This window comes from Ostrinia nubilalis, chromosome 30, assembly GCF_963855985.1.
Source record: "Ostrinia nubilalis chromosome 30, ilOstNubi1.1, whole genome shotgun sequence".
NCBI classification, from domain to species: domain Eukaryota; kingdom Metazoa; phylum Arthropoda; class Insecta; order Lepidoptera; family Crambidae; genus Ostrinia; species Ostrinia nubilalis.
Window position 1 is genome coordinate 5,001 of NC_087117.1, and position 62,793 is coordinate 67,793.

A 62,793-nucleotide genomic window follows, 5' to 3' on the forward strand; every position below is an offset into this window, starting at 1 on the left:
TACGGTTAGGTTCCTGAAGACATTCTGAAAACCGGTTAGGTTCGTTTCAGAACCTAACTTTATGAAACCTAACAAAAACCGGTTAGGTTTCATGAAAACCGGTAAATTAAAATTCCTGAAAAATTACGGTTAGGTTCCTGAAGACATTCTGAAAACCGGTTAGGTTCGTTTCAGAACCTAACTTAACCTAACAAAAACCGGTTAGGTTTCATGAAAACCGGTAAATTAAAATTCCTGAAAAATTACGGTTAGGTTCCTGAAGACATTCTGAAAACCGGTTAGGTTCGTTTCAGAACCTAACTTTATGAAACCTAACAAAAACCGGTTAGGTTTCATGAAAACCGGTAAATTAAAATTCCTGAAAAATTACGGTTAGGTTCCTGAAGACATTCTGAAAACCGGTTAGGTTCGTTTCAGAACCTAACTTTATGAAACCTACAAAACCGGTTAGGTTTCATGAAAACCGGTAAATTAAAATTCCTGAAAAATTACGGTTAGGTTCCTGAAGACATTCTGAAAACCGGTTAGGTTCGTTTCAGAACCTAACTTTATGAAACCTAAAACCGGTAGGTTCAGAAAACCGGTAAATTAAAATTCCTGAAAAATTACGGTTAGGTTCCTGAAGACATTCTGAAAACCGGTTAGGTTCGTTTCAGAACCTAACTTTATGAAACCTAACAAAAACCGGTTAGGTTTCATGAAAACCGGTAAATTAAAATTCCTGAAAAATTACGGTTAGGTTCCTGAAGACATTCTGAAAACCGGTTAGGTTCGTTTCAGAACCTTAACAAAAACCGGTTAGGTTTCATGAAAACCGGTAAATTAAAATTCCTGAAAAATTACGGTTAGGTTCCTGAAGACATTCTGAAAACCGGTTAGGTTCGTTTCAGAACCTAACTTTATGAAACCTAACAAAAACCGGTTAGGTTTCATGAAAACCGGTAAATTAAAATTCCTGAAAAATTACGGTTAGGTTCCTGAAGACATTCTGAAAACCGGTTAGGTTCGTTTCAGAACCTAACTTTATGAAACCTAACAAAAACCGGTTAGGTTTCATGAAAACCGGTAAATTAAAATTCCTGAAAAATTACGGTTAGGTTCCTGAAGACATTCTGAAAACCGGTTAGGTTCGTTTCAGAACCTAACTTTATGAAACCTAACAAAAACCGGTTAGGTTTCATGAAAACCGGTAAATTAAAATTCCTGAAAAATTACGGTTAGGTTCCTGAAGACATTCTGAAAACCGGTTAGGTTCGTTTCAGAACCTAACAAAAACCGGTTAGGTTTCATGAAAACCGGTAAATTAAAATTCCTGAAAAATTACGGTTAGGTTCCTGAAGACATTCTGAAAACCGGTTAGGTTCGTTTCAGAACCTAACTTTATGAAACCTAACAAAAACCGGTTAGGTTTCATGAAAACCGGGTAAATTAAAATTCCTGAAAAATTACGGTTAGGTTCCTGAAGACATTCTGAAAACCGGTTAGGTTCGTTTCAGAACCTAACTTTATGAAACCTAACAAAAACCGGTTAGGTTTCATGAAAACCGGTAAATTAAAATTCCTGAAAAATTACGGTTAGGTTCCTGAAGACATTCTGAAAACCGGTTAGGTTCGTTTCAGAACCTAACTTTATGAAACCTAACAAAAACCGGTTAGGTTTCATGAAAACCGGTAAATTAAAATTCCTGAAAAATTACGGTTAGGTTCCTGAAGACATTCTGAAAACCGGTTAGGTTCGTTTCAGAACCTAACAAAAACCGGTTAGGTTTCATGAAAACCGGTAAATTAAAATTCCTGAAAAATTACGGTTAGGTTCCTGAAGACATTCTGAAAACCGGTTAGGTTCGTTTCAGAACCTAACTTTATGAAACCTAACAAAAACCGGTTAGGTTTCATGAAAACCGGTAAATTAAAATTCCTGAAAAATTACGGTTAGGTTCCTGAAGACATTCTGAAAACCGGTTAGGTTCGTTTCAGAACCTAACTTTATGAAACCTAACAAAAACCGGTTAGGTTTCATGAAAACCGGTAAATTAAAATTCCTGAAAAATTACGGTTAGGTTCCTGAAGACATTCTGAAAACCGGTTAGGTTCGTTTCAGAACCTAACTTTATGAAACCTAACAAACGGTAGGTTCATGAAAACCGGTAAATTAAAATTCCTGAAAAATTACGGTTAGGTTCCTGAAGACATTCTGAAAACCGGTTAGGTTCGTTTCAGAACCTAACTTTATGAAACCTAACAAAAACCGGTTAGGTTTCATGAAAACCGGTAAATTAAAATTCCTGAAAAATTACGGTTAGGTTCCTGAAGACATTCTGAAAACCGGTTAGGTTCGTTTCAGAACCTAACAAAAACCGGTTAGGTTTCATGAAAACCGGTAAATTAAAATTCCTGAAAAATTACGGTTAGGTTCCTGAAGACATTCTGAAAACCGGTTAGGTTCGTTTCAGAACCTAACTTTATGAAACCTAACAAAAACCGGTTAGGTTTCATGAAAACCGGTAAATTAAAATTCCTGAAAAAATTACGGTTAGGTTCCTGAAGACATTCTGAAAACCGGTTAGGTTCGTTTCAGAACCTAACTTTATGAAACCTAACAAAAACCGGTTAGGTTTCATGAAAACCGGTAAATTAAAATTCCTGAAAAATTACGGTTAGGTTCCTGAAGACATTCTGAAAACCGGTTAGGTTCGTTTCAGAACCTAACTTTATGAAACCTAACAAAAACCGGTTAGGTTTCATGAAAACCGGTAAATTAAAATTCCTGAAAAATTACGGTTAGGTTCCTGAAGACATTCTGAAAACCGGTTAGGTTCGTTTCAGAACCTTAACTAAAAACCGGTTAGGTTTCATGAAAACCGGTAAATTAAAATTCCTGAAAAATTACGGTTAGGTTCCTGAAGACATTCTGAAAACCGGTTAGGTTCGTTTCAGAACCTAACTTTATGAAACCTAACAAAAACCGGTTAGGTTTCATGAAAACCGGTAAATTAAAATTCCTGAAAAATTACGGTTAGGTTCCTGAAGACATTCTGAAAACCGGTTAGGTTCGTTTCAGAACCTAACTTTATGAAACCTAACAAAAACCGGTTAGGTTTCATGAAAACCGGTAAATTAAAATTCCTGAAAAATTACGGTTAGGTTCCTGAAGACATTCTGAAAACCGGTTAGGTTCGTTTCAGAACCTAACTTATGAAACCTAACAAAAACCGGTTAGGTTTCATGAAAACCGGTAAATTAAAATTCCTGAAAAATTACGGTTAGGTTCCTGAAGACATTCTGAAAACCGGTTAGGTTCGTTTCAGAACCTAACAAAAAACCGGTTAGGTTTCATGAAAACCGGTAAATTAAAATTCCTGAAAAATTACGGTTAGGTTCCTGAAGACATTCTGAAAACCGGTTAGGTTCGTTTCAGAACCTAACTTTATGAAACCTAACAAAAACCGGTTAGGTTTCATGAAAACCGGTAAATTAAAATTCCTGAAAAATTACGGTTAGGTTCCTGAAGACATTCTGAAAACCGGTTAGGTTCGTTTCAGAACCTAACTTTATGAAACCTAACAAAAACCGGTTAGGTTTCATGAAAACCGGTAAATTAAAATTCCTGAAAAATTACGGTTAGGTTCCTGAAGACATTCTGAAAACCGGTTAGGTTCGTTTCAGAACCTAACTTTATGAAACCTAACAAAAACCGGTAAATTAAAATTCCTGAAAAATTACGGTTAGGTTCCTGAAGACATTCTGAAAACCGGTTAGGTTCGTTTCAGAACCTAACTTTATGAAACCTAACAAAAACCGGTTAGGTTTCATGAAAACCGGTAAATTAAAATTCCTGAAAAATTACGGTTAGGTTCCTGAAGACATTCTGAAAACCGGTTAGGTTCGTTTCAGAACCTAACTTTATGAAACCTAACAAAAACCGGTTAGGTTTCATGAAAACCGGTAAATTAAAATTCCTGAAAAATTACGGTTAGGTTCCTGAAGACATTCTGAAAACCGGTTAGGTTCGTTTCAGAACCTTACTTTATGAAACCTAACAAAAACCGGGTAAATTAAAATTCCTGAAAAATTACGGTTAGGTTCCTGAAGACATTCTGAAAACCGGTTAGGTTCGTTTCAGAACCTAACTTTATGAAACCTAACAAAAACCGGTTAGGTTTCATGAAAACCGGTAAATTAAAATTCCTGAAAAATTACGGTTAGGTTCCTGAAGACATTCTGAAAACCGGTTAGGTTCGTTTCAGAACCTAACTTTATGAAACCTAACAAAAACCGGTTAGGTTTCATGAAAACCGGTAAATTAAAATTCCTGAAAAATTACGGTTAGGTTCCTGAAGACATTCTGAAAACCGGTTAGGTTCGTTTCAGAACCTAACAAAAACCGGTTAGGTTTCATGAAAACCGGTAAATTAAAATTCCTGAAAAATTACGGTTAGGTTCCTGAAGACATTCTGAAAACCGGTTAGGTTCGTTTCAGAACCTAACTTTATGAAACCTAACAAAAACCGGTTAGGTTTCATGAAAACCGGTAAATTAAAATTCCTGAAAAATTACGGTTAGGTTCCTGAAGACATTCTGAAAACCGGTTAGGTTCGTTTCAGAACCTAACTTTATGAAACCTAACAAAAACCGGTTAGGTTTCATGAAAACCGGTAAATTAAAATTCCTGAAAAATTACGGTTAGGTTCCTGAAGACATTCTGAAAACCGGTTAGGTTCGTTTCAGAACCTAACTAAAAACCGGTTAGGTTTCATGAAAACCGGTAAATTAAAATTCCTGAAAAATTACGGTTAGGTTCCTGAAGACATTCTGAAAACCGGTTAGGTTCGTTTCAGAACCTAACTTTATGAAACCTAACAAAAACCGGTTAGGTTTCATGAAAACCGGTAAATTAAAATTCCTGAAAAATTACGGTTAGGTTCCTGAAGACATTCTGAAAACCGGTTAGGTTCGTTTCAGAACCTAACTTTATGAAACCTAACAAAAACCGGTTAGGTTTCATGAAAACCGGTAAATTAAAATTCCTGAAAAATTACGGTTAGGTTCCTGAAGACATTCTGAAAACCGGTTAGGTTCGTTTCAGAACCTAACTTTATGAAACCTAACAAAAACCGGTTAGGTTTCATGAAAACCGGTAAATTAAAATTCCTGAAAAATTACGGTTAGGTTCCTGAAGACATTCTGAAAACCGGTTAGGTTCGTTTCAGAACCTAACAAAAAACCGGTTAGGTTTCATGAAAACCGGTAAATTAAAATTCCTGAAAAATTACGGTTAGGTTCCTGAAGACATTCTGAAAACCGGTTAGGTTCGTTTCAGAACCTAACTTTATGAAACCTAACAAAAACCGGTTAGGTTTCATGAAAACCGGTAAATTAAAATTCCTGAAAAATTACGGTTAGGTTCCTGAAGACATTCTGAAAACCGGTTAGGTTCGTTTCAGAACCTAACAAAAACCGGTTAGGTTTCATGAAAACCGGTAAATTAAAATTCCTGAAAAATTACGGTTAGGTTCCTGAAGACATTCTGAAAACCGGTTAGGTTCGTTTCAGAACCTAACTTTATGAAACCTAACAAAAACCGGTTAGGTTTCATGAAAACCGGTAAATTAAAATTCCTGAAAAATTACGGTTAGGTTCCTGAAGACATTCTGAAAACCGGTTAGGTTCGTTTCAGAACCTAACTTTATGAAACCTAACAAAAACCGGTTAGGTTTCATGAAAACCGGTAAATTAAAATTCCTGAAAAATTACGGTTAGGTTCCTGAAGACATTCTGAAAACCGGTTAGGTTCGTTTCAGAACCTAACAAAAACCGGTTAGGTTTCATGAAAACCGGTAAATTAAAATTCCTGAAAAATTACGGTTAGGTTCCTGAAGACATTCTGAAAACCGGTTAGGTTCGTTTCAGAACCTAACTTTATGAAACCTAACAAAAACCGGTTAGGTTTCATGAAAACCGGTAAATTAAAATTCCTGAAAAATTACGGTTAGGTTCCTGAAGACATTCTGAAAACCGGTTAGGTTCGTTTCAGAACCTAACTTTATGAAACCTAACAAAAACCGGTTAGGTTTCATGAAAACCGGTAAATTAAAATTCCTGAAAAATTACGGTTAGGTTCCTGAAGACATTCTGAAAACCGGTTAGGTTCGTTTCAGAACCTAACTTTATGAAACCTAACAAAAACCGGTTAGGTTTCATGAAAACCGGTAAATTAAAATTCCTGAAAAATTACGGTTAGGTTCCTGAAGACATTCTGAAAACCGGTTAGGTTCGTTTCAGAACCTAACAAAAACCGGTTAGGTTTCATGAAAACCGGTAAATTAAAATTCCTGAAAAATTACGGTTAGGTTCCTGAAGACATTCTGAAAACCGGTTAGGTTCGTTTCAGAACCTAACTTTATGAAACCTAACAAAAACCGGTTAGGTTTCATGAAAACCGGTAAATTAAAATTCCTGAAAAATTACGGTTAGGTTCCTGAAGACATTCTGAAAACCGGTTAGGTTCGTTTCAGAACCTAACTTTATGAAACCTAACAAAAACCGGTTAGGTTTCATGAAAACCGGTAAATTAAAATTCCTGAAAAATTACGGTTAGGTTCCTGAAGACATTCTGAAAACCGGTTAGGTTCGTTTCAGAACCTAACTTTATGAAACCTAACAAAAACCGGTTAGGTTTCATGAAAACCGGTAAATTAAAATTCCTGAAAAATTACGGTTAGGTTCCTGAAGACATTCTGAAAACCGGTTAGGTTCGTTTCAGAACCTAACTTTATGAAACCTAACAAAAACCGGTTAGGTTTCATGAAAACCGGTAAATTAAAATTCCTGAAAAATTACGGTTAGGTTCCTGAAGACATTCTGAAAACCGGTTAGGTTCGTTTCAGAACCTAACAAAAACCGGTTAGGTTTCATGAAAACCGGTAAATTAAAATTCCTGAAAAATTACGGTTAGGTTCCTGAAGACATTCTGAAAACCGGTTAGGTTCGTTTCAGAACCTAACTTTATGAAACCTAACAAAAACCGGTTAGGTTTCATGAAAACCGGTAAATTAAAATTCCTGAAAAATTACGGTTAGGTTCCTGAAGACATTCTGAAAACCGGTTAGGTTCGTTTCAGAACCTAACTTTATGAAACCTAACAAAAACCGGTTAGGTTTCATGAAAACCGGTAAATTAAAATTCCTGAAAAATTACGGTTAGGTTCCTGAAGACATTCTGAAAACCGGTTAGGTTCGTTTCAGAACCTAACAAAAACCGGTTAGGTTTCATGAAAACCGGTAAATTAAAATTCCTGAAAAATTACGGTTAGGTTCCTGAAGACATTCTGAAAACCGGTTAGGTTCGTTTCAGAACCTAACTTTATGAAACCTAACAAAAACCGGTTAGGTTTCATGAAAACCGGTAAATTAAAATTCCTGAAAAATTACGGTTAGGTTCCTGAAGACATTCTGAAAACCGGTTAGGTTCGTTTCAGAACCTAACTTTATGAAACCTAACAAAAACCGGTTAGGTTTCATGAAAACCGGTAAATTAAAATTCCTGAAAAATTACGGTTAGGTTCCTGAAGACATTCTGAAAACCGGTTAGGTTCGTTTCAGAACCTAACTTTATGAAACCTAACAAAAACCGGTTAGGTTTCATGAAAACCGGTAAATTAAAATTCCTGAAAAATTACGGTTAGGTTCCTGAAGACATTCTGAAAACCGGTTAGGTTCGTTTCAGAACCTAACTAAAAACCGGTTAGGTTTCATGAAAACCGGTAAATTAAAATTCCTGAAAAATTACGGTTAGGTTCCTGAAGACATTCTGAAAACCGGTTAGGTTCGTTTCAGAACCTAACTTTATGAAACCTAACAAAAACCGGTTAGGTTTCATGAAAACCGGTAAATTAAAATTCCTGAAAAATTACGGTTAGGTTCCTGAAGACATTCTGAAAACCGGTTAGGTTCGTTTCAGAACCTAACTTTATGAAACCTAACAAAAACCGGTTAGGTTTCATGAAAACCGGTAAATTAAAATTCCTGAAAAATTACGGTTAGGTTCCTGAAGACATTCTGAAAACCGGTTAGGTTCGTTTCAGAACCTAACTTTATGAAACCTAACAAAAACCGGTTAGGTTTCATGAAAACCGGTAAATTAAAATTCCTGAAAAATTACGGTTAGGTTCCTGAAGACATTCTGAAAACCGGTTAGGTTCGTTTCAGAACCTAACTTTATGAAACCTAACAAAAACCGGTTAGGTTTCATGAAAACCGGTAAATTAAAATTCCTGAAAAATTACGGTTAGGTTCCTGAAGACATTCTGAAAACCGGTTAGGTTCGTTTCAGAACCTAACAAAAACCGGTTAGGTTTCATGAAAACCGGTAAATTAAAATTCCTGAAAAATTACGGTTAGGTTCCTGAAGACATTCTGAAAACCGGTTAGGTTCGTTTCAGAACCTAACTTTATGAAACCTAACAAAAACCGGTTAGGTTTCATGAAAACCGGTAAATTAAAATTCCTGAAAAATTACGGTTAGGTTCCTGAAGACATTCTGAAAACCGGTTAGGTTCGTTTCAGAACCTAACTTTATGAAACCTAACAAAAACCGGTTAAAATTAAAATTCCTGAAAAATTACGGTTAGGTTCCTGAAGACATTCTGAAAACCGGTTAGGTTCGTTTCAGAACCTAACTTTATGAAACCTAACAAAAACCGGTTAGGTTTCATGAAAACCGGTAAATTAAAATTCCTGAAAAATTACGGTTAGGTTCCTGAAGACATTCTGAAAACCGGTTAGGTTCGTTTCAGAACCTAACTTTATGAAACCTAACAAAAACCGGTTAGGTTTCATGAAAACCGGTAAATTAAAATTCCTGAAAAATTACGGTTAGGTTCCTGAAGACATTCTGAAAACCGGTTAGGTTCGTTTCAGAACCTAACAAAAACCGGTTAGGTTTCATGAAAACCGGTAAATTAAAATTCCTGAAAAATTACGGTTAGGTTCCTGAAGACATTCTGAAAACCGGTTAGGTTCGTTTCAGAACCTAACTTTATGAAACCTAACAAAAACCGGTTAGGTTTCATGAAAACCGGTAAATTAAAATTCCTGAAAAATTACGGTTAGGTTCCTGAAGACATTCTGAAAACCGGTTAGGTTCGTTTCAGAACCTAACTTTATGAAACCTAACAAAAACCGGTTAGGTTTCATGAAAACCGGTAAATTAAAATTCCTGAAAAATTACGGTTAGGTTCCTGAAGACATTCTGAAAACCGGTTAGGTTCGTTTCAGAACCTAACAAAAACCGGTTAGGTTTCATGAAAACCGGTAAATTAAAATTCCTGAAAAATTACGGTTAGGTTCCTGAAGACATTCTGAAAACCGGTTAGGTTCGTTTCAGAACCTAACTTTATGAAACCTAACAAAAACCGGTTAGGTTTCATGAAAACCGGTAAATTAAAATTCCTGAAAAATTACGGTTAGGTTCCTGAAGACATTCTGAAAACCGGTTAGGTTCGTTTCAGAACCTAACTTTATGAAACCTAACAAAAACCGGTTAGGTTTCATGAAAACCGGTAAATTAAAATTCCTGAAAAATTACGGTTAGGTTCCTGAAGACATTCTGAAAACCGGTTAGGTTCGTTTCAGAACCTAACTTTATGAAACCTAACAAAAACCGGTTAGGTTTCATGAAAACCGGTAAATTAAAATTCCTGAAAAATTACGGTTAGGTTCCTGAAGACATTCTGAAAACCGGTTAGGTTCGTTTCAGAACCTAACAAAAACCGGTTAGGTTTCATGAAAACCGGTAAATTAAAATTCCTGAAAAATTACGGTTAGGTTCCTGAAGACATTCTGAAAACCGGTTAGGTTCGTTTCAGAACCTAACTTTATGAAACCTAACAAAAACCGGTTAGGTTTCATGAAAACCGGTAAATTAAAATTCCTGAAAAATTACGGTTAGGTTCCTGAAGACATTCTGAAAACCGGTTAGGTTCGTTTCAGAACCTAACTTTATGAAACCTAACAAAAACCGGTTAGGTTTCATGAAAACCGGTAAATTAAAATTCCTGAAAAATTACGGTTAGGTTCCTGAAGACATTCTGAAAACCGGTTAGGTTCGTTTCAGAACCTAACTTTATGAAACCTAACAAAAACCGGTTAGGTTTCATGAAAACCGGTAAATTAAAATTCCTGAAAAATTACGGTTAGGTTCCTGAAGACATTCTGAAAACCGGTTAGGTTCGTTTCAGAACCTAACTTTATGAAACCTAACAAAAACCGGTTAGGTTTCATGAAAACCGGTAAATTAAAATTCCTGAAAAATTACGGTTAGGTTCCTGAAGACATTCTGAAAACCGGTTAGGTTCGTTTCAGAACCTAACAAAAACCGGTTAGGTTTCATGAAAACCGGTAAATTAAAATTCCTGAAAAATTACGGTTAGGTTCCTGAAGACATTCTGAAAACCGGTTAGGTTCGTTTCAGAACCTAACTTTATGAAACCTAACAAAAACCGGTTAGGTTTCATGAAAACCGGTAAATTAAAATTCCTGAAAAATTACGGTTAGGTTCCTGAAGACATTCTGAAAACCGGTTAGGTTCGTTTCAGAACCTAACTTTATGAAACCTAACAAAAACCGGTTAGGTTTCATGAAAACCGGTAAATTAAAATTCCTGAAAAATTACGGTTAGGTTCCTGAAGACATTCTGAAAACCGGTTAGGTTCGTTTCAGAACCTTACTTTATGAAACCTAACAAAAACCGGTAAATTAAAATTCCTGAAAAATTACGGTTAGGTTCCTGAAGACATTCTGAAAACCGGTTAGGTTCGTTTCAGAACCTAACTTTATGAAACCTAACAAAAACCGGTTAGGTTTCATGAAAACCGGTAAATTAAAATTCCTGAAAAATTACGGTTAGGTTCCTGAAGACATTCTGAAAACCGGTTAGGTTCGTTTCAGAACCTTACTTTATGAAACCTAACAAAAACCGGTAAATTAAAATTCCTGAAAAATTACGGTTAGGTTCCTGAAGACATTCTGAAAACCGGTTAGGTTCGTTTCAGAACCTAACTTTATGAAACCTAACAAAAACCGGTTAGGTTTCATGAAAACCGGTAAATTAAAATTCCTGAAAAATTACGGTTAGGTTCCTGAAGACATTCTGAAAACCGGTTAGGTTCGTTTCAGAACCTAACTTTATGAAACCTAACAAAAACCGGTTAGGTTTCATGAAAACCGGTAAATTAAAATTCCTGAAAAATTACGGTTAGGTTCCTGAAGACATTCTGAAAACCGGTTAGGTTCGTTTCAGAACCTAACAAAAACCGGTTAGGTTTCATGAAAACCGGTAAATTAAAATTCCTGAAAAATTACGGTTAGGTTCCTGAAGACATTCTGAAAACCGGTTAGGTTCGTTTCAGAACCTAACTTTATGAAACCTAACAAAAACCGGTTAGGTTTCATGAAAACCGGTAAATTAAAATTCCTGAAAAATTACGGTTAGGTTCCTGAAGACATTCTGAAAACCGGTTAGGTTCGTTTCAGAACCTAACTTTATGAAACCTAACAAAAACCGGTTAGGTTTCATGAAAACCGGTAAATTAAAATTCCTGAAAAATTACGGTTAGGTTCCTGAAGACATTCTGAAAACCGGTTAGGTTCGTTTCAGAACCTAACTTTATGAAACCTAACAAAAACCGGTTAGGTTTCATGAAAACCGGTAAATTAAAATTCCTGAAAAATTACGGTTAGGTTCCTGAAGACATTCTGAAAACCGGTTAGGTTCGTTTCAGAACCTAACTTTATGAAACCTAACAAAAACCGGTTAGGTTTCATGAAAACCGGTAAATTAAAATTCCTGAAAAATTACGGTTAGGTTCCTGAAGACATTCTGAAAACCGGTTAGGTTCGTTTCAGAACCTAACAAAAACCGGTTAGGTTTCATGAAAACCGGTAAATTAAAATTCCTGAAAAATTACGGTTAGGTTCCTGAAGACATTCTGAAAACCGGTTAGGTTCGTTTCAGAACCTAACTTTATGAAACCTAACAAAAACCGGTTAGGTTTCATGAAAACCGGTAAATTAAAATTCCTGAAAAATTACGGTTAGGTTCCTGAAGACATTCTGAAAACCGGTTAGGTTCGTTTCAGAACCTAACTTTATGAAACCTAACAAAAACCGGTTAGGTTTCATGAAAACCGGTAAATTAAAATTCCTGAAAAATTACGGTTAGGTTCCTGAAGACATTCTGAAAACCGGTTAGGTTCGTTTCAGAACCTAACAAAAACCGGTTAGGTTTCATGAAAACCGGTAAATTAAAATTCCTGAAAAATTACGGTTAGGTTCCTGAAGACATTCTGAAAACCGGTTAGGTTCGTTTCAGAACCTAACTTTATGAAACCTAACAAAAACCGGTTAGGTTTCATGAAAACCGGTAAATTAAAATTCCTGAAAAATTACGGTTAGGTTCCTGAAGACATTCTGAAAACCGGTTAGGTTCGTTTCAGAACCTAACTTTATGAAACCTAACAAAAACCGGTTAGGTTTCATGAAAACCGGTAAATTAAAATTCCTGAAAAATTACGGTTAGGTTCCTGAAGACATTCTGAAAACCGGTTAGGTTCGTTTCAGAACCTAACTTTATGAAACCTAACAAAAACCGGTTAGGTTTCATGAAAACCGGTAAATTAAAATTCCTGAAAAATTACGGTTAGGTTCCTGAAGACATTCTGAAAACCGGTTAGGTTCGTTTCAGAACCTAACAAAAACCGGTTAGGTTTCATGAAAACCGGTAAATTAAAATTCCTGAAAAATTACGGTTAGGTTCCTGAAGACATTCTGAAAACCGGTTAGGTTCGTTTCAGAACCTAACTTTATGAAACCTAACAAAAACCGGTTAGGTTTCATGAAAACCGGTAAATTAAAATTCCTGAAAAATTACGGTTAGGTTCCTGAAGACATTCTGAAAACCGGTTAGGTTCGTTTCAGAACCTAACTTTATGAAACCTAACAAAAACCGGTTAGGTTTCATGAAAACCGGTAAATTAAAATTCCTGAAAAATTACGGTTAGGTTCCTGAAGACATTCTGAAAACCGGTTAGGTTCGTTTCAGAACCTAACTTTATGAAACCTAACAAAAACCGGTTAGGTTTCATGAAAACCGGTAAATTAAAATTCCTGAAAAATTACGGTTAGGTTCCTGAAGACATTCTGAAAACCGGTTAGGTTCGTTTCAGAACCTAACTTTATGAAACCTAACAAAAACCGGTTAGGTTTCATGAAAACCGGTAAATTAAAATTCCTGAAAAATTACGGTTAGGTTCCTGAAGACATTCTGAAAACCGGTTAGGTTCGTTTCAGAACCTAACAAAAACCGGTTAGGTTTCATGAAAACCGGTAAATTAAAATTCCTGAAAAATTACGGTTAGGTTCCTGAAGACATTCTGAAAACCGGTTAGGTTCGTTTCAGAACCTAACTTTATGAAACCTAACAAAAACCGGTTAGGTTTCATGAAAACCGGTAAATTAAAATTCCTGAAAAATTACGGTTAGGTTCCTGAAGACATTCTGAAAACCGGTTAGGTTCGTTTCAGAACCTTACTTTATGAAACCTAACAAAAACCGGTAAATTAAAATTCCTGAAAAATTACGGTTAGGTTCCTGAAGACATTCTGAAAACCGGTTAGGTTCGTTTCAGAACCTAACTTTATGAAACCTAACAAAAACCGGTTAGGTTTCATGAAAACCGGTAAATTAAAATTCCTGAAAAATTACGGTTAGGTTCCTGAAGACATTCTGAAAACCGGTTAGGTTCGTTTCAGAACCTAACTTTATGAAACCTAACAAAAACCGGTTAGGTTTCATGAAAACCGGTAAATTAAAATTCCTGAAAAATTACGGTTAGGTTCCTGAAGACATTCTGAAAACCGGTTAGGTTCGTTTCAGAACCTAACAAAAACCGGTTAGGTTTCATGAAAACCGGTAAATTAAAATTCCTGAAAAATTACGGTTAGGTTCCTGAAGACATTCTGAAAACCGGTTAGGTTCGTTTCAGAACCTAACTTTATGAAACCTAACAAAAACCGGTTAGGTTTCATGAAAACCGGTAAATTAAAATTCCTGAAAAATTACGGTTAGGTTCCTGAAGACATTCTGAAAACCGGTTAGGTTCGTTTCAGAACCTAACTTTATGAAACCTAACAAAAACCGGTTAGGTTTCATGAAAACCGGTAAATTAAAATTCCTGAAAAATTACGGTTAGGTTCCTGAAGACATTCTGAAAACCGGTTAGGTTCGTTTCAGAACCTAACAAAAACCGGTTAGGTTTCATGAAAACCGGTAAATTAAAATTCCTGAAAAATTACGGTTAGGTTCCTGAAGACATTCTGAAAACCGGTTAGGTTCGTTTCAGAACCTAACTTTATGAAACCTAACAAAAACCGGTTAGGTTTCATGAAAACCGGTAAATTAAAATTCCTGAAAAATTACGGTTAGGTTCCTGAAGACATTCTGAAAACCGGTTAGGTTCGTTTCAGAACCTAACTTTATGAAACCTAACAAAAACCGGTTAGGTTTCATGAAAACCGGTAAATTAAAATTCCTGAAAAATTACGGTTAGGTTCCTGAAGACATTCTGAAAACCGGTTAGGTTCGTTTCAGAACCTAACTTTATGAAACCTAACAAAAACCGGTTAGGTTTCATGAAAACCGGTAAATTAAAATTCCTGAAAAATTACGGTTAGGTTCCTGAAGACATTCTGAAAACCGGTTAGGTTCGTTTCAGAACCTAACAAAAACCGGTTAGGTTTCATGAAAACCGGTAAATTAAAATTCCTGAAAAATTACGGTTAGGTTCCTGAAGACATTCTGAAAACCGGTTAGGTTCGTTTCAGAACCTAACTTTATGAAACCTAACAAAAACCGGTTAGGTTTCATGAAAACCGGTAAATTAAAATTCCTGAAAAATTACGGTTAGGTTCCTGAAGACATTCTGAAAACCGGTTAGGTTCGTTTCAGAACCTAACTTTATGAAACCTAACAAAAACCGGTTAGGTTTCATGAAAACCGGTAAATTAAAATTCCTGAAAAATTACGGTTAGGTTCCTGAAGACATTCTGAAAACCGGTTAGGTTCGTTTCAGAACCTAACTTTATGAAACCTAACAAAAACCGGTTAGGTTTCATGAAAACCGGTAAATTAAAATTCCTGAAAAATTACGGTTAGGTTCCTGAAGACATTCTGAAAACCGGTTAGGTTCGTTTCAGAACCTAACTTTATGAAACCTAACAAAAACCGGTTAGGTTTCATGAAAACCGGTAAATTAAAATTCCTGAAAAATTACGGTTAGGTTCCTGAAGACATTCTGAAAACCGGTTAGGTTCGTTTCAGAACCTAACAAAAACCGGTTAGGTTTCATGAAAACCGGTAAATTAAAATTCCTGAAAAATTACGGTTAGGTTCCTGAAGACATTCTGAAAACCGGTTAGGTTCGTTTCAGAACCTAACTTTATGAAACCTAACAAAAACCGGTTAGGTTTCATGAAAACCGGTAAATTAAAATTCCTGAAAAATTACGGTTAGGTTCCTGAAGACATTCTGAAAACCGGTTAGGTTCGTTTCAGAACCTAACTTTATGAAACCTAACAAAAACCGGTTAGGTTTCATGAAAACCGGTAAATTAAAATTCCTGAAAAATTACGGTTAGGTTCCTGAAGACATTCTGAAAACCGGTTAGGTTCGTTTCAGAACCTTACTTTATGAAACCTAACAAAAACCGGTAAATTAAAATTCCTGAAAAATTACGGTTAGGTTCCTGAAGACATTCTGAAAACCGGTTAGGTTCGTTTCAGAACCTAACTTTATGAAACCTAACAAAAACCGGTTAGGTTTCATGAAAACCGGTAAATTAAAATTCCTGAAAAATTACGGTTAGGTTCCTGAAGACATTCTGAAAACCGGTTAGGTTCGTTTCAGAACCTTACTTTATGAAACCTAACAAAAACCGGTAAATTAAAATTCCTGAAAAATTACGGTTAGGTTCCTGAAGACATTCTGAAAACCGGTTAGGTTCGTTTCAGAACCTAACTTTATGAAACCTAACAAAAACCGGTTAGGTTTCATGAAAACCGGTAAATTAAAATTCCTGAAAAATTACGGTTAGGTTCCTGAAGACATTCTGAAAACCGGTTAGGTTCGTTTCAGAACCTAACTTTATGAACCCCTTTTGGAATTTTTGAAATGATTTTTGCACTTTATTTTCAAATTTTTCAATGGACATCACAGGCGTTAACCGTCTTATATTGTCCGTCTCGGCGAGCCCTATCCATAGACACCTCATTTATAGCGATCCGACGTCAAAAAATTAAAAAATTAGCCCGCCCACCCACCCTTTTCTCTTTAGGCAGGTAGACTTTTTCGTTATGGCCAAAAAATAATTTCCCGGTTTTAAGTTTATTCGGGCAAAATAGTGATTGAGGGATTATTTCGAAGTGATCTGAGTTTAGTTTAAAGTACATTTAAGTCTTTTGACAATTTTTAATTCGATTACGTAATTTTTATTTTAATAATTGTGGCCGCTCCTGGTTGGGACGTTGTGGTGTATAAATAATTATAATAGGAAGACAACAACATAGTAACTTACCGGGGACTGCGACAGCTGCATACTGTGCTCGGGAATCTGAAAAGAGAAAAGTTATAATTTTTAAGTAAATATTTATTATTCTAATTTTATACTACTTAAGTTTACGAACCTTTTATTGTTTTAACTTGAGTTTTACTCCACGCGGTCAAAAGACTTAAATTGCTTTATTTTACTTACTGACGTGTACCTCTAGCGATGAATGTTTGGCTTAAGAACACCAGCCATAATGGGTCAGTGACACAAACCAACAAAGGTCTCCTGATTCCCCGCCAATTAAAAGACCGGGAAAAATGAGATGCAGCGTCGGAGAGTGGGAGGCAGGGAAAGCTGGACTTTCGTCTGCATCAGACTCAACCCTACCGCGTGCCGAACCTCCAAAGGCCCCAAAGAAACTCGCGCCAATGCGTCGGGCTTCTGGAGTTTCGGCGAGCTTACCCCAAATTCCCACTGCTACTAAAGATAGGACAGTCGATGCCAGAGACTCTCTTTAGAAGCCCAAGACTATCCTAAGCACCGTTTAATCTGAGGGGCGACATCAAGACCACCGTAATTGAGGCTCTGGGTCGGCTGTACCAACTTGTCAAGGAAGCGGAAATCGATCGGAAGAGAAAGGTTCCCAGCAAGAGCATGGTAGAACCTAAACCTGAAAGAGAGCTGGAAAAGGATAGGGCAGAGGAAAAGAGAGTAGATGAGGATAGGATAGTGGCAAAACTTCGGGAGAACAGGAGACTTCTGTTGGAAAATAGCATGAAAATGGAAGCCATGAAGGAAGAGATCGATAAACAAGGGAGTTCCGTAGAAAAGACGTCATAAATGCTAGCGTAGCGGCTTCCGTACCCAACTAGCAGCGTACGTACAATTTTGCGCACTGACCCGTTCTGCAGTCCAGCAGCACCAGCAGTTTCAGGGGCGTGAACCGTTCCCAATCTCTCGTCTGCCATCGAAGATGGAAGATGATGAAGGACCAGGCTCGACTCAGTCAATCAAGGCATCGGGGTTATAGCTCACTTCACAAAATACATCATCTCAACCATAGGACGTCCACTGCTGAACATAGGCCTCTCCCAATGCTTTCCATGTTGCACAAAATACACTCCACAATATTTCTGTTCTCGGTGTTGGCTGAGCAGTTCAAGCCAATACAGTCAGCGGCGGGGACTTCTACGATAGAAGGTTCCAGAAAGAAGAGGCGGTGACTCCGAAGCGGCGCGACGGCGCGGCGGCGTCTGGAGTAAGCCGCGTCAGCTCGTAGACTAGTGTAGAAAACAGCGAATAATAGCGGGGTAAAAATATAATTATTAGACAGAAGTGGGTACGTAAGACAAAAGAAAAAATACGAATACCCACATTGGCATGAAAAGATCCCTAAATCGAAAAATAGTCGTAGCAACCCCTAAGTTATTTTAAAGTTCCTACTTATTCATCGATACCCCACACTGCCCCATACGATATGCGGTAAAAATAAATTCATCACCACGTTACAAAATAAATGTAAACAAGTTGACTATCTTAAAAAAATATTTTTCAAGATTTTATTTTACCACTTTGTCGGCGTGATTGTTAAAAAAATACAAAAAACAAAATCAAAAATATTTTATTCAGTTTTAACAAAATACATGACAAAATTTTGAGAACCTCCTCTTTTTTAAAGTCGGTTAAAAGACAATTTTGCTAAAGCTCTGGCTGTGAAGGAAACTTCCAAAGCCGTAAGACTTGTATTAAAAAAAATAACTGTCAAACGTCAAATGTCAACTGTCATTACTGTCAAGCTGTGACGCGTAAAATTTGGCGGTGTTTTGTTTTGCGAGTTCGCAAATCAAAGCGTTGTTTTTCTTGTAATTTAGTTGTGATTTTGTGTGTGTGATGCTGTGATAATGACGGCGAAGTTCTTTGTGTACGCGGGCGGGCGCTGGTGCGCGGTGGACACGGCGACGGGGCGCGTGGCGGGCTGGCGGCGGCGCGCGCGCTTCGTGTTTTCTTCGCGGGGCCGGCTGCAGTACGCGCGCTCGGCCGCGGTGCTTCGGGCTCTGCGAGCGTTGGCGGCGGGAAGGCCCTCGGCGGTGCGCGACGGAGCCCCGCTCTCGCAGTTCTGGAAGAAGTCCAGGTCTGATCAATGTTTTCACCTCCGGCTCTGCATTTTGACATGATAAACAGATGATACATTGTTTGTATGCTTAAACGTATATTTATCGTCGATGCAGAAACTTTGCCCTTCATAAACAGGCTGGAATGTCTCCAATTCTTAGAAATATGCTTCATTTGTGCTGATAGAGCAAGTTCTAACAAGTTAAAAGCTAACTAACTACCAAGAGATAACATAAATAAACATGACAAAGTAGTCCTTTTGTTTCATTGATCTTGCTTACTTGATAAGCAGTGGGCTAAGTGAGCTGCTTTGTTAAGACTAATAAATGTAAGTTACACAAAAATGTCTCCAGTACTAGTATCAGTTTCTTATCTGGGTGTATATTAAGTGTTCCTCCGTCTTTCAAATCAGTCTTTGAACATTTTTAACTTCATTAACACGATTATGAGATTCAAAACTAGAACTATATTTTTGTATGAAGTACTATTTTTAACCTCAGAATACAGAACAAACCAGAAGGAGTGTTCGATAACATTTCTACGCGGCAACTTGTGTCCAAAATACTTCCCCTCCCGCGCCCCTCTACCCCCTTTAGTGTTACTAGCGCCGTGTGACACCCCCATTTTTGGGGTAAAATTATGTAATTTTTTAAAGAGATGTTAAACAAGTAAAAAATAAGTAAGTGAAATAAGTACACACGGCCAGTGTTAACTATCCATTTCCGTTTTTGCTCTCGCTCTTATCAAATGGTGATTCTTTGCGATAGAACGAGACGACATGACTGGCCATAGGCATAGATAGTACCTACCTACCTATGAATTTAATTTTTACTCCGAAGTAACTAAGTGTAAGATGATTATTTATTTCTATTAAATAGTGTAATATATGTACTATATTTTATGTAGGTATAATATGTTATTTAAAAGTCAATTACAAAAGTCGAATATAAATTTTAGAATGCCAAGTAAAACAAAAAAGAAACTTAAGGTTCTTTATTATGTAAACATATCGACAACAAAACATTTGTTTACGGCGCAGTAGTGCTTTTAGTTTAACTTTTCTTGGAGTCAAAAACAGAATCCAAATCAAAAACATCACCAATACTTAAATTTGATTGCGAGGCAACTCTGGCTGTGTATCCTGAAAAAAAAATCAGAGTAAGTATGTAAGCAATAATTAATTACTTAAAATTATTATTAAATATACAAATATTGCTGCTGCTGATCTGTTGATACCAATGCCTTACTTTTGAATAAATGGGAAAGTATGAAATTCACGATAGTAATTTATTATCTCCTCATTATTAGGGAGTAATATTATAAATTAATTCAATATATTGAAATCAAATCAAAATCAAAAATATTTATTCAGTTTAGACCACAAGTGGCACTTATAATTTAATTAATCAGGTTGTCATGTCATGGATGAAATTACACTAAAAACTAATTAAAACAAAAAGGATGGGGAAAATATTCCATTATTCTGTGGTAACGCTAACAAAATTAACGCGTGAATTTTTTATAAGTAGACAAATTAATGTAATTCAATATAAAAAAGTAGGGTAAAATATTCCGTTGACCTGTGGCAACACTTACAAAATACAACCGTGATTTTTTTTGAAAATTATTATTTAATTAAAATGAATTGGAAATGTGCTACTTACGGATAAAACATGATCCCATGCACTTTCTTCGTAATTCCAGTAGCATTCTTACATGTTGGAACGGCACAAGACGGCATAATTTAATTATAAAGTGTCAATCTGACGGATATGTAAACAATGCGCGCGCCGGCCATTGACTGATTGCTCTAAAGTCAAAGTAGTGCGATTTGGAGTACTTTATATGAATACACATTTACGCCCGTTGACGGTTTCTGGTTTGTTCCGTATTCTGAGTTTTTAACATCACTATCAGCTCACTCCCACGATCATTTGTAATTTGCAGGTCCAAGCGGCAGTCTGTGTCGAAGAAGGCCGGCTGCCGGTGCCGCCACCACTGCTGCCGGGATGCTCACCGCCATGGGTACTGAGACAGCTCTTGGTTAACTAACTTGCATTGCCGTTGCGGCGTATCATTAGCATCATTACTAACAGCTTGCTAATCACATACTAATAAACCATTTGATGAATTGAAGAAATCTTTCTATCTAACCATAACAAAATCCACACCTTTGGTAGAACAAGAGCACAATTCTGCCGTGCTAACGATATCAGCAGTAACTCCAATATTTTGCTCTTAAAAAACTCCTGTTAGCCCATCTGAAATAGAGCTCATTATGGTTTTGCCAAAAAATGGAGTTACTGCAGATATTGCTAATATGGCAGAATTCTTAAACTATTATTATTTCTATTATATTTTATGCAAATGAGAGCTAATTTTAAGCAAGAGAGATTGTTTGTTCTACCAAAGTTGTGTTGTGTATAGTACATTATTTCTTTAGATTTTCATTAGACATGCTAGCGTATAGATTACACAGTTACACTCGCATTAAACCTATTTTTCAACCAATTTTAATCTTAGTTTACTACAACTAGTACTTTGTTTGGTTCTCTTAAAAATGTTGCATCTGTACATGGGTTAAATTAACAATTACTTTATACCTTGTAATATCTTGGACTTACCATGTGCAATAGTAATTTTCTGGAATAATTCAAAGGAAGGAAGATGCCATTGTGTGTATGTTTCATAAATTAATTGAGTATTCAATTTAAACTAGCTTGGATCCAAATCAATGTATAACCCAAATCATTTATAACTCTTTTTTCTTGCACAAATCATTTAATAGAGGAAAGCTTACATTAATGGAATTTGACCTGAAACATAGTAAATCACTGAATCCTTGTAAAAACATAATTTTATTTTGTTTCACATCATACTGTGAGTGTTTGATGCAACCCCACCTGTATCATGGTAAGTGATGATGAAGTAACTTATATCCAAAGAAATAAAATGATTGAGAACTATCTATGACCCCCTGCCAGCATTGCATAAGCGAATTTCACCCAATTATTCAGCTATTAAGTGTCATAAGCAGACTAACAATTTAAATGTTATATTTTGTTAAGAATCATTGACCAATAGCAAATGCAAACTAATCACATAATAAAAGCTGGCGATTTTACTCCGTTCCAAACATACAGGCTGTCCCCTAAAGTATTAACTAACTGCGTTTTTAGCTATGTGAATCAAAGAGCTACATATTTAGAAGTAGAAGTTTTCAGATTATTAAATCTTATACTTTACTTGAAAAACATAAAAAAAAAATCCAAAACTTTTATCATGTCCTGAATGGACACCTAACTTTATGGGACATTCTGTATTGATAGCCAATAGCCGACTGAAACCCTATGTAATGTGTCAGGTATGCGACTTCGTCCCCGGTGTCAAAGCTAGCCGACGCGGGCGTGCAAGTGACGTCATCGCTCGGCCAGCTGTCCTCGCAGGCCGGGACCACCGCGTCTCAACACCATGACGTCATCCAGAGGACCAGCCATCCCTCTCCTAATAAGCCACTTGCGCAAGAGTCGTCGTCGCCGCGGAAAATTCGCCCCAAACCCCACTCAAAGCCGCGAGCGAAGCGCAAGCGGTCACACTCGGGAAGTCCGTTGAAGGCTGTGCAACAAAATGAAATATGTCTGACACAGGTATACTATCAGAAACCATTTAATTTATTATGCCTACTATGTATGGACTCGCGCGATTGCCAGTGATTCAAAATCGCCAATTTTCCAAAACAGTTTAGAATATTTCAGATCCTAAAAGATCAAGTTAAATCTGCTGAATTAGCCATTGTAAAACACCTTTAGTCCAAAATTGTTATTGTATATTTCTTCGTCACTTAAAACTGAACGCTTTTTCCTATCGATAAAATATTTCTGAGCTCACGCGAACGTTGACCACTTAGGGTTGCACCATCTTGCTTTAACTTTAAGAATCGTCAAAAATTTGTGAAACTACATACAAAGGGCACCGGCTATCGTTAAAGTTAGGTGGTGAAACTCAGCCTTAGTATAGATCGTTTCATCCACGATGAGGGGCCCCACCATTCTTCCACTATTGTTTGAATGTTGTCGGTACACGCTAAATTATCGCTTATACAATAATGACGCTCGGATTGCTCGGATTAAATGCCGCACCCTGCGCTTCCCTCGACCAAAAATTGGTGAGGCGCGTCTTTGTGGATGAAACGATCTATCTACATACTAATTTATAAATGCGAAAGTAACTCTGTCTGTCTGTCTATCTGTCACGCTTTCACGCCTAAACCACTGAAGCGATTTTGATGAAATTTGGCATAGAGATAGTTTGAGTCCCGGGAAAGTACATAGGATAGTTTTTATCCCGGTTTTTGAAACAGGGACGCGCGCGATAAGGTTTTTCTGTGACAGACAAAGTTCCACGCGGGCGAAGCCGCGGGCGGAAAGCTAGTATTATCATAACGTTCCCGTTGCTAAAGCCCGCAGACGCGCAGTGCAAGGAGCTGGTGATCAACGAGGACGACGTGGAGCTGTACCGCGCCTACCTGCTCGCGCACGAGCCGGCCTTCGACCTGTACCGCTTCGACGCCGACGAGGCCTACAAATTACGCGTCTTCTTCCGCATCAACCCGCTCGTGAGCGTCGAGCGGTGCGCGCGTTTAGAACGGATGCTCCGCGGTCGGACCACTAGTCAAGACATGCCGCTCGAAGACTTCGCTTCCACGCTCGGGCTCAAGGCCGTGGCCGAGCGGTCGCAGCCCGAACGTACACAGTACAGAATGAGGCAACTAATCGAAAATGATGTCACAGTCATTGAAGACTCGGACGAAACGGATAGGGAAATGAGAAATAATAAGACAAGACAAAATAAACATGAAAAAGTGAAAAGGAGAGAAGATAGAAACCGAGACCAAATCAAGACGTCAAATGACCACGATTCCAAAGAGACTAATTTGAGTAGGGATAAGAAACTCATCGCATTACAGAAGCTGCTCGAGTCCTCTTCTGATGATGATGAGGATATTAATAAAAAGAATAAAGAAAGGAAACGAAAGGCATCTTTCTCTGATGCTGACGACGCTAAACGAGTAACTAGACCTAAAATGGACACAAACAAGACACAACAGGACACTTCTTCGGACGAAGACGAAAAAAGATCTAGTAGCCCCTCTTCCGACGCATGTGATGAATTAGTTAAGAAGTTAAAGAAAATATTTGAGACCGATAACAGTAAACAAAAACCATCTTCTGAAAAAGATAAAAATAAAAACGACAGATCGAAAGCCAAGAATGAGGCAAAGAAAGCAATTGACATATCGTCAGATGAAGACGATACAAATGACAGAGTACGGACGAAAAGTAAGAAAACGACTATAGACAACACAAATAAGCCAGAAAACAAAAACGATAGGTCGAAAACTAAAAATAATGGAAAGAAAGCAATTAATGACACGTCATCCAACAAAGAGGATAAACTCAATAGAGCAAGGATGAAAAATAAAAACACGCTAGAAATCTCATCGAGTGAGGACGATGATACGAACCGTATAACTAGAAATGGAAATAAAATTAACACAAATAAACCAGAAAACAAAAATGACAAATCGAAAACTAAGACTGATGGAAAGAAAGCAATTAATGGCACGTCATCCAATGAAGAGGATAAACTTAATAGAGCAAAAACAAAAAATGAAAACTCGCGAGAAAGCTCGTCGTCAAGTGAAGACGAAGATACGGAAGAATCCTCATCTGATGAAGATGACGACTCTACTGATGAAAGTAATGGAAACCAAAAGACTCAAAAATCGTCTTCAGATGAAGACTTCGAAGTGAATAAGAGAAAAGTTAAAAAGTTAAAAAAATCTGGCGTCAGAAATAAAAGGTCAAGTTTAAGAAATGATAAAAAGAAGCAATATATCGAAGTGTCCTCGTCTGATGATGATGAGGATAATACAATAAACAGAATGAGGCTCAGAATCAAAAATCCTACTCGAGAAGACTCGAGTTCAGACAGTGAAGATGTAAATAATAAAATAAAGATTAAAAATAATAATCAAAAGACGGTAACAGAGTCTTCTTCCGATGAAGAAGAAACCGAAAATGTTAGAGCGAACACTAACAAAAATTCTAAACAGGCGACATCTTCAGATGAGTTCGACGATACGAACAAGACGTTGTGGAGGAAAAACCAAAAGAAACATACTGCAGATAATGATGAATCCGAAGACGAAAACACGAACAAAATGAGGACTAGAAACCAGAATCAGGTTCAATCTTCTTCCAATACCACGAAAACGAAGAGCAAAAACACGAAAACGAACGCGAAAACATCGGGCGAAGATACAGATAAAGAGAATAAAGCTGAAGATATGAAGAAAAGGTTGAGAAACAAATCGAACGTCACCGTTATCAGCTCCAGCTCGGGCGAAGATAAAAATGATGATGATGAGTTCGCCAGGAAGGCCAAGGTGTCGAAAGTCGTGAAACGCCTGAAGAAACGGATACGAGCTGCTCCTAAGCCCAGCGAAACTTCGTGAGTGTTTTACTATTTTATACTTTTTTATTAGATTTTTTCATGCCTTAATTTTCAAGTAGTGATTGCACCTTAATCCAGTATTAGAAGGACTAAGTGCCATTTATCATTTTGTTATTAGTGGACGAGCTTACGCCTCCATTGGCATAGATTTTAATAAACAGTAACAAATTCTAACAAATCTGTGAACTAGCCTGATGCCAAAGCTATAATAACATTGTACATTTTCTACAAATTATCACTCGTATGATGTTGTTACACGTTACGTGTGGCCTTTGAAACGTTACACGTAGCGTGTGATACTTTACACGTGACGTGTGATACGTTGCACGTGACGTGTGACACGTTGCATGTGATTTGTGGCACGTTACGCGTGACATGACGTGTGATATATTAACACGTGACGATTTTCATGTGGTGTGTGAATGTGTGATATAGATGACCCACGCTGAACTGTCCCACCAAACTCAATGACAGGGGGGCGCTACCATCGTTCAACTATATGGTTTCCAACATGGCAAAAATCGGAACCAGCGATCCGGTATTGACGGTGGCGCCCCGCTGTCAATGTCATGGTTAGGACAGTTCAGTATTTTAGAACTATACCTTACACATGACGTGTGATATGTTACACGTGTTGTGTGACACTTTACACGTGCCGTGTGACGCGTCACGTGTCGTGCGTCGTATATGTCGTAACGTTTGCCGTGTCGTGTGTGGCAGGCGCGTGTATTCCACGCTGGAGGACCAGGCCATCGTGTCGTGGGTGTCGGCGGGTCGCGAGCGGCTCGTCAACGGGAACGCCGTGTGGCAGGAGCTGCAGACCAGGTTCCACTCCATCGCCGGACGCAGTGAGTCACCAGAATAGTGTTACCATCATCATCATCATTATCATTTCAGCCACAGGGGAGCTGCAGACACGGTTCCACTCTATCGCCGGACGCAGTGAGTCATTAGAATATTGTTACCATCATCATCAGCATCATCATTTCAGCCACAGGGAAGCTGTAGACCAGGTTCTACTCCATCGCCGGACGCAGTGAGTCATCAGAATATTGCTATCATCATCATCATCATCATTTCAGCCACAGGGAAGCTGTAGACCAGGTTCCACTCCATCGCCGGACGCAGTGAGTCATCAGAATATTGTTGGGCTACGGTCTCATATCAAACGCTATACGACGACGTAGGTACGACGCGATGTCAACGTCAAACGTTCCTATGGACGCCGTACGCCGACGTCAACGTCTGAAAAAGATCACAATTCACAACAGTACATTTCTAAGTAAGTATTGTCATTTTATAGGAGACCACAGCCGGGCAGCCTTACGAAATGTAAAATCTTACTAGCCATAATACGAGTAAAGACCGTTTCATCCACTCGGACGCGCCCCACCAATTGTTGGTCTCGGTCGCGCGGGGAGTTTGATCGGAGCAATCCGAGCGGCATTATTGTAGTGTGTGTGTAACACTCAAACATTAGCGAAAGAATGGTGGGGCGCGTCGTCGTTGATGAAACGATCTACAGGGTGGAATTTTGTAATGCCACCTGGAGGGAAAGTACTCTTAATACTGTAGATAGAACATTTTACTCAAAGAAAACATTCCTTTATTTTTGAAAAGAAAGAGAACTGCATTCAAAGCTTTTCTAAATTTTTTCGAAAATTCACCACCATACCATGTAATTTTCTGTAAATAATTTAAGATTTCATGGTTTTCCTTTCATTTGATTTATCAAGTTTGTTAGAGAGATTTCATCCTTATACTTAACCCTAACGATCGATGCAATAAAAATAAAGGGTGTAATTTTAGGCAAATTTTACTTGGTTCGATTCCCAGGTGTCATGTGGCAAGCCAATTTTTAGAAATCTTTGAATGCAGTTCTATTTCTTTTCCTAAATTAAGGAATGTTTCCTTTGAGTAAAATTTTCTATCTACAGTATTAAGAGTACTTTCCCTCCAGGTGGCATTACAAAATTCCACCCTGTATAACGGTCGTGGGTCCCGTCTCGGCCTCGTGTCTTTCTCCTGTCTCTGTCGCGGTGCGAACCGCCTCCTAAAAAGTGCTCTTTGGGAGCTTACTTGCATAAATAAATATTTTATTTTGATTTGATTGTATTGTAACGTTCGTTTGCGTGTGTCAGGCCGCACGTGGCACTCGCTGCGCAACCGCTACCTGCGGCACATCCTGCCGGCGCTGGGCCGCCTGGCGCTGCCGCCCGCGCAGATCGCCCGCCTGCGAGCCGCCGCCGCACAGGGTGAGCATACTACGTGTATATTTCAACATTAAAACCATATTAAATATCAGCTGAGCTTTCTTTAACCGACTTAACAAAAGGAGGACGTTCTCAATTCGGTTGGGTTTTTATGTATGTACACCGATTACGCCGATATTTCTGATCCGATTTACGAAATTCTTTTTTGATCGATGCGAAATAGTTGCCATTTATTTGGTCCCATTAAAATTTAATTTAATTTGAAAATGGAAAATGTTTATTTCGTTAACAACAATAATGAATAAAAGGACATTGTCAGAAACCGCCTAAAAACCGCCCAAAAACATTAACCCATCATAATTATTTTCTATTTTTTTTAATACATTAAGCACCCTTTCATTCTAATGGACACTTAAGCATTGAAAAATTAAATAAATAAGTCTTTTAACGTTTATTCTATAATACTATTACAACTTCCGGACGTTTTGGTGCGTGGCATGGTCTAAAACCTATCAAGTTCCATAATTTTTGCCGATAAAATCTGTACGAGGCATTACCGTACTTTATTGCTGGGAGTCCATGTATAGTGATGTTCCTGCGGCCATCATAGACAATAAAATATCGATTTTGAAAATAAAATAAATCGATTAAACTGCTTTGAAGACTAGATTTGCGTTAAAAGCTAAAAAGATATTGACACTATTACAAGAAGCTATCTAAAGTGTCCAACTGGTCGAAGGTCGTAAATAAAATAAAAATAATTCGGACCATAAACTGATATTCATGGTATCATAACTGTAAAAGTGTCAGAATCCGATGTTGAATCCAATGCCAGTTGAAGTGTGAGAAACATATATCAACCTAGTATAGTTGCCAGTCTCTCATAATCTATGCCAATGAGGGTTTTCGCGATTGAAAAATCCGCCAGATGGCAATACGTAGACGTGAGGTCCAAATGCTGCATGATTGGTTATTTTTGACATGACATTGACAGATATCCACCAATCATGCAGCATTTGGACCTCGCGTCTACGTATTGCCATCTCGCGGATTTTTCAATCGCGAAAACCCTCATTCATAGCACATGTATAATAATAGACCAAATGAACTTTTATAGATTGTGAAAGAGAAGATAAAGATTTTATTATTTTATTAAAATCTTGCCACGAGGTAGTTTTTCAGTAGAAACCAGGATTGGATAATCGCTACAGGCAAGTATCAGAACATTTTATAAATATTTTTAATCGATTATATCCTTGTGAATCGTTTAATAAATTGTCATTTTACTTTTTCAATTAAAACTTTTTCAATCCCTAGTCTTGTCAAACTGTCATAATGTCAACAAATTATAAATGTCACGTCAGTTGACTCAATTTCAGTCTTCTGTGCGTTTATTGTATTTTTATTTCAATGAAATAGTGCTAAAGGGTTAGTACTAAAAGTGAAAGCCTTTTTTCAGAAAGAAAACCAATGTGGTGCCCTTATTATTCATACTGTTTGAAAGTTACAAGTCAGTGATACAGAGTTGCCGACATTATAACTCCGTAGTGATACCATACCAAAGAAGAAGTTTTCCTAAACACTTGTGTTATTTTTATATGTGATCAAATAAAAAGGATTAATTCTACTGCTCAAATGGAATAACTTATCCCAAGAGACCGAATATAAAAAAAACCTCTCCATAGAAATTATCACCATCACGAGGATGTGAATTTTTTTGAGAATTTGATATTGGTCCTGTAAGAAAAGTAGTTGTATTTCAGTAGTAGAATCAACCCTTCTTGTTTCATCAGCAAGAGTAACTATAAAAACCCCCTGTAGGTAGGTATTATTAAGCTGAAGAGTTTGTTTAGTGTCAAAGACTCTCACACAGTGTAACTTAAATTGGCATATTATGATAATGAACATAAAAACTTAAATAAATATTTATGTTAATATTTTTTCTATTTATTTATTTTCCCAAAGCTTCACAGTGACAGCTGAAACAGCAATACTGTTGTAAAACTAAACTTGGAACAAACTGTTACAAATATTTTACAAATTAAAATAAAACCGCATGTTGCTTTACTTTCTCGTATAGGTAGGTAATAAATGTAATTAATGGCTAGATTATTAATGTTACTTTGTTACCCTCAATAGTGAGGAGATCTTATAAAATGGTAACCCTTTCATTCAAGTGCTCTTTCTTCGCATAGGCTTCTGTGATTTGGCCAAGGGCCACACACATTGCGATAACATTATGCGACATTGATTTGACAGCAGCGGAGTGAAGTCTTGCGACTATGAAAAATGATACCCTGTAATCGTAGCGCATATAGACATAGACGGGGCGAGGCACATAGCTCGTAGAGCTGATGGCCGCTGGGGCAGGAAAGTTCTTGAGTGGCGACCACGAGCCGAAAGACGTAGCGTGGGCAGGCCTCCCACTAGGTGGACCGACGATCTGGTGAAGGTCGCGGGAGGTGCCTGTATGCGAGCGGTGCAGGATCGGTCTTCGTGGAAATCCTTGGGGGAGGCCTTTGTCCAGCAGTGGACGTCTTTTCGGCTGAAACGAACGAACGAACGATACGTATTACCACTATTTACCAGACATTACTATTTATTGCATACTAGCCGGATTACACGTAGGAGCACGCGCGTTACAGCTTCGGCCTTGCATTATTATAAGATCTTGTTCCGCCCTTTTACGAACTTCCTCCGTGAGGATATCCCCGCCGAATTCTATGATGAACCTATCAAAAGTCATATTCTGCAATATCAACCCACCACAAGGTGGACCGACGACCTGATAAAGGTAGCGGGAAGGCGCTGGATGCAGGCCGCTACCAACCGTGCGATGTGGAAGTCATTGGGGGAGGCCTATGTTCAGTAGTGGACGTCCTGTGCCTGAAATGATGATGATGATGATGAAATGAATGAAAATGACAAATCTTCGAACGTGTATAATACCGTGCCAAAGTAATCATATTTTATAATTTTGGCACCTTAATAACTATCATTATTATTATTATGTTTGTACGCTTTGGAGCTCACGGGTCAAAAGTGGCCCGGTCCTTTATAAGGCTTTATTATTATTATTATTGCCGTTTTTGTTGTAAAGATCATGCAGCGCTACTTGCGGATATTATTGGAAAGAAAACTATGTGGGCTCTAGATCTGAAGCCGCTTTAACGAACACGAAGTGCTCATACAATGCGGCGTATTTTCTTCCAGTCTTTAGTCAGGACATTAGTCGAATTAAAACCCCGGTTGAACGTGATATAGCCGCACTAGAATATGCTTTTTTGCATAATCGCAAGACTTCGTTCCGGTGTCGACCGAATGTTATCATGATGTATGTGGCCCAGGGGTTACCGTAGCCGCTAAGGTTTGAAACTTCTTGCTTAAAATATTGTAGTCTTTGGCATAGACTACGACGGTAGTCATGGAGATAGGAGTATGTTATCTCGTGTCAGATGTAAATGGTGAAAAGAAAACTCATGATTCGTGTTATTTTTATGCAATATGTAGGTATTTTATAAAAGTGGAACCCCGAGTGATCTCCAAAACCCATTCTATTATTATATACGATTCGGCTTCGATATCTATAATACAATAGGAGTTTATTTCATGTGTCAGATGACAAGGGTGGAAACAACCTACGATTCATGTTGTTTATTTACGTGCAATATGTGGGCATATTATAAAAGTGGAATGCCGAGTTGTATTTCTAAAACTTGTTCTATTATTTTATACTATTTGGCTGCGACTCGGCGTGACGACAATACAAAACATTTTTCGCGAATCGGTGTTCATACATTCACACAATACATTAGACGCCATGTTGTCATAAACGACATATTATAAAATCGCTGTGATTTAATATTCTTAATCATTAATTTTATGGCAAGTGTCCATCAGGAATCATTGTTCTTACACACAGAATCGTATTATTTCGCTTTCGGGTAGTAATATGTCAAAATTGTTGGTTCTTAGGCGAACAATGTATGGAGAACGAACATTGTCCTTTGAGATGGACTCTTTCTTGTAAATGCAACGGCACCTGTGCCAGAAAGAGTTACTCTCGCTTTTATTTTTTCAGTAGAAGTTAGAGTAGGCGCACACCGTTGATTTTTCGTCGGCCGATAGTTTACTCGGGCAGTTGATCAAATGGGCATGTATGGGAGTGCGCACACTACGCCGATTTGATTTGGCCGATTCTTCATACAATTTGAAATCGGGGACAACTATCGGCCAACTAAAAATCAACGGTGTGCGCCTACTCTTATACTTAGTGCAAAAAGTTTTTAAAGTATCTCTGAAATCGAAAGTGTTGAATTCTTTTACATAAATATTCTAAGTACGTAGGTACGTATACAAAAATCATTTCAGTCAGAATTTTTTTTTACATGTGCCAAGTTTCATAGGCAGAGGAATTATTCGAAAGTCTCCATACAACGAATCTCCTCGTTGATCGGACAATTTCGCCCGAACGAACATCGGCCCATTAGCTCAGTTGGTTAGAGCGTCGTGCTAATAACGCGAAGGTCGCGGGTTCGATCCCCTCATGGGCCAATATTTTTTTTTTCGGGAACAAAAATATAAATTTTCTACGATATACAATTCTGTTTTACAAGAATAGAAGAAAGAAAAGAACTGTGAAAGATACGCTGAAAGCCATGGTTTGATATACAACGCGAAGAAAAGTGAGTGTATGGTCTTTCATAGTAGAGGAAAATGTCCAGATAATATTCCATCTATAAAACTCAATGGTGCGCCTTTAAAAAAGGTAGAACAATTTAAATACCTTGGACATCTAGTGACCTCTGATTTGAAGGATGATGCGGATATTGAAAGGGAGCGCAGGGCACTGTCTGTGAGAGCAAATATGATTGCCCGTAGGTTTGCTCGCTGCTCAGTGGATGTTAAAATCACTCTCTTTAGAGCTTTCTGTACGTCCCTATACACGAGTAGTTTATGGATAAATTACACTAAGAAGCAGTACGGTGCCTTGCGTGTCCAGTTCAATAATGCCTTCAGGGTGCTGTTGGGGCTGTCTCGGTTCTGTAGCGCGTCCGGGATGTTTGCCGAATTCGGCGTAGATTGTTTTTACACAACGATGCGAAAAAGGTGCGCATCCCTGGTGCGCCGGACCTGGGGGAGCTCAAGCAGTATCCTGAGGCTATTCTCTGAGCGTTTTGACTGTCAGTACATGAATCATTGTTGCATGATTCATGTGCTGCCTAATTTAAAATAACCATGACATTATTGAAATTATTATTGATATTAATGTAATTATGTAAATTGTAATGTTGGATATATTTTATTGATTTATTTAATTTTAAATTTGAATGTAAACTAACCTTAACTAATATGATCCCAATGTGATTGAAATAAATAATTATTTAATTTAATTTAATTTTAATTTAATTTAATTTAAATTTACATTGATATCTGTATACATTTTTTTTAATATGCACCACAATTACTACATAGTATAAAACAAAGTCGTCGTCTGTCCCTATATATGCTTAGATTTTTAAACTACGCAACGGAATTTGATACAGTTTTTTTTTAAATAAATTGAGTGATTCAAGAGGAAGGTTTTTAAGTAAGCTTCGAACCCGTGCGAAGCCGGGGTGGGTCGCTAGTAAAACAATAAAGCTGAGTTGCACCACCGTATTTTACTTCAACAAACATCAAAAGTCTGTGAAACTCCATGCGAAAACACCGATTATTTCAAAGTTAAATAAATCGCCCAGTCCTGCAAAAATATTTACTGGCCCATGAGGGGATCGAACCCGCGACCTTCGCGTTATTAGCACGACGCTCTAACCAACTGAGCTAATGGGCCGATGTCTTTGCTGGCAAAAGTACAAATACCCACAATATCATTTTGTAGTTTAAAGATAAAAAGTCGTTTTTATTGCGCTTAAGATAGTATTTTTATAACACATTTTCTTATTATAATACTCTGTTGTAAAATATGATTAAATATCTAATAGATTGGCAATACAAGGATTAGTTCTGCTAAAAATACCTGTCTTTTGCATGAAAAATCATAAAAGGAGAAGGTCCTAAAAAATCGACTGGGACTGAATGGGTATCTCGATTCTGGATTTTTCTGAATTGGGTATCATCAGTAGTTCATTAAAATGCGCATTTTACCGCTTCGCATAGCAGGTTGCAAGTAATGTACGTACAACACCACTACATACGCAGTGACGTGCGATTGAATGCTTTCTGTTAGTTCGAATGTGCTCATTCCACTGCGGTATCAGCACTTGACGTTCGAATAATCTTTAGTACTACCAGAGTAAATACAAATGAGTAGGTCATCTTCATAGAAATGCCCGAGCGCGGTTTGTATGTGAGCGCGCCAATACGTATGCGGAGCGCACGCACACACTGACAAAATTTAGCGTTGATTAGCGGTGAGTTGCCCCGAATTTCACATACAAACCGCGCTCGGTCCGTTTCTATGAAGATGACCTACTCATTTGTATTTACTCTGGTACTACGCAAGCAATGTAAAGTGTTTACATTATGTGTTTACTCTCATGCTCGCACTAAAAAGAATTAAAATGAAAAGTAATATTGTATAAACTAATAATAATTTCTCAAATGTTATAGTGTCATGCTTCTCAATCTGGACTGTTACTTAGCTTTATTATTAGTTTTTTTAAAGAGATAACTTGGCATTGTCATTCTCACTAAAATGTCTCTGGGGTGGTGGCGTAGTGAGGCGGGTAGTTACATTCCCTCTAATATGGTCGAGTGAAGCGATGGCTGGTTCACTCGTCATGTCTGTGAACAGGCGCTGCTTTCGGGGACTGGTCAATCCAAGTTATTCAAATTTATGTATGCGAGTCATTTCTACTAGTACCTTAATATGTAAGTCTAGATATTAGCACGTCACTACCTTGTTTAATATACCACGCAATCTTGTATACCTACCCATTCTTATGAAACACCATACAAGAATGCATGGTAAATTCAGTGAACTGCTCCTGAATCGAATGTACCTACTACTACTATTTCTATTTATTTATATTAACCGGCAGACAGTGGTGACTGAGTTTGTTGCGGCGCTTCTTCTCAGCACTTGCCAAATGTTGGTCTCGAAGCGCTGGTAGGGTAAAAAGATTATGAGACATGTAGAGGCTCCTTAAGAGCATATTTTATGACGATTTGTAAGAACTATTTATTAGTCTAAACAAATAAAGAAATTTTGACTTTGACTTTTGACTTTATGACGTCGCTGCTGTCATCATTGCTGTCGCGCGCAATGTGTTCTGTTTTTGGGCATATTGCTGCGACACTGGCCCCGCCCCCTTTTCACATCTCTCTTCAGTTCCTGTGGTCTGTGTATCGTAAGCTAAGCCTGTGTTGCGCAGGCTGCATGCGGCGCGGCAACAAGCAGGCCTCCATCTTGGCGCAGACGCCCGTCACCGGCGCCTCCACGCGCCGCAAGCGCCCGCCGCCCGCCTCGTCGCCTGAGCGCGGCCTGAGGGACCAAAGCAAGACTGGGACCGGTGAGTAACGTTATAATAAATTTCGGTTTTTATATAACCTATGACACTCAGCAATAATGTGGCTTTCTATTGGTGAAATAATTTTTAAATCGGTTCAGTAGATCGCGAGATTACCCCTTACAATTTAATAAATATACAAACACACAAACTTTACCTCTTTATAATATTAGTAATGAATTAAATTAAAATAGAGAATATTGGGTCTTACTGCGACATTTTTTTTCACCATCATTTCAGTTACAGAATGTACAATGGAGGGAAGTCGAACCTTAACTTCGAACTCCTCCTGTGTTCTTCTAATTTAATTTCGTTGCGGGTCCAATGACAGATATCTTTCCTCCGGGACAAACTTGACCTTCACTGGTTGTGTTTTTATTCGCGGTCAAGCTGTAGATTCTGGCTGGAGTTGCAGCGGTGGGAACGAGAAAATCAAAATCAAAAATATTTATTCAGTTTAGACCACAAGTGGCACTTATGAGAGGTGTTAATAGTCCCATTACAGAATGTCCACTGCTAAACATAAGCCTCCTCCAATGATTTCCATATTGACCGGTTAGTAACGGTTTGCTACCTTTATGAGGTCGTCGGTCCACCTTGTGGGTGGACGTCCTATGCTGCGTTTTCCGGTACGTAGCCCCTACTTCAGAACCTTGCTGCCCCACCGGCCGACAGTTCTGTGTACTATGTGCTCTGCCCATTGTCACTTTAGCAAAGCCTATAAGGAAATATTGTTACTTATATAAATAAGATTTTCATATAATTACTTTGTATGTAATGTTGTTAGTATGCCTCAATAAATAAATACTTGTTGATATAAAATAAATAAGTTAAATCTATTTCCAGAAAACCGACCGAATCCGCAGGCGCGGGAAATGCCGAAACTACGAATATTGCGCTCCAGCGCCGCCCACGACAGCGACCCGGCATCCTCCGATGCGCGCGGGACAGACGGGGACAAGAAAGGGGACACGCCCGTCATGAAACGGGACAAGAAGCGCGAGTTGTCCCGCACGCCTACTTATGAACAGCTGACTCGCCAATTCGCGGCGAGATCACGATCCACGCCCGCTGCCAGCCCTGTATTGCAAAATAGAGAAAAAACGCCGGATAAGTCGCCCAGACGAACGCGCAACTCGTCGCATGTCCGAGACGAATCGCAGACGAGCGATCAATCTCCCGCCCGGGACAAGTTGCGGGCCCGGGACAAGTCGCACGGAGACAAATCTCAAACGAGTGAAAAATCACGTACTCACGACAAGCCGCACGCTAAAGACGGATCCCAAACGAGTGACCAGTCACCCACCCGGGACAAGTCGAACACTCGCGATAAATCTCGTAGAGATAAGTCGCGCACTAAAGACAGATCACAAACGAGCGACAAATCGCATAGCCGTGACAAGTCGCACAGTAAAGACAAATCAAAAGCGAGCGATAAGTCACCCACCCGAGACAAATCGCGTACCCAGGACAAGTCGCAGATTAAAGACAGGTCTCAAACTCGCGACAAATCAAGCACACGCGACAAATCGCGGGAACGTGACAAATCTCAAAAGTCAGAAAAGTCCTCCACTCGCGACAAGTCGCGGACGAACGAGCCGAAGACTCGCGACAAATCGCAACCAAGGACGAGAAAGTTGTACAACCCTAACGCAGTGCTCCGCTGACCTCTGAGTGCATTATAAGTGGCCGGTTCACCATTTTGTTGTCGACTGTAGTACAGTCAGCGCCAAATAGTTTGTGACACCCAAGTAGCCAAAAAGATCGCAACACTTCTGTGTTACAATAAAAGGTTGTCATCTTTTTGGCCACTTTGGTTGTCACAGAATTATTTGACACTGACTGTAGGCACGCCGGTCGTTCGTATAGAAGTTTAAAATCATTATACGATTTGAAAATAAATATAAATTAAAATATTTTTAATAAAATCATGATTTGATCATGTATCGGAAAACGTTCGTGTGGTTTCGTTAATTTTAGAGCTTGTTAAGTGATTTTTCATGTGTTCAAGTATGTTTGGTATTCATAAATCTATCAAATTGTAACTGAATGGATTTCCATTTGTATTTTAAAAAGTCAGGTTTATTGTTTTAGCTTTTAGCATTGCATAAAATGTTCCAACAATTTATTATGGATTGAGGATTATGTGCCTACTTTAAAAATGTTTTCATTATGTTAATATTATGCTTAAGAAGCTTTGAACGTGATAATGCATGTGACCAATTAACATAATTAAACTACTGGGAAATGTATACAAATACAAGAAATGTGTATCGTTCTTTATTAACGTTACACAGCCAAGGTTTTGTATACATTTCCTAGGACACAAAATTTTTATTTCAAATATGTAATCCTGATTGGTTTTTTATCCTTGTAAGTTTTCAGTCGTTTTTAGTTTTTTTCAGTGTTACTCGACTAATGTAATAAACGTACGTTTTAATAAACGACGGAGACTTTTTCAAACAAACGACAGAAAGTGTCACATTGTGTTTATAGGAACTTGATTCAAGTGTAAATAGTATGTTAACTACCTCTTAAAGCCCGATGCCCGCCCTAGGAATAAAGGAACGTGCATGCTTTTTTCCATTCTTAAAAATACCGCGTATTATGTGACGTCACGTGCACGCCTACTTCCATATACCTACGAAATATTTTATTTTTATGTGTTTTAACTTTCATACATTTAAAACACTCCTTTAATCTTTATTGCCAAAACTGAAATTAATTCCTTACATATACATATAAAAAAACTAGCTTTCCGCCCGCGGCTTCGCCCGCGTGGAATTTTGTCTGTCACAGAAAAACTTTATCGCGCGCGTCCCTGTTTCAAAAACCGGGATAAAAACTATCCTATGTTCTTTCCCGGGACTCAAACTATCTCTATGCCAAATTTCATCAAAATCGGTTGCGAGGTTTAAGCGGGAAAGCGTAACAGACAGACAGACAGACAGAGTTACTTTCGCATTTATAACATTAGTTGGGATTCTTGCTTGTGCTACGCTTATGTTGAATGCTGTGTGGAGTGTATGGTTTCGGCGGGCAGAGGCTGTTTTGTGAAATGTGTTCTTCCATTTCTTTCAAAGAAAGGTTCATATCGAAGAGTAATAATTAAGTTACTTATGTCGAGAGATCTCCTTGAATATTTTAATAAATGAATCTTGTTACACAATTTTGTTTTTATGATTAACTTTCCGCTTACAAACAACCCGGTAGTTAACTGCGCACCTGGCAGCCGTGACGTCACATCGCAGCCAGGTGCGCAGTTAACTGTATCATATAATAAAGGTACTGTTATATTATACTGGCAGCGCATCCCTAGTCCCCTATACTGAGCATTTATTTTTAATACTAGCTTTCCGCCCGCGGCTTCGCCCGCGTGGAATTTTGTCTGTCACAGAAAAACTTTATCGCGCGCGTCCCTGTTTCAAAAACCGGGATAAAAACTATCCTATGTTCTTTCCCGGGACTCAAACTATCTCTATGCCAAATTTCATCAAAATCGGTTGCGAGGTTTAAGCGGGAAAGCGTAACAGACAGACAGACAGACAGAGTTACTTTCGCATTTATAATATTAGTTGGGATTTTGGACAACTAGTAACGTTACCATGCCACGAGAGGGCGCTGTGCGTTTCGTATTTACTAGAAGACTAGTGAGTATCCATTTAATATACAGAGTATGTAGAGGGAAGTAAATAAAAGCCTTTAGTTGTGGGAGGTTCACTTTACTGAGGCGCGAGTCACGAGAGTCGGCGGGACACAACAAAAACGAAATACAGGATGTAATCAATTGTAGATACAACAAATTATACTTTGGAAGATACTTTTTAACTTCGTTGTACACAAAATAATAAGGCTTTCTTAAGGTACGTTCCTAGATGAGTTTTTGGATTGGCCTGTGGAGGACATGTCCCGCCGACTGCAATACACAACAATAGTCAAATAATCAAACAAATGATCAGTGATAAATTGTTATAATAATACATACAGAACTCAATAATTTGATATCTTTTTACATTATTTTTAAAATTAACATTCACAATAGTTTTCTTTATTCTTCTGCCAGACCAACGCTAACATTTTTTGCCGAAAATTCACCAATTTTTGTTGACTTCAGATACATTGTTTAAAAAAATTATACACTTTTGTTACTAGGACATCTAAACTTAAAAAAATAATATTATGTACAAACATTCCTGTATAAGGTTTAAGGATTTCACAAAACAAGTCAAACTTAAGTTTAAAAAACTTCAATATCTCCATTAGTGTAGATCTAGCGTTTAACTCACTCAGTGCCTGATAGATGCTTTTTCTTCTTCTTTTATTTTGGCCACGACTTGATTTTGAGAACCATGATTTCGCCAATGTCATATATGGGAGTAGCACGGGAGCGGTGACATTGACATAATTATGACGTGACAGAGCATACAAATCTGCCCCCTAGACAAAACGCACTTTTTGATCGAATCGAAAATCGAATCCGTCAAAACTCCATACAAAAAAGGGGCTTTTCGACCACTTCTCGACTGGTTTGCGATTAAAATTTGCACTTTGTCTAGACCCACTGAAGTCTCGCTGACATTTAAGGCTTCCACAGACCAAACGCGGGGCAGTAGCAGCGCAGTTTGAATGCGGGTCCGCGCAAGTTGTAATACAAGAAACTCTTTGAAGTGTGTCTCGCGCTCCAACCGCGCCGCATTGCAACTGCCGAAATACAAACGAGGCGGCGCGGGTGCGGGCCCGCGCTGTTGTATTACTATGACGGCCATATTAGCATGACACCGGACGCAGGGCGGTAGCAGCGCGTTGAAAGCGGTTTTTGAATATTGAATTTTTCACAACCGCTCGCGTTGCAACTGCTTTGAAACTGCGCTGCCTTCAGTGTGCCTACTGCCGCGCTGCAACTGACCCGCGTTTGGTCTGTGGAAGCCTTTAACGTCTCAAAAACACGCTCCCGAGCCGCTCAGGCACTGAGTTAAACCCTAGACCAATAAACTGAAACATCTTCAATATTTTCTAGTCCTATAAAATCTTGTGGACAGTGGTGCGCTTCTATTCATACACGTCAATATATTTTAGTTTCCAGAACGTTCTCCAGCCACAAAATGGCGGCCCAATAATTTCAACATACCCGCGTCTAACATCCATTCTACGCTCTCTAAAATGTATCTTCCAGGCGGGCAGCCCTGAGAAAATATAACAAATACTCAAATAAAGTCTAATCGTAACTAACACCGACAGCGGGCGCTGTAGACAATGCTTCGTTTCGTTAACCGATTGAATAGCTTTGTACAGTCGACAACCCATCAGACTATACATTCTTCTAGTAAAATAACACCATTACAACTAACTAAATAGGGTGCCACTATGTTTGGTTTGACGTGCTGTCTGTGACATTCAAAGGTAGTCCAAAATTCACAACACGCTTTTGTTACAGTTGGAATAAGGTTGTGTTACGAACTTTTGACGCTGGCTGTACATCTAGTTCTAGTGTTCTATTCGAGTCGTGCGATGTGTATGTATTGATGTCTCAGCACTATTATTTCACTTATTAGACAATCAGATTATTACTTCACTTGCAATGTCTATTTTGGGTCTCATCTAGAAATTGAATTGAATTCATAACTTGTCTCTTACTCTATTTCTAAAAACTGTACAGGAAGTGGAGGTCCACACATGTTTTTTCACAATACAACTGACTCGAATAAAACACTAGCTATAGTCTGGTCCGTGAGCACGTAGAATTTTGTCCAATGACCCCAAGCTTCCCATCCTTATCGCTTGCGCGTAATAATGTTGCTGTCGCGCTCGCACACTCACTGCGGGCGCGCGTCGCACAGTCGCGACAGCAATATAATTACGCGCGAGCGATAAGGATGGGTAGCTTGGGGTCATTGGACAAAATTCTACGTGCTCACTGACCGGGCTTTAGTTAGTATAACCGATATTTCGACTCGGAGCGAAGCAGCACTGTCTACTGGCGCAGTTTCGCGACAACTTACGTCTACTTTAGAATTTGGCCTCCACTAGTCGAGCTAGTTCGGGTGCTAGCGTACGGGGATCACATCGAGATAATTAAAACGACTAATCTAATTTCATTTAGTATATGTGGTGTGGACCATCACCGCTTATCTTCTGGACTTGAGTCCAAAAAAAAGGAATAGTAATTATTGTTTACCAAGTATCCTCCCTACACTACACGATTGGTAATTCATTGATATACAGGATATTTTAAGTTGATCAAACAAAAGGGTGAATACTAACTACTCAAATACAACTACTTTTTCTACAGGACCAATATCAAATTCACAAAAAATGTACATCTCCATCTATACTAAATAAATGACTGTTGATGAAAATTTGTATGGATAGGTTTGATTATGATTATACTTATTTAATCTTTGGTCCCTCAGTAAAAGCTGTTGTCCTTTTTGTTTGACCAAGAATAAAAATAACATACTGTATAAATCGAAAATATGACCGACTGTTCCACTTTTTTGTTAATTATAACATTTGATATAAAATTAATTTCAAGTCCAGTAGAGGAACGTTTACCTTCAGAAGAATCAAGACTAACAACAGATGGTTAGCGATCATGATCCACACCACAAAATACTCCGACAGCGCGGCCTTTTCGTTTGGCACCTCATAGCACGAGCGACGCCGTGTTCTTTTCTATTCTTACAAGAGCGCTGGCCAGTGCCCTTACTTCTGATGCGAGCGGTAACATTCCCATTTTATCGATAATTTGGCAGCATTAAGCCTGGCTTTAGTGTCACGCGGACAGTCCGGTGCGGACCCGCTCCGCACATCCAATCTGTATGAACTTCTAGGGAGCGTTTTAGAGTAATGCGGTCCGGAGGAACCGCTCGCTCCCTAGCAGTTCATACAGATCGGCTGAGCGGAGCGATCCGCACTGACAGTCCACGTGACACTAAAACCAGCCTAATATTTTCACTGCTTCTTTCTTTGTAAGACCCGCAGACTAAAGACACTGGCTGATAGTTTGGTCTGTTTCCAATTTGTATGAGGAATCGGCCGATACCAAATCAGTGTAATGTGGGCACTTCTATACAAATGTTCATACTAAATATACAAAACTATCGGCCGAAAAAAAGTCTATAGTCTTCATAAGTGCCAAAATACTGGTCAAAATTAAATAAAATATTTTTCATTTGATTTGGAGTGTCTTATTTTGAAGTGAAAAGGTTACTTGAGGCACCAAGTTACTTGGAGCACAAAGTCTCTCAGGATTACGCGAAAAAAAACTCCTTGTTGGTTCTTAAAAATGCCAAAATTAACAATTGAACCCTAAAAATATATTTTCTAATCCTGCAAAAATTAAGATGTCACCGCTTGCATCGGCAGTAGCTACTGGGCGCTCTACTATTCCATAATCGCTCGTCACTTTACATGTAATATTTACTTTTTAAATACCTACCTAATATTTAAAATATCTAGTCTATTACACAAGAATGTCGTAGTTTTAAAATACAGATTTCTTCACTTGGATGGGACTTTAGGACAAAGGGTTTTAAAATACAATTTGTTATATCTACGGATTTATTACTTCTATGGAATTTTCTCTATGGTACTGACATCGAAAATTCTACAAGGAACCAAAAACAATAAAGCAATTTTTCTCTTATTATGTACAAAGTTTAAAAGCTTGCAAATCAAAAAAGAGTAATTTCTAGGCTGTTGAAATTGCTATTTTCCATGTCCTGTATGTCATCTTAGTGCTGTACTGGAATGAGAACCTCCTCCTTTTGTGGAAGTCGGTTAAAAATTGGCCTACATCAGGCCACTGCTAAAAGCAACGCAAAAACTTTCAACCTCTTTCGTAATTCTAGAGGACACTCTTTTCACAAGCTTTATATTTCGTATACAGAACAAGGCAAGTATTTGATTGCAATCGCACCTGAATTTAAGTGAGATGCAGTCTAGGATAGTACATAATCTGCCCTATAAATAAGTGCTTGTTCACTCTTGCCTTGAAATAAATTAATGAATTAATTTTGTTGCGGTTCCAATTACAGTTTAACTTTCCCCCGGGACAAACTTGACCTTCACTGGTTGTGTTATTGGCGGTCAAGCTGTAGATCCTGGCTACACAGGAGTTGCAGCGGTGTGAACGAGAGGCGGGAATAGTCCCGTCTTGCCTTGAAAATTCATGCAAAACTTTCGTGCGAAATTCTACTAATATTATAAATGCGAAAGTAACTCTGTCTGTCTGTCTCTCTTTCACGCCTAAACCACTGAACCGATTTTGATGAAATTTGGCATAGAGATAGTTTGAGTCCCGGGAAAGGACATAGGATAGTTTTTATCCCGGTTTTTGTAGGACGCGCGCGATAAAGTTTTTCTGTGACAGACAAAATTCCACGCGGGCGAAGCCGCGGGCGGAAAGCTATAAACAATAATTTGTCACTTCGATGTCAGTGCCACAGAGAAATGGTTGCTGAGGTCGCTATCAGGTATTAAATTAACACAATGACCCTGTAAATATAGGGTCGCTATCTACCTAACCCTTGAGAAGAGAGTATGTACAATTGAACAGTTTATTTCGAAGATCACGATCCTTAGTTCGAAGGACATTATTTAGAATAACGTTGGAATCGAAGTTTTTTACAATGCAGTCGAATAGGGAGCGAAGCGAAGTTAATAAGGCTGTGGGAATTTATTTCCCACCATATTTCTATTAACCTAAAGGTCTAAAAAACAATGAAAAAATGCATGCATTTAAAAAGTCGTGGGAATGTAGGTCCCACCATATTTCTATTTAACCTAAAAGGTCTGAAAAGAGTGAAAAAAATTCATGTATTGAAGGGTAAATATCAATGTAATAAAACAAAATGTTGACACCATAGAAAAATATTTAAAAAGTAAGTGTATTTCACTGATACAATGATAAGAACGGTAGCTATTCTTTTAGCTTATAAATAAATAAATACCTTCATCATGCAAGGGAAGGGAATTCTCTCCCTAAATATTTATTTACCTAGGTGTTTAAGGCACAGTAAATATTTGTTTATAAAGTTTGCTGGTCAGTAAAAAAAATGAAAAGTTAATTTTAATGAAATAAAAAACTAACTTGCACTTCGCTCTCTATTCAATAACCCCCACGAAGCTACAAACTTCCTCTCTGTACATTCAAGATCGCAAAACAGTCAATATCACTGAGATGGTCAATGCACAAACCTAAAGCTGCGTTCACACATAATAACATTACACTAATATTATAAAGAGGAAAGATTTGATTGTTTGTATTGAATAAACCCCGAAATTACTAGACTGTATGAAAATATATTTCACCACTAGAATACTACATTACTTTTGATGAATATACGCGGTACGAAGTTCGCCAGGTCATCTAATAAAATTTAAAAAATACAAACATTTATTTATGATTTGCAGAACATGCAAAAAGTATTTAACATAGTTGTCAATGTGATTTCTATATCTCTTATGCCATCATCCTAGGGTTAGTGAGGGTATGTTTCATATTGGGAGTGTGAACGCAGCTTTATTCTGATTAGTGCAAAACCCGACAAAAAGTCAATCATCTTTAAAATTCAAAATTTTTACACCTTTTCACATACATAATTGTATTTCCAGTCGATTTATTACACTTGTCCAATACAATACTTTTTAATTGTTTTTGTTCACATCACTTCCACTTATTCGTATATTCACTTGTACACTGTTTTCTGTACATCTATTTGTTCAGCGTTTATTCACATTGTGGTTTTTGGTACGTCTCGGTCAAAGAACTTCAGCCGACAATGGTTGCAGGAACACTTTACACCAACTCCAACACCTGAAATAAAAATAATACTGGCTACAATAATTGTTTGATTTAACTGTCACTTTAATAAAACTTATTTTCGTTAAGTGATAAGCAAGGATGGATGCGATTTGTTCAGATCCTTTCCCAGCGCAAAACTTTGACTATACTCGCGTTGTTTCCCGGAGGTTGCAACCAGGCGACTTCGATCGTGGACGATGAAATTGAAATCGAAGAGTCTGTACATACCTACTTTGGGAGTATAGCTCGTATGTTGACGTTATTGAGATACTGACTTTATTGTGACCGTCTTAAAGTACCTAAAGCACAGGTATAGTGGTGTCACTTCTCACAACTCAGGAGCGACATTTGCCTTGACCCTCGATAATATTGAGGGTGTGATCAGGGGATTGGATATTCTGACCTTGATGGTGCCCTGGCTGTTGGCGGCGAGCAGCACCTGGCTGTCGGCGGGCCGGCGCCAGCAGACGGCGGACACGAAGTCGCAGGGCTCCTCGTCGCGCCGCTCGCGCTCCAGCACTCACCTTGATGGTGCCCTGGCTGTTGGCGGCGAGCAGCACCTGGCTGTCGGCGGGCCGGCGCCAGCAGACGGCGGACACGAAGTCGCAGGGCTCCTCGTCGCGCCGCTCGCGCTCCAGCACTCACCTTGATGGTGCCCTGGCTGTTGGCGGCGAGCAGCACCTGGCTGTCGGCGGGCCGGCGCCAGCAGACGGCGGACACGAAGTCGCAGGGCTCCTCGTCGCGCCGCTCGCGCTCCAGCACTCACCTTGATGGTGCCCTGGCTGTTGGCGGCGAGCAGCACCTGGCTGTCGGCGGGCCGGCGCCAGCAGACGGCGGACACGAAGTCGCAGGGCTCCTCGTCGCGCCGCTCGCGCTCCAGCACTCACCTTGATGGTGCCCTGGCTGTTGGCGGCGAGCAGCACCTGGCTGTCGGCGGGCCGGCGCCAGCAGACGGCGGACACGAAGTCGCAGGGCTCCTCGTCGCGCCGCTCGCGCTCCAGCACTCACCTTGATGGTGCCCTGGCTGTTGGCGGCGAGCAGCACCTGGCTGTCGGCGGGCCGGCGCCAGCAGACGGCGGACACGAAGTCGCAGGGCTCCTCGTCGCGCCGCTCGCGCTCCAGCACTCACCTTGATGGTGCCCTGGCTGTTGGCGGCGAGCAGCACCTGGCTGTCGGCGGGCCGGCGCCAGCAGACGGCGGACACGAAGTCGCAGGGCTCCTCGTCGCGCCGCTCGCGCTCCAGCACTCACCTTGATGGTGCCCTGGCTGTTGGCGGCGAGCAGCACCTGGCTGTCGGCGGGCCGGCGCCAGCAGACGGCGGACACGAAGTCGCAGGGCTCCTCGTCGCGCCGCTCGCGCTCCAGCACTCACCTTGATGGTGCCCTGGCTGTTGGCGGCGAGCAGCACCTGGCTGTCGGCGGGCCGGCGCCAGCAGACGGCGGACACGAAGTCGCAGGGCTCCTCGTCGCGCCGCTCGCGCTCCAGCACGCCGCGCGCCGCGTCGAAGCGGTACGCCAGCAGCGGCCGCGACAGACCCGCGTAGTACACGTATCTGGGACGCACGGAACACATTAGTAACTGCCTTGATCGATCATTGACTAGGGGGCGTCCATTAACCGATTGAGTCCCAGACGGCATTAATTAATGTCATAACAATTGATTATCTATTGTGTCTAGATTCGCGGAGCTTGAAGAATTAATTACGTGAGACAATTTTGACTATTTTTAACCCCCCCCCCCCCCCCCGCCCCCCTTGGTGAGATTTCATGAGATTTTGGCAGACCCCCTCCCCCACCCCCTAATCTATCGTGAGATTTTCCAAAATGCCAATTTGCAATGTAAATGAGATAATACATGCTATATATAATAATGTAAATGAGATAATATAAGCTAATTAATATCATTGCTGAAAAGGAAAAACTTAGGTATAGATTTAAAAGATTTGGTAATCCACGTGATAAAATTGAATTTGAAATTTTACGAGATCGTTGTAGGCAACTAACTAAATCTCTCTACAAGGCTTAGGTATATAGCAAGAGTTGAAGACAATGTTCACAAAAATCCTAAATACTTTTGGAAATACATTAAGGACAAAAGGGCCGGCTCTGGGACCATTCCATCCAACATGTACAGAGAAAACGTCAAAGCATGCTCTGCCAGTGAGGTGGTAAATCTTTTCGCAGCTCAATTCAGTTCTGTCTACTCAGGACCTTCCAAGCTGGAGAGTAAGCACACTGTTGACATTTTTGAAAACCTTCCACTACATAAAGTCACCATACATGAGAGACAGGTTTTACATAGATTGAAACGCGTTGATGTACACAAGAGTGCAGGACCCGACAAAATACCACCGTTATTCCTAAAAAGGTGCGCATCAGTAATGGCCTATCCGCTGACTGAAATCTTCAATAAATCCTTATCTACTGGCATATTTCCCGAGGAATGGAAAAAGGCACGCATTGTCCCTATCTTCAAGAGTGGCGAGCGTGAAAATGTCAAAAACTATAGGCCTATTTCCATCTTGTCCGCTATGTCTAAACTCTTCGAATCCCTAATATGCCCAATTCTTACTAACTATACAAAAAACATGATAAGCGATCAACAGCACGGCTTCCGGGAAAAAAAATCTGTTACTAGCAATCTTTTCTCCTACACCAACTTACTGATTGGGGAAATTGATTCGGGTGGACAGGTGGACTCAATATATACGGATTTTAGCAGTGCGTTTGATAAAGTAGACCACTTGACATTATTGAGTAAGTTGGAAAAGTCGTATGGTATAGCGGATCCTTTCTTGTCATGGTTTGAATCATACCTTGCTGGCCGTACCCAGTCTGTAGTCGTGAGCGGGCATGAGTCGTATAGCTATAAGGCAACTTCTGGAGTTCCCCAGGGTTCCCACCTAGGTCCTGTACTGTTCGTAATTTTTGTGAATGACGTTGTACGGCGCGTAAAACACAGTTATTGTTCACTGTTTGCTGACGACATGAAAATATACCGCGAAATTAAATCCTGGGAGGACTCCGCACTTTTACAGGAAGATATAGAGTCCGTTTATCAGTGGTGCCAGGACAATAAAATGATCTTAAACGTGGCAAAATGTCACCATATAACTTTCACTAAAAAAAGAATCCCTCTTCAGACCTCTTACTCAATAAATGGTTCTCAGGTTGGCAGGGTTGATGAGATAAGAGATTTGGGTGTCATCCTGGATAAAAAGTTATCATTCATATCGCACTATAATAACATCGTCAACCGGGCTTCCCGTATGCTTGGCTTCCTCAAGCGTGCCACAAAAGATTTTCGTCGAATTGACGCCAAAATAGCTCTCTATAATTCCCTTGTTAGGTCTATTCTCGAGTTCAGCAGCAGTTGAAAAAAGGATTCCATACTATGGTATGGAATCCTTTTTTCAACACACACATCAACAGAATAGAAAGAATAAACCGCTCTTTCACGCGACATCTAGCTTTTGTCAGTCGCGGTCAGATTACCGTGCACAACAGCTATGAAGAACGTCTTGATTTCTTCAAAATGCAGAAACTATGCGACCGTCGCAAGACGCTAGACTTATTTTTCTTACACAAACTTCTCAACGGCATGGTAGTTTCCCAAGACTCACTTGAAAAAATTCGTTTTCGTGTTCCAAGGCAAAGTTCTCGCTATCTCTGTAGAGACCTCTTTCACATCCCTTTGTGCAAAACTAAGTTAGGCCAAAACTCGCCACTTAACCGGTTGTGTGCAACGTATAATAAAGCGGTGGCTGGCAACTAGGGATTGCAATCCGGTCCGGCGGATCCGGTAATCCGGCGGATCCGGTGTGTTTTTGGACCTACCGGATCCGGTGAGTCGGCGCCGGATCCGGTGGCGGATCCGGTAAAGCAAAAAATACGCGAACGTGAACTGGGAAAGTCGAGTGCGCGCGCATTTGCCAGATCGCTAGACGTGCCGCGACACTACATTGTATTTTCCTTTGCAAAAAATAAATGCTTCTTGTTTTATTGTTTCTTAGGAGTCAGATTGTTTCTTAAAAAGAACTGAAGTTGAATTTATAAGTACAAATTTAAAAGACTGTTTTGTTGATTTAAGTCTGTGTACCTAGATTATTAATAAGAGTTTAATAGTATTATTACTTAAGTACTTTCAGATAGGTACTTACATACAGCAATAAGTGAGAGTCAGACTGATTACTAACTTTATTATTTAAAATTTTCATAATTTTATTAGTACAAATTAGTACTTACCAAAAATTACAATTAATACCGAAAAATATAAATAAAAGTGACTTTATTTTCCATAAATACGTATTTTCTTGTTCTTTTTATGTACTATTATCAAAACTAAAAATCACTAAATACTAGACCAAGTTACTTTGCAATCCGGCCGGATCCGTCCGGATCCGGCCGGATTAGCGTCAATCCGGTGAAATCCGGCCGGATTGAAAATGATACCGGATTGCAATCCCTACTGGCAACCCAGACACAGACACCGGTCTTGACGTTTTCGGTGACAGCCTCCCTAAATTTAAGTCAAAACTCAAGCCTGTATTCGGAACGACTTAGGCACCGAACAAAATGAACAATTACTAAATCCTTTATATTGTTCGGTGCTTAAACTCTAGACTCTATTCAATTGATTTTTGTTTTTACTAGTGTATAATTACCCTAACATTGCAAAAAGAAATGCTGTGTATACCTGTAATTGAGGTCATATACGTATCATGTGTTAAACCATGTTAAAATGTATGAACTGTATTATGTATGTGACTTTGTTGGTGTACCTAATAAATAAATAAAATAAATAAAAATAAAACATGCTTCGAAAATATTAGATTTTATAAAAATAACCCGACCTGCGTAAAAAATTTACTTTTAGTACAATTTTTAACTATTAGTTTACATTTTGTTAATATTTAAGCATTGGTAGCAAACTGCGGATCTAAAAACTGGGCCTGTGTTCATAAATGCAGACGGAGGATTTACTCTGTTTGTTGTGGAAAAAAATTTACGTGATATTTCTCGACACCCCCCCTCTCCCCCACGTGAGATTAAGTGAGGTTTTTCTGGACCCCCTCCCCCCTAAAAGTCTCACGTAATTTATGGACGCCCCCCTAGCATGCATCTCAGAATTACACGACGCGTAGAGAACAAATTTCAATCTAATTTGAGTAAATCTTCCGGCCAAATCAATGCGTTCAGCCTGCATCGCGATAGCGATCACTGTGCTTGCAAAAGTTGTTCACACTGCCGCGTTCGCGTTCCTAACGTTCACGTTGAAAAATCCATTTTAAAATCAGAAAATCGCTAATGTCGCATACAGACACTGAACCGGACGCCACCTCCATTGTCAAGACGCGTCAATGTGAACACATAGCAACAAGTTCATACACGACATCTTTTCACCATCATGCACGATATCGCGTACGCAAGCTGAACGCATCGGTTTGGGCTAAGCTTAGTAAAAAAAAGTTAAATATTTAGTTTTTTCTAGTGTTAAAGTACCCTAACTTTGCAAAAAGAAATGCTGTGTATACCTGTAATGAGGGCTATCGTTTTAGCGCTCACCAGTTGGCGCCACTGTAGAGTAAGGTCCTGTCACTTGCTAGTAGCGAAGACAGTGGCGCCAACTTGTGAGCGCTAAAGTGGTAGGAGGACTATCGCATTTGCACTCATCAAGATGGCGCCACTGTCGAGTAAGGTCCTGTCAATCGCCAGGGGTGCCAACTGTTAGGTATAAAAACGATAGCCCTCATTGAGGTCATCATGTGTTAAGCATGTTAAAATGTCTGTACTGTATGTGATTTTGTTGGTGAACCTACTTAATAAACAAATAAATATAAAAAGGACTCACAGCGCGTTGTTCTCCGATCCGCAGGCGAGGTACTTCCCGTCGGTGGCGAGCCCGACGAAGTTCTTCTCGTTGGCGTGCCCGCTGAACGACCGCACCACGCGCGGGCTGTCCACGCGCCACAGCTTCAGCTGCGAGTCCGTCGACGCCGACACCAGCGCGCGCGCGTCCAGGAACTGCACGTACGACACCGCCTTGCGGTGGTCGCGGAACACCTGCAAGGATCTGTGCTCAGCTGTGGCGCCATCTACACAGCGCCACAGCTGCAGCCGCGAGTCCGGCGACGCGACACCAGCGCTCGTCCAGGAACTGCACGTACGACACCGCCTTGCGGTGGTCGCGGAACACCTGCAAGGATCTGTGCTCAGCTGTGGCGCCATCTACACAGCGCCACAGCTGCAGCCGCGAGTCCGGCGACGCGACACCAGCGCTCGTCCAGGAACTGCACGTACGACACCGCCTTGCGGTGGTCGCGGAACACCTGCAAGGATCTGTGCTCAGCTGTGGCGCCATCTACACAGCGCCACAGCTGCAGCCGCGAGTCCGGCGACGCGACACCAGCGCTCGTCCAGGAACTGCACGTACGACACCGCCTTGCGGTGGTCGCGGAACACCTGCAAGGATCTGTGCTCAGCTGTGGCGCCATCTACACAGCGCCACAGCTGCAGCCGCGAGTCCGGCGACGCGACACCAGCGCTCGTCCAGGAACTGCACGTACGACACCGCCTTGCGGTGGTCGCGGAACACCTGCAAGGATCTGTGCTCAGCTGTGGCGCCATCTACACAGCGCCACAGCTGCAGCCGCGAGTCCGGCGACGCGACACCAGCGCTCGTCCAGGAACTGCACGTACGACACCGCCTTGCGGTGGTCGCGGAACACCTGCAAGGATCTGTGCTCAGCTGTGGCGCCATCTACACAGCGCCACAGCTGCAGCCGCGAGTCCGGCGACGCGACACCAGCGCTCGTCCAGGAACTGCACGTACGACACCGCCTTGCGGTGGTCGCGGAACACCTGCAAGGATCTGTGCTCAGCTGTGGCGCCATCTACACAGCGCCACAGCTGCAGCCGCGAGTCCGGCGACGCGACACCAGCGCTCGTCCAGGAACTGCACGTACGACACCGCCTTGCGGTGGTCGCGGAACACCTGCAAGGATCTGTGCTCAGCTGTGGCGCCATCTACACAGCGCCACAGCTGCAGCCGCGAGTCCGGCGACGCGACACCAGCGCTCGTCCAGGAACTGCACGTACGACACCGCCTTGCGGTGGTCGCGGAACACCTGCAAGGATCTGTGCTCAGCTGTGGCGCCATCTACACAGCGCCACAGCTGCAGCCGCGAGTCCGGCGACGCGACACCAGCGCTCGTCCAGGAACTGCACGTACGACACCGCCTTGCGGTGGTCGCGGAACACCTGCAAGGATCTGTGCTCAGCTGTGGCGCCATCTACACAGCGCCACAGCTGCAGCCGCGAGTCCGGCGACGCGACACCAGCGCTCGTCCAGGAACTGCACGTACGACACCGCCTTGCGGTGGTCGCGGAACACCTGCAAGGATCTGTGCTCAGCTGTGGCGCCATCTACACAGCGCCACAGCTGCAGCCGCGAGTCCGGCGACGCGACACCAGCGCTCGTCCAGGAACTGCACGTACGACACCGCCTTGCGGTGGTCGCGGAACACCTGCAAGGATCTGTGCTCAGCTGTGGCGCCATCTACACAGCGCCACAGCTGCAGCCGCGAGTCCGGCGACGCGACACCAGCGCTCGTCCAGGAACTGCACGTACGACACCGCCTTGCGGTGGTCGCGGAACACCTGCAAGGATCTGTGCTCAGCTGTGGCGCCATCTACACAGCGCCACAGCTGCAGCCGCGAGTCCGGCGACGCGACACCAGCGCTCGTCCAGGAACTGCACGTACGACACCGCCTTGCGGTGGTCGCGGAACACCTGCAAGGATCTGTGCTCAGCTGTGGCGCCATCTACACAGCGCCACAGCTGCAGCCGCGAGTCCGGCGACGCGACACCAGCGCGCGCGCGTCCAGGAACTGCACGTACGACACCGCCTTGCGGTGGTCGCGGAACACCTGCGAAGGATTAGGCCTCGCCCATCAGATACAGGGGTGTCTGGTGGCGTCTAAAGAGGCCGCGACGGCGCAGCACGTGTCCTGCGTGCCGCTCGCAGGAGGTTGAAGGCGTAAAGACTGCCGAGCGAGACGAATGCCGAGCAGGGAACGCGGACGAATGCTTGAGGCAAAACCCCGACAGTGATGTCCCGCGTTCCCGACTCATATGGCTATCGAGGGCAACGTCAGGTTTTTAGTGGGTAGGTCCTGCCCTTATGGCAGGGAGAACCCCACATAACCCACTAGCTGCCCCCGCGGCTGGTGGGTATACAAATTAATGTATTTTCCTGACGATAAAAAAAACACCTGCAAAGGATCTGTGCTCAGCTGTGGCGCCATCTACACAGCGCCACAGCTGCAGCTGCGAGTCCATACGAGGAGAGAGGAAATCATTGGGGAGATCTATACTTGACACAATGACTGGCACACGCTAACCGCGCCTGCAAACCTACATCGCGATATCAGAGTTTTCTGCCCTTAAAAGTGTATAAAGAAGACCGAGATTGTCAGTAATTGGGCCTTAGTCCCCGAGCACAACACCTGCTCGGAAGGAAGCATAACATCTAAGCTTCATCAACAGCCCTTTACAGTCCACTGCTGGACTATGAGCCTCCTCCACTATAGTGGAGGGTTTTGCCATAATCTCCACGCTTGGCAGGCGGGTTGGAGATAGCAGTTTAAAAGATTGATGTTTTTCAGAGAGCGCTGCTGCCCATTCTCTGTTTGATGTGTAGTCCCTAAGTCGCCTCTTACGACACCCGCGGGAAGAGTAGGGGTTGGTGACAAATGTATTCTACTCTGCCGTCACCACACGGCTTCATCTAAGCTTATTGTGGTTGAACAGCAACAAGTCCCGGTAGCTAAGATGATGGTAACGGTGAGTGACTGAGTAAAAGTGAGCTCGCAAGTGTTTGTTAGCTTGCTTAGCTCACGGGCTCGCTCGCTAGCTCGCCAGTGTACCTGCAGCGGGTGGCGCGGCGCGCGCAGGTCGTAGTAGTGCACGCAGTGGTCCGCGGAGCCGAAGGCGAGGTGGCAGGAGGAGCGCGGGTTGAAGCGCACGCAGCCACGTTGAACATTGTTCGTTAGCTCGCTAGCTCACGGGCTCGCTCGCTAGCTCGCCAGTGTACCTGCAGCGGGTGGCGCGGCGCGCGCAGGTCGTAGTAGTGCACGCAGTGGTCCGCGGAGCCGAAGGCGAGGTGGCAGGAGGAGCGCGGGTTGAAGCGCACGCAGCCACGTTGAACATTGTTCGTTAGCTCGCTAGCTCACGGGCTCGCTCGCTAGCTCGCCAGTGTACCTGCAGCGGGTGGCGCGGCGCGCGCAGGTCGTAGTAGTGCACGCAGTGGTCCGCGGAGCCGAAGGCGAGGTGGCAGGAGGAGCGCGGGTTGAAGCGCACGCAGCCACGTTGAACATTGTTCGTTAGCTCGCTAGCTCACGGGCTCGCTCGCTAGCTCGCCAGTGTACCTGCAGCGGGTGGCGCGGCGCGCGCAGGTCGTAGTAGTGCACGCAGTGGTCCGCGGAGCCGAAGGCGAGGTGGCAGGAGGAGCGCGGGTTGAAGCGCACGCAGCCACGTTGAACATTGTTCGTTAGCTCGCTAGCTCACGGGCTCGCTCGCTAGCTCGCCAGTGTACCTGCAGCGGGTGGCGCGGCGCGCGCAGGTCGTAGTAGTGCACGCAGTGGTCCGCGGAGCCGAAGGCGAGGTGGCAGGAGGAGCGCGGGTTGAAGCGCACGCAGCCACGTTGAACATTGTTCGTTAGCTCGCTAGCTCACGGGCTCGCTCGCTAGCTCGCCAGTGTACCTGCAGCGGGTGGCGCGGCGCGCGCAGGTCGTAGTAGTGCACGCAGTGGTCCGCGGAGCCGAAGGCGAGGTGGCAGGAGGAGCGCGGGTTGAAGCGCACGCAGCCACGTTGAACATTGTTCGTTAGCTCGCTAGCTCACGGGCTCGCTCGCTAGCTCGCCAGTGTACCTGCAGCGGGTGGCGCGGCGCGCGCAGGTCGTAGTAGTGCACGCAGTGGTCCGCGGAGCCGAAGGCGAGGTGGCAGGAGGAGCGCGGGTTGAAGCGCACGCAGCCACGTTGAACATTGTTCGTTAGCTCGCTAGCTCACGGGCTCGCTCGCTAGCTCGCCAGTGTACCTGCAGCGGGTGGCAGGAGGAGCGCGGGTTGAAGCGCACGCAGCCACGTTGAACATTGTTCGTTAGCTCGCTAGCTCACGGGCTCGCTCGCTAGCTCGCCAGTGTACCTGCAGCGGGTGGCGCGGCGCGCGCAGGTCGTAGTAGTGCACGCAGTGGTCCGCGGAGCCGAAGGCGAGGTGGCAGGAGGAGCGCGGGTTGAAGCGCACGCAGCACACGTTGAACTTGGCCTCGAGCGTGGCCACCGACCGCTCGGCGTTCAGCGCCCACAGCTTCACGCGCGCGTCGTCCGAGCCCGACGCCAGCAGACGCACGTCCGCCCTGCGAACATACAATGCACACGTGTTTATAAAAGGGGAAGACCAAGAAGGGTGAGAGTCACTTATAAAGACCAAGAAGGGGGAGAGACACTTTATAGAGACCAGGAAGGCCCCCCATTCACTCACGTCACGGTCACTTTAAAGATACTAGAAGGGGGAGAGTCACTTTAAAGATACTAGAAAGGGGAGGGTCACTTTAAAGATACTAGAAAGGGGGAGAGTCACTTTAATGATACTAGAAAGAGGAAAGATAAATAGAAGGGGGAATCAAGGGGGGGAAGAATTTATCGAGACCAAAAGGGGAGAATCACTTTATAAAGACCAGAAAGGGGAGTGAATATACTAGAAGGGGAAGAGTCACTTTATTGAGACCAAAAGGGGAGAGTCACTTTATCGAGACCAAAAGGCGAGTCACTTTATAAAGACCAGAAAGGGGAGGTTCACTTTAAAGATACTAGAAGGGGGAGAGTCACTTTATTAAAGACCAAAAGAGGAGAGTCACTTTATCAAGACCAAAGGGGGAGAGTCACTTCATAAGGGTCAGAAGAGGGACAGTCGGTTAACAGTAAATAATTAATAGTTGAAAATTAAAAGTCAGAAGCAAAGGTTGTTTTTTGGTTGTTTAACCTGGCTTAAAAAAAAGTCGTTGGTTACAACCGCATCTTCACAGCATAAAGTTCAAATTGATGTGGACTCTATGTCCACCACACGTGTGACGTCACACACCGGGGCGACGGAGACCGTTCCCTCGTAGTCGGAGGACGCGGCACGTGCTCGTGTGACGTCACACGCCGGGAGCGGCACCGACCTGTTGAAGTGCACGGACCAGCAGCGCTTGTCGTGCTCCTGCAGCGCTGCCGGTGGCCGCGTCCCACACGGAGACGGTTCCCTCGTAGTCGGAGGACGCGGCACGTGCTCGTGTGACGTCACACGCCGGGAGCGGCACCGACCTGTTGAAGTGCACGGACCAGCAGCGCTTGTCGTGCTCCTGCAGCGCTGCCGGTGGCCGCGTCCCACACGGAGACGGTTCCCTCGTAGTCGGAGGACGCGGCACGTGCTCGTGTGACGTCACACGCCGGGAGCGGCACCGACCTGTTGAAGTGCACGGACCAGCAGCGCTTGTCGTGCTCCTGCAGCGCTGCCGGTGGCCGCGTCCCACACGGAGACGGTTCCCTCGTAGTCGGAGGACGCGGCACGTGCTCGTGTGACGTCACACGCCGGGAGCGGCACCGACCTGTTGAAGTGCACGGACCAGCAGCGCTTGTCGTGCTCCTGCAGCGCTGCCGGTGGCCGCGTCCCACACGGAGACGGTTCCCTCGTAGTCGGAGGACGCGGCACGTGCTCGTGTGACGTCACACGCCGGGAGCGGCACCGACCTGTTGAAGTGCACGGACCAGCAGCGCTTGTCGTGCTCCTGCAGCGCTGCCGGTGGCCGCGTCCCACACGGAGACGGTTCCCTCGTAGTCGGAGGACGCGGCACGTGCTCGTGTGACGTCACACGCCGGGAGCGGCACCGACCTGTTGAAGTGCACGGACCAGCAGCGCTTGTCGTGCTCCTGCAGCGCTGCCGGTGGCCGCGTCCCACACGGAGACGGTTCCCTCGTAGTCGGAGGACGCGGCACGTGCTCGTGTGACGTCACACGCCGGGAGCGGCACCGACCTGTTGAAGTGCACGGACCAGCAGCGCTTGTCGTGCTCCTGCAGCGCTGCCGGTGGCCGCGTCCCACACGGAGACGGTTCCCTCGTAGTCGGAGGACGCGGCACGTGCTCGTGTGACGTCACACGCCGGGAGCGGCACCGACCTGTTGAAGTGCACGGACCAGCAGCGCTTGTCGTGCTCCTGCAGCGCTGCCGGTGGCCGCGTCCCACACGGAGACGGTTCCCTCGTAGTCGGAGGACGCGGCACGTGCTCGTGTGACGTCACACGCCGGGAGCGGCACCGACCTGTTGAAGTGCACGGACCAGCAGCGCTTGTCGTGCTCCTGCAGCGCTGCCGGTGGCCGCGTCCCACACGGAGACGGTTCCCTCGTAGTCGGAGGACGCGGCACGTGCTCGTGTGACGTCACACGCCGGGAGCGGCACCGACCTGTTGAAGTGCACGGACCAGCAGCGCTTGTCGTGCTCCTGCAGCGCGCGCGTGCGCGTGCCGGTGGCCGCGTCCCACACGGAGACGGTTCCCTCGTAGTCGGAGGAGGCGAGCACGTTCTTGTGGTACGCGTTCCAGGACACGCACGAGATCTTGTGCGAGCACTGCATCTCGGCGCACGGGTAGTGCACGTCCACGGCATCCCGCACCACCGCTTCGTACTCGAACACCTGGAAATCGAGGTTCTCGTGAATTTTGATCTGCTGTCCTCGCTGACATTCGGAGCCAATAAAACTCAGGTTTGATGAATATTTCGTATTATTTGAAAATGTATTGCAATAGTGCGTATCGCGCGGCGACTGGAAGGTAAGTGATTTTGACAGTACAAAATAATAATTATGAAGTTTAAAAACGCCTGCGATAAAGCAATAGCAAACAATTACACGTACTAGAAATTACGATTTAGATAAGAAAGTAAGTTAATTAATTATTTAATTATAAGTTATGCAACTAAGTATTTGAGACACTTGATAGACGGATTGAGCCGTAACATCTGCTTTTATCATAAAGTTGATTATACCTAGCGGAATAGAGCAACAAAGGATTAAGCGAGCAAGTTCACTAGCAGCAACGCTGTGTATAAAAAAGATGCGTGATACGACGTAACAGAACCGTTTTTTGCAACTATTTGACAGTTCGTTAGCATTGGCACGCCAAAAACTTGAGCTCTGAGATTTTTTCAGATTTTACGTGAGTGAAATCGTTAATGTTTATGAGAAGTGCTTCTGAAACGTGGTGAACTGGTGACTGGTTCAGTGATTGATTATTATTGTACAAAACAGGGGAATAATCCTGAAAAGTGACACACAAATGACATACAGTGACATCCTAAAATCGGTTTAGTTGACAGCTCGCGGTTCTTGCTCTATTCCGAAGGAATATTAACTTTATGGCTTTTAGCTAGATAGCTTGATCTAAACACTGTCACTAAATTTAAATTAAATTCATGTTATATGCGTGACCGCTGATGGCCGCTGGGGCAGGAAAGTTCTTAAGTGGCGACCTCGAGCCGGAAGACGTAGCGTGGACAGGCCTCCCACTAGGTGGACCGACGATCTGGTGAAGGTCGCGGGAGGTGCCTGGATGCGAGCGGCGCAGGACCGGTCTTTGTGGAAATCCTTGGGGGAGGCCTTTGTCCAGCAGTGGACGTCTTTCGGCTGAAACGAACGAACGAACGAACGATATGCGTGACGTCACCTTGATCCGCTTGGTGACGCCGGCGATGGCGAAGAACTCGTCGTCCTTGTCGAACTCGATGGTGGACACGATGGTGGAGTAGTTGATGGCGTCGCTGCAGTACGACAGCGTGGCCAGCGGCCGCAGCGTGCGGTAGCGCGTGAACGCCACCAGGTCCTCGCGGAAGGCTTCAAGACCGCGGGCGCCGCCTAGCAAACGACAGACTGATATAGACCCATTACAGCAAGCAAGCAAGTAATTGCTATGGAAATGCCTTGAATGCCTTGAATCCTTAAATGCCTAGAGTTGGACAGACTGATATAGGCTAAAAGCGGGAGTCACTTTATCAAGACCAAAAAGGGGAGTCACTTTATAAGAGCCAGAAGGGGGAGAGACCAGAAGGGGGAGAGTCGCTTTATAGAGAATTGAAGCGGGAGTCACTTTATCAAGACCAAAAAGGGGTGTCACCTTATAAGAGGCAAAAAGGGGAGAGTCCCTTTATGTAAGCCAAAAAGGGGAGAGGCACTTTATAAAGACCAGAAGGGGGAGAGTCGCTTAAAAATACGCCTCATTAAATTAAAATTTAAAAAATTAATAAAATAAATTATAGGTGCCGGAAGGAGGAGAGTCGCTTTATAGGGACCAGAAGGGGGAGAGTTACTTTATAGAAACCTGAAGGGGGAGAGTCACTTTATACGGACCAAAAGGGGGGCAGTCACTTTACAGTAAATAATTTATAGGGATTTAAAAAGTGTAGTGCAGTGGAATAATTTTAAAAATTAAAACTAAGAAGCAAAGATTGACCCGGTTGTTTGTTGCGCTTTTCTAAATCGACCGTATCGCTGGTCTTACCCTCTAAACCATACACAAAACAAGAAAGAAAGAAATACACAGAAATAATTTACGCCGTCAATAAGCTCAACAAAAACAAGCATTACTGTACCTTGCGGCTGCGGCGCGCGGCTGGAGGCGCCCACCGAGTGGTGCGGCGAGCCCACCGGCGCCGCGCCCTCGGGCAGGCGCTGGTCGCCGCCTGGAACAAGCGAGCCTTCTTGAATTACAGTTCATACGTTAGAAAGAATGACGCGGGCGTTATTGCAAAAAAATATATTATTAAAAACCAAAAACCCAACTGCGTATGTTCGGTGTAATATGACCGAACAAACTGAATCAGCGCACTCGTTCGCGATGCATCGATTTTACCTCAAATAACTAATTAGTGCAAATCACGGAACCATCGCGACCGGGTGCGCTCAGAACATTTTTAACATTTTAACATAACATTTTAACATACAAACTCTTTTATTGCCCGACCAGGAACATAAAAACCCTCGCCATGTTGCGGAAAACTAATGGTACTAATTTCTTTTAATGGCAACAGTAACTGAAAACTTCATTGACATGTCACCTTGCATGTCAGTCTATTGCTGTCAAAGTGTAAACAAACTTTATTTTAAATGTGCGCAATTGATTTTGTGAATTAAATTGCTAAAATCTTTTTATAGTCGTGAAAGAAAAGTGGTTCACAATGTGTTAAAGTATTTGTCGAAGAGAAATACTAAGGGTTCGGACAATATTTTCATTAAATAATGTTTCCGACAAAGGTTGTCAAATTGACTGACATGTTTATCGTATAGTACAGTCCACTATGAAAATTAGCTGTGGTTTGTTTCAACTACCTATTTCAAATTTTTTTGTCATTTTCTAAGTGTTGAATTTTATGGAATTGGGAAAGAAGTACCGAGTTTGATGCGTTCATGAGCAGACATTGCAGTTGAATATTCAAGTTCTGAATTTGACTATTCATGATTAATAAAATAAATCCTACTAGCTCGATTGATGGTTTCATTTAATTTATTTAAACCAGGTTACCTATAATAATATTTTTTCGTTAATTAATGAAAATATCAAATTAGCCCGTAATCCTGAATCCTGATACATAAAGTTAGCCAATTAATTTAACACAGGTACGACTGTACTCAGTGTTGCACTATCAAATGCAATTGTCGCGCCTCTATGCCAGGGTTTTTATGTTCCTGGTCAGGCTATAATCCAAACATTCAAACCCTGAGCCGCAATAGCGTAAAAATGAACTAAAAAGAAACTACTAAAACAAATAAATAAATCATTTATTTGCTCAGAAACATGGTGACAAGACAACTTAGTGGTTCACAAATGCAGTCGGAGGCATCAATGACTATTTCTTTTCTTCCGCCATTCTTCTCAGCACCAGCCCATATTATTATGTTGACCTCAAGAGTTGGGGAGGGTCTGCAGCCTCACTACGGGGTCACAAAAAAAAGTGAGACTGCGACACTGAGTGAGGTATTCAGTGTCGCAGTCTCACTTTTTTTATCCACAACGAGGAAGCTCTTGGACTGTATCTCACCTGATGATAAGTGATGATCAGGCCGAAGGTGGAAGCGAGCTTCACCCGGAATCCTCAACCACGGAGGAACTGGCTATCTTAACTCTAACTGCCGGAACACAACAATGCTGTTAACATTGTTGTTATGGCGACGGACTTAGGTAAGATGGTGGTAGCTAGCCAGGCGGACTTAGAACAAGCCCTACCACCAACCAAATGAGGGCTATCGTTTTAGCGCTCACCAGTTAGCGCCACTGTGCGCTAAAGTGGTAGGAGGACTATCGCATTTGCACTCATCAAGATGGCGCCACTGTAGAGTAAGGTCCTGTCAATCGCCAGGGGTGCCAACTGTTAAGTATAAAAACGATAGCCCTCATTGAACAGAAAAATGTGCCCCCACTGGGAATCGAACCCGGGACCTCTGCGTCTGAAGCAAGTGGTTTTACCACTAGACCACAGAAGCGGTTACCACTACGGGGTCTCTACTCACAAGCGGCGCCCTCAGGCGGCGGCGGCTCGGGCGCGGGGCTCGAGCCCGGGAAGTGCAGCTCGTCGCTACGGGGTCGCAGCCTCGCTACGGGGTCTCTACTCACAAGCGGCGCCCTCAGGCGGCGGCGGCTCGGGCGCGGGGCTCGAGCCCGGGAAGTGCAGCTCGTCGCTACGGGGTCGCAGCCTCGCTACGGGGTCTCTACTCACAAGCGGCGCCCTCAGGCGGCGGCGGCTCGGGCGCGGGGCTCGAGCCCGGGAAGTGCAGCTCGTCGCTACGGGGTCGCAGCCTCGCTACGGGGTCTCTACTCACAAGCGGCGCCCTCAGGCGGCGGCGGCTCGGGCGCGGGGCTCGAGCCCGGGAAGTGCAGCTCGTCGCTACGGGGTCGCAGCCTCGCTACGGGGTCTCTACTCACAAGCGGCGCCCTCAGGCGGCGGCGGCTCGGGCGCGGGGCTCGAGCCCGGGAAGTGCAGCTCGTCGCTACGGGGTCGCAGCCTCGCTACGGGGTCTCTACTCACAAGCGGCGCCCTCAGGCGGCGGCGGCTCGGGCGCGGGGCTCGAGCCCGGGAAGTGCAGCTCGTCGCTACGGGGTCGCAGCCTCGCTACGGGGTCTCTACTCACAAGCGGCGCCCTCAGGCGGCGGCGGCTCGGGCGCGGGGCTCGAGCCCGGGAAGTGCAGCTCGTCGCTACGGGGTCGCAGCCTCGCTACGGGGTCTCTACTCACAAGCGGCGCCCTCAGGCGGCGGCGGCTCGGGCGCGGGGCTCGAGCCCGGGAAGTGCAGCTCGTCGCTACGGGGTCGCAGCCTCGCTACGGGGTCTCTACTCACAAGCGGCGCCCTCAGGCGGCGGCGGCTCGGGCGCGGGGCTCGAGCCCGGGAAGTGCAGCTCGTCGCTACGGGGTCGCAGCCTCGCTACGGGGTCTCTACTCACAAGCGGCGCCCTCAGGCGGCGGCGGCTCGGGCGCGGGGCTCGAGCCCGGGAAGTGCAGCTCGTCGCTACGGGGTCGCAGCCTCGCTACGGGGTCTCTACTCACAAGCGGCGCCCTCAGGCGGCGGCGGCTCGGGCGCGGGGCTCGAGCCCGGGAAGTGCAGCTCGTCGCTACGGGGTCGCAGCCTCGCTACGGGGTCTCTACTCACAAGCGGCGCCCTCAGACGGCGGCGGCTCGGGCGCGGGGCTCGAGCCCGGGAAGTGCAGCTCGTCGCTACGGGGTCGCAGCCTCGCTACGGGGTCTCTACTCACAAGCGGCGCCCTCAGGCGGCGGCGGCTCGGGCGCGGGGCTCGAGCCCGGGAAGTGCAGCTCGTCGCTACGGGGTCGCAGCCTCGCTACGGGGTCTCTACTCACAAGCGGCGCCCTCAGGCGGCGGCGGCTCGGGCGCGGGGCTCGAGCCCGGGAAGTGCAGCTCGTCGCTACGGGGTCGCAGCCTCGCTACGGGGTCTCTACTCACAA

At 42.7% G+C, this 62,793-nt stretch overlaps 1 protein-coding gene, 1 long non-coding RNA gene and 2 other non-coding genes across 4 annotated transcripts; 2 read left to right on the forward strand and 2 right to left on the reverse strand.

Moving 5' to 3' along the window:
• The first annotated feature begins 18,386 nt into the window (after positions 1–18,386).
• Positions 18,387–36,618, forward strand: LOC135085873 (zinc finger CCCH domain-containing protein 13-like). Its single transcript, XM_063980658.1, has 9 exons — positions 18,387–18,730; positions 20,659–20,736; positions 22,076–22,358; positions 23,171–25,224; positions 25,948–26,052; positions 26,241–26,263; positions 27,369–27,482; positions 34,817–34,954; positions 35,798–36,618. Exons 1-9 carry the CDS (start codon positions 18,501–18,503, stop codon positions 36,616–36,618), a joined length of 3,846 nt encoding a protein of 1,281 aa, XP_063836728.1. The 5' UTR covers positions 18,387–18,500.
• Positions 19,690–20,612, reverse strand: LOC135086065 (uncharacterized). The gene is made up of 2 exons (XR_010260282.1): positions 20,376–20,612; positions 19,690–19,852 (listed from the first exon to the last, which is right to left on the reverse strand). It is a non-coding gene; the product is annotated as an uncharacterized LOC135086065 (long non-coding RNA).
• Trnai-aau (transfer RNA isoleucine (anticodon AAU)) lies at positions 31,921–31,994 on the forward strand. Its single transcript has one exon. It is a non-coding gene; the product is annotated as a tRNA-Ile (tRNA).
• Trnai-aau (transfer RNA isoleucine (anticodon AAU)) lies at positions 33,200–33,273 on the reverse strand. Its single transcript has one exon. It is a non-coding gene; the product is annotated as a tRNA-Ile (tRNA).
• Positions 36,619–62,793: the final 26,175 nt, after the last annotated feature.

Bases quoted from the DNA above. Each gene is read 5' to 3' on its own strand.
- LOC135085873 (XM_063980658.1), top strand. From the start codon at position 18,501: ATGACGGCGAAGTTCTTTGTGTACGCGGGCGGGCGCTGGTGCGCGGTG. The intron at 26,053-26,240 runs GTTCCACTCCAT...GCTGTAGACCAG, and splicing joins TGGCAGGAGCTGCAGACCAG to GTTCTACTCCATCGCCGGAC. The intron at 34,955-35,797 runs GTGAGTAACGTT...ATCTATTTCCAG, and splicing joins CCAAAGCAAGACTGGGACCG to AAAACCGACCGAATCCGCAG.